Genomic DNA, 66050 nt, shown 5'->3' on the forward strand with positions numbered 1-66050 from the left:
GCAGAAGGTGCTTCCTAGTGGAGGGTGTTGGGAAGGAGGCATCGGAACAGGGCATCATTCAGAGCTGCAGCAGAAAGATCCTCCGTGCGTATTTTTGGTTCACGTTAGTCTCAGGCCATACAGTTTAGGAATCACAGTCTTGAGCGAAAACATGATGGAGGAGGCTTCTCTGCTGAGAGCTGGCACCAAATTTATTGGCTTTGAGGCAGTGGCAACGGTGCAATAAAAAGTAGGATCGTTCCCTCTACAGAAAGCGGGAGTGTTTGCTGTTTCCTGATGACAGGCGCCAAGAGGCTACTTGGGCAGTTTCAAAATACGGGAAGGTGTTCCTTGCTTAAAACTACAATAATGCTGTAATGTCAGCCATTGTTCTCCCTGCATATTCCACAGAGAGGAGAGAGAGTGTAAATAAAGCAAATTTGAGCCACCGCTGGCATGCCTTCCGGTGCCTGGTTCAGAGCTGCCTCCTTGCACAGGTGATCTTGCCTTTGGCATAGCACCTGCCCACCGACAGCTTTGCAAGGTAACCTTGCTGACAGCCTTGAGGAACAAGCAGCAGAAATTTGAGGGAGGGAGAAGAGCCATACAGGACAGCAGGGAGGAAACGGTTCCTCCAGAGGTTGGGCTGCACCTTCCGCCATCCCCGACCCTTGTCCCTTGTATCTCGTTACTTGGATGGACGTTAGGTTTTCAGTTGTTTTGAACAACTGATTTCCTGCTGAGTAGCCCCAAGAGACTCTCAAAGCGGCTTACAAAATACTTGCGCGGTAGCAAACACGTTCGAGTATAGGAGCAGGAACAGAAACAGAAATAACACAGCGTCCACGTGGTGCCAGGATTATCCCGGTGGCATTTGCTCTCCCCACCCCCTTGGTCTTCCCTGCTTAGGATCTTTGAGACAGCCAAGAACCCATTGAGCCCACAGTGGAGGCATATTTGATTCAGGGAAGGTCTGTAGCTTGGAAGAGCTGGGAATGTGTCTCGTTTCAAACCATGGAGAGATTCTACCAGTAAACTGCACTAAGCTAGGTGCCCTGACTCTGTGCAAGGCAGCTTCCATATTTGGCGCAGGACTTCTCCCTGCGATAAGAGCATCCGAGGAGCCTTTGCTGGATCCAGCCAGTATTCCATTTAGCTCAGCACACTGACTTGCCCCGAGTGGTACATGCTCTGTAGTTATCTCCCGCTTACATTACTGCAATGTGCTCTACGTTGAGCTACCTTTAAAGGTGACTCGGAAACTACAACTAATCCAGAATGCGGCAGCTAGACTGGTGACTGGGAGCGGCTGCCGAGAACACATAACACCTGAAAGACCTACATTGGCTCCCAGTATGTTTCCGAGCACAATTCAAAATCTTGGTGCTGACCTTTAAAGCCCTAAATGGCTTCAAAGGCCCAGTATACCTGAAGGAGCGTCTCCACCCCCATCATTCTGCCTGGACACTAAGGTCCAGCGCCGAGGGCCTTCTGGCGGTTCCCTCACTGCGAGAAGCAAAGCTTTAGGGAACCAGGCAGAGGGCCTTCTCGGTAGTGGCACCCACCCTGTGGAACGCCCTCCAATCAGATGTCAAGGAAAGAAGCAACTACCCGACATTTAGAAGACATCTGAAGGCAGCCCTGTTTAGGGAAGTTTTTAATGTCTGGTAACAGTTCGAAAGCACATCAAAGTGCAAGTAGATAAATAGGGACCGCTCCGGCGGGAAGGTAAACGGCGTTTCCGTGTGCTGCTCTGGTTCGCCAGAAGCAGCTTTGTCATGCTGGCCACATGACCCGGAAGCTGTCTGCGGACAAACGCTGGCTCCCTCGGCCTATAGAGCGAGATGAGCGCCACAACCCCAGAGTCGGACACGACTGGACCTGATGGTCAGGGGCCCCTTTACCTTTACCTTATACTGTGCGTTATTTTATCCTGTTGGAAGCCGCCCAGAAAGGCTGTGGCAACCCAGTCAGATCGACTAGGTACAAGTAACAAATTATCATCATCATCCGAACGCAACAGCCCTCTCCCCCAATTTCAGCTTCCCGCAACCGACATTCTGATGCATATTGTCAGCAGTGGTGGAGGCAGAATTCAACCATCATGGCTAGTAGCCATTGCAGTCCTAGCGGCGCAGCAGTAAAACTGCTAGCACATTTGCAAAGCTAAGCACGGTCTGGTATGGTTTCAAATTGGAGGGGGTTGGAACCTTGTGTTGAGATTCGTGCATTGCAGGGGGTTCGACTAGAGGACGCTTGGGGGTCCCTTCCAACTCTGCGATAGCCTTGCCCTCTACCTGTTTAGGGAGAGCGTTCAGCGGTGGTAAGAGTGCCTCTGCCGCCGTACAGAGCGCTTCCTCTGTCAACCTAGCCGCAGCCTCACCCAGCTGGGGATTACAATGCAGGGTTTCTAGGTCAGACCATGTTATATCGGGCGGAAATTTCTTCGGAGGGATCCAGCCTCCGCTTGGAAGGAAGGGAGGATTTCAGTGTCCTCTTCCCCAGATGTCTGCAAGGCTGGTAACAAGCTGTTCTTCCCACCCCTCCCTCCCTCCCCTCCCTCGTGTGGAGCAACGAAAGCTCTGTGAAGGAGGCAGGTGTTGCAGGAGAAAGGAGGGGAAGGCAAGTCAGGAGGGGGGGGAGTGTATGCTAGGATCCTGTGTTTCTCCCCCCCCACACACACACATACACACACACACATCTAATCCCTCTCACTGCAATGGCTGTCCCCCCCCCCCCAGGTCCCTGGAGAACGTGCTGCATGTTCAAGGCTCAGCAGCACATTAACTGGCTGCCATACATAATTCACACCGGATTGCCACAAAGCCAGCCTCCCTCCCTCCCTCCCTCCCTGTTCCCAGCTAGCATCTGGGAATAAAAATAGCAACAAAGCCTGGCTAAGAATAGCATCCATCCAACCCCACCCAGCTCCTGTGCCCCAGGAGTGGGGAAATGGCAGTACATGGGAGTGGGGTACCAATGCGTCCTTCTCCCGTCCCAGCACCACTTTTCCCAGGTCAAGGATGGGGTAGCCCTCTCTTGTCTTCCCCAAGGCTTTTCGCCCTGATGGCTGTGCTCTGTCTCCGCAGTTGGGAGGCAGCGACGCTTCTGAACGCCAATTGCAGGGAAATGCAGGAGGGGCTGGAAAGCTCAGGTTTCCAACACACATCTGGTTGGGCGCTGGGCGAGATGGGCCGCTAGGCATATCCAATGGACTCGTCTTATGTGAGGGATGATGGGAGTTGTAGTCAAGCAGATCTCTAGATGGCTGCAAGTTCTCCATCATTGAGCTAGGTCAGGGTTTCCCAAACTTGGGTCTCCTGTTGTTGGACTACAACTCCCATCATCCCTAGCTAGCAGGACCAGCGGTCAGGGGTGATGGGAATTGTAGTCCAAAAGCAGCTAGAGACCAAAATTTGGGAAGCCCTGAACTAGGTGGAAACCATACCACAAGTACAGCTTGTAGGTTCTCCTGAGTCCAATAGGTTCCTGGGGTGCAAAACCTGTGTCTAGACTCTGCCAATTCAGGCTTGGTGCGGGGAGGGCTCCCATAATGGAACAATCTTCCATATAAATAGGCATACCCCTGCATATAGAAAGCTTGTATGCCATGGAGAAAGTTGACCTAGAACTCTTCCAGACATGCTAGTTGCCTGTGTGCAGGGATTTCTATTTTGGTATGGGGGATCGCTAGCTTCACCCTGAAGCAATTCAACCCGGTCATTTTTTAACTACTGAAAACTAGGCTTAAGGGTGACCAGCTGTGGTAGCAGATGGTTTTCATGTACCCTTAGTAGCTGGGTAGAAAAATTTGGAGGGTGCACCATAGCTGTGGATGTTGGTTCTAGGGATGGTGAGGTGGAATCAAAACTTAGCATGTTTGCTAAGACTCTGGAGCACTGCATTTATGTCGGGACTAGGATGCATTCTTGAGATAAGATGCTCATTGTGATCAAGCCACTCTTTCGATGATACAGATTTAGCAGGAACGCTAAGGTAGCACTGTCTAGATTTCCCAGCGATTTTCCGCTTTAGGATTAAATAAGATGCATTATTCGCAGTATTTAAGTGCAAGCCAAAAGCGAAAATGTGAAAGCAGGTCCCACGTTAGGTGGGTTAGAGGAAGAGTTTTGACCAGTTGAAAACCACCAGCGAAGGAGAAGTGTCTGCAGCTGGCATTGCCTTTCCACGGGGCTTCAAGATACAGCCTCTTCCTCTCTTTTCTGCAAACATTAAGATGGTTGGGGAGACATGCTACCCAGAGCCAGAGCCTGTGGCCCACCCAACATCCTTGGCTGGGCCACAGGTTCTTGCATCCTCCCTGCTTCATCAAAAGTGACCCTGGTGGTCCCAGCTCTCATCTTCCTCGCTCCCCATCGTTTGTGGAACGGGATAGAAGAAGAGTTTGGATTTGATATCCCGCTTTATCACTACCCGAAGGAGTCTCAAAGTGGCTAACAATCTCCTTTCCCCTCCTCCCCCACAACAGACACCCTGTGAGGTGGGTGGGGCTGAGAGACTTCATAGAAGTGTGACTAGCCCAAGGTCACCCAGCAGCTGCATGTGGAGGAGCGAGGAAGTGAACCCGGTTCACCACATTACGAGTCTGCCGCTCTTAACCACTACACCACACTGGCTCTCATGAGATTCTTAATCTGATGTTCATGGGTTTGAGCCCCACGTTAGGCAAAAAGATTCCTGCATTGCAGGCGGTTGGACTCTTATCCACTACACCACACTGGGATACAAAAGTGCTGGGCTCCCCAATGGGAGCCAGCTTCCTAACCAGCTCTGTTCTTGTGCCTTGCACAGCAGCAGCCTGACAAAGAGAAATTAAATCCAGCTTCAAGCGATGCTTCCTCTCCATCAGCCTTTGATTTCCGCACACAAGGTGGCTGTTTACAGGCCCAGGGCTGCTTTAAAAAGTTGGCATCCCTCTGTCCTCTTCACACCTGTCGTCTTCCCCTTTCTCTAACCAGGGAACCACTTTTTCCTCCTCTTTTACCTTCCTAGTGAGTGGGAGGAGGATCGGCAGCAAAGCAGGGATGACACTTTGGCAGCTGTTAGAGCCCTGCCAGGCACAGGGCACTATTAATAGAGATATACATATGAATGAGATCTCACCTCATCCCCAGTGCAAATGAGCAGGCAAGGGGCAGGGAGAAGGCAAGGCGTCTGCTCCTTTGGCCACCTCCATTCAACTCAGTCGAAAGCCTGCACAGACGGTGGCCAGAGGCAAGAGAGGGCCAGGGCTGCCCTGGCAAATGCACAGGAGAGGCAATTCCTGAAGCCCTGTGATGCTCTGCTCCCACGCCAATCCCCCCTCCCCGGCTGCAGGGACCCTCTTTCTCTCTGTCCCCCCTCTCGTGAATGCTTTGGCGATTTGCTTAGGGAGCACCGACTTGCGAGGACTCTCTTGTGACCTTACCTAAGGTTAGTCCTGCCAGCAACGTCCTGACCACTGGAGAGAGCAGGCGAGAGAAAAGAACAGCTGGAAGAGATCTGGATGTCAGCTGGGGGGGGGGCAAATACAGCAAAGGAACAACTGGTCAGATGTGTGTGTTTTTTCCTTCAAAAGCCGAGCAGATTCCCTGCTCCAGGTTGGGATTAAAGTGGAGGGGGGAGGGCAGAAGGCTGGGAAAGATGCTCTATTATATATAACCACCTGAGAGGGAAGGACACTAGTTCAGCGCTTTGCAGGAGAAGATCCCAGAGGCATTCTTCAGCAACCCCAGGTAGAGACTCCCTGCGTGAAACCCTGGCGTCCGTGCTGGCAATGCTGAGTGAGGTGCCCTGACTCTCTGTCTCCGCAGCGGAGAGGGAGCTTCAGGAGCAAAGGGCAAACGTGGGTTGTGCCTGAGAGCCACCCCCAATTTCAACGCTGTGCCCCACCTTGGGCAGACGGAGACATCCAGCTCTCTACTCTAGTAAGCTCCTTCTCGCTCTCTTTTTTGCCTGAACTCCTTTGCTCATCTGGTTGGGACACCAAAGAGGCTTAGATGGGGTTTAGGCTCTCTAAGTGCACCGCAGGGGGCAGAGGGGGCTCTGGGCGGAGGGGCTGCGCAAGAGCCGCTTAGGGGATGGGGACAACGGGAGACCGGCGGTAGGAGGGATGGGGATTAGTAAACGAGAAGGAGACTGCGTCCGGTTCCGTCTTCCCCCTTGCTCTTGGGAAGCAGGAAGGGGAGTCAGGAAACACAACATCTGTCCTCCCCATAGCCTGTGGGGCAGGAAGGGACTCTGGTTCTCCCCGATCACCTCGCAGGCCTCTTTTGCACCACGAGATCTTGGGCCTTCGCTCAGGCTAAGCCAGATGGTGCCCAGTTAACCCCCTTCTCCGCTTTAGACCTATTAGAGAGCAGATTAAGGGATGAGAGGCTGCTGCCAACTGGGCTGGGAGGGGTCTGTGTAAATGTGCGGGGAAGGAGAGGGGGGAGCCTCGCTTTGCTCTGCGTCTTGGGCCCAGGCAGTCAGAGACACACACACCCCCACGCTGCTGCCGTCCACAGCAGGATGGCCTTGGGAAAGATGCACCAGAGGAAGAAGGAACAGAGGCTGGAGAGGTGCCCACAGTAAGAGTGATGGAGGCAGGAGTTGGCAGTGGCTAGGACGAGGCGCCTGCTGCTGTTTTGAGCAGGCTTTTTCCAACTCCATTTTAACAGCAGCCTGACCTGCAGAAATCAAGCCAGTGCAAATTCATTTCTCGTGGAGAGACAGCAGAGGGAAACTTGCATCTACTTTGCTTCCACATGCCCAAGTGCTCTTGAAAGCCCGGAAGAAGGTCAGTTGAAAAACAAACAAAACTGCGCCCCCCCACAAGCCTCGGCTGGGACAGAATGGTGATCTGGTCTTCTCCCCATACCCTTGGGATTTATGGAGCAGGCACAGACATCAACCTGACCCATCCATCCCCCCAACACCATCGCCACCAATTCCCCCAGCACCAACAGAGAGGCTGCCAGGAAAAACAATGAAGAAAATGGGGTTCTTTTTATTGCATACCTTATCGTTTTATATAAAATCACATTTGCTCGTTCACTATTTACATCACGGCAGATGAGAGAGAGAGAGAGCCGGTCGTGCATGAGGGGAAAGCCCCTCGCCCCTCTCTCTTGTCTTTCTCTTGTTGCTTCCTTTTAAAAATACACGCACGCAAGCAACGTTTCCCCCCCCCAAGCCTCCCCCACCCACCGCCGATTCATGCGTTTTCATCACCTGTCCGTAAAAAGGAGTCGTAGGCACAAGTTTCCACAAACCGCACCGTTTTGCTTGCACCATTAGTTAAGTGTAGAGAAGAGAAAATATTTCGATGGGAGCCAGCGCTAGGAGGGAGGGGAAGCAAGCCTCTTCCTCCATTTCCCTCCCCCTTGCTCCTGCCCCATGGCTCCTGAGTGGCTGGGTTTCCCTAATCAGCCCTTAAAGTGAACATGAGGCCCCGTCCTCTGAAAGCGAGGAGGGTGTTTTGTTTTTGAAAGCACCCACTGAATATTGCATGGTTAACCTGGGAGGTATTGCGGTCAGCTCAGCAGATTGCGTTCTCCTTGCTGCGTGGGCGATGTCAGACCCACCGAGGCCCCGATCCCCGCCCCAACCAAACAGGATCGGGAGCGCTCAGACGTAGGCGGACTCACTCGACTGCGTCCGTCCGAGCGTAGGCACTTGGGCCAGCGAGGAGAGGTCCTTCTTTCGCACCTCGCAGATGGATTTCCGCCTGGCCTGCACCCCTCGGATGGCGGTCTTGATCTTGCGCCAGCCGAGGTGGTTGAGCTCGGCCAGGTTGAGGAGGACGCAGATCCCGCTCACGGCGAACATGAAGACGAGGAAGACGGTCTTCTCCGTGGGCCGCGACACGTAGCACTCCACCTCCTTGACGCACGGGTAGCGGTCGCACTCGAAAATGGCCGGCACGTTGAAGCCGTACAAGAAGTACTGTCCTGCCAGGAAGCCAATCTCCAAGGCATTGCGGAAAACCACCTAAAGCAGTGGGGGAGAAAAGGTCAGGGGTTGGCAGAGTGCGGCCTCTACCTCCAGCTGCTACTGAACTACAACTCCCATCATCCCTCGCCACTGACTGCCCTGGCATAGGCTGATGGGAACTGGAGGCCCAGCAATATCCAGGAAGCCACAGATTCCCTTTCCTCTATAGGCCCTCATTTTTTATTTGTAAATAATGACTCAGTGGCTGATATTTGCTGGATGCAAATCAGCATGCTGAGAGAGGTGTGCAGGAGGTCGAAGCGGACAGAGTAAGGAACCTCCAAACTTCCCCTGCTGACCTTTCCTGCGATCTCAGCTTTCACTCCCTGTCTCCTCCTGGTCCTCTTGGGAGGGACCGGCCTTTGGATCTGTATGTGCTGAGAGCCAAGGTAGTTAGCTAGAACTGGAGAACCCTTCCGTACCCGAATATTCACTTCTTCCTGAGTTTTCCATACCAAGTGTCTCTGTTTGTGAGAGCGACAAGGCAAGGCTGCTCCCCCAGCAAGGACCCACAAGGGCTTGGCTTCCAGCTGTGTGCTAACTTTGCATCATCAATCAGCAATATTGTTCCTCAATTGCTACCAGGGCCCCATTGTTTGGCTTATTACTTTTTAAAAAACTTTTTTGCACTCATCTGCTGCCTTATGTTTGGTGGAAGGCGTTAGCTCCTTTGTTCAAACTACAGTCAATAAAGAGTGAGAGACAGAACGAGGGAGGGAGAAAAAGCAAGTCAGGCACGGTGGGACGTTGGGTGGCTGCGAGCTGAAAGGGAAGTGACTCAGAAGCCTACACCAGAGAGCAGATCTTCCCACGCTGCTTCCCCCAAAAGTTCAGGCAAACCCTAGTCCAAAGAGGATTAAGCCCAACAGCTCCATGCAAGGGAGAGCATTCAAGGGCACACTTTGGCCCAATTGAAACTTAGGAGGCCTGAACCGCATACAGGTGTCACCAGGTGGAATCGGTACACCTAGGGTCCCAGGCTCGGTTTTGAACAGTCTGCTGGATGATGGGAGTTGTAGCCCAACAGCAACTGGAGATCTGATTTTGAGAAACAGAGCCCTAGAGGGCACAGAGCAGGGTTGGGGGCCAAGGGCTCTAAAATGAAAAAAGATGCCCTTTTAAGCCCAGCAGCAGAATTTGGGTTATTGAATGGACCAGCAGCTTCAGCTGGAACTGACCTTGGTCCTGCAGCTCCAGATCCTGCAGTGTTCCTGTTTTCTGCTTCTAACTTTGACTTGGTCTTCTCTGTTGCCTGCTTTCAATATATCTGCCCGGCTGTGTGCAGTGGGGGACCCTCTCTGCACACACCTGCACCAAATCCAAAGGATGCCCGACCCAGCTCCAGCTCCAAATCAATGTGTGTGTGTGGGGGGGGCTAATATTTACTTTAAAAACCAGTTTCTCAAACTTGGGTGCCCTCCTGTTTTCGAACTACAGTTCCCATCATCCTTGACCTCTGGTCCTACTAGCTAGGGATTCTGGGAATTATAGTCCAAAAACAGTGGGAGACCCAAGTTTGAGAAACGCTGGTATTTAAAAGACAGGAGGGGGAACTGCATCACCTTTCTTATTATTTTTATTTATTTATTTAAACCCTGCCCATCTGGCTGAGTTTCCCCAGCCACTCTGGGCGGCTCCCAATTGAGTGTTAAAAACAATACAGCATTAAATATTAAAAACCTCCCTAAACGGCTGTCTTCAGGTGTCTTTTAAAAACAGGATAGCTGCTTATTTCCTTGACATCTGGTGGGAGGGCGTTCCACAGGGAGGGCGCCACCACTGAGAAGGCCCTCTGCCTGGTTTCCTGCAACCTCACTTCTCGCAATGAGGGAATCGCCAGAAGGCCCTCTGCGCTGGATCTCAGTGTCCAGGCTGAACGATGGGGGTGGAGACACTTCTTCAGGTATACTGGGCCGAGGCCACTAAATGACAATCCCAGTTTGAAAAGTTGGTATTGCCGCATTAAGTTCATCATTTGTTGAGTTGGTTAATTAGACTAAATCGTTTCAATAGGATTCTGAATAAATGTACAACTGAGCTTTGCCTTTTTGAATTTCATTGCGTTATTGTCTTCCTTAGCGAGTTGTGCAAACCGCCGTCATGAATGGTGCTTTTTACAGGGCAGGGAGATGAGGTTATGGAACCAAGCGGGTGGCAGCCCCCCCCCAACAAAAAAAGCTTGGGAACCACTTCACTGGTACATTCCCTGCCAGGCACCCCACCCCCTGGCAGCCCAACCCACAAAAATTTGGGGCTGCTTCCACCCAACTGGGCTGCAGGCTGAATCCGCACCCTAGCCAAATAAGCCTGAATCATGTGGTGTGAGTGCCTGCTCTTAGCCCTATCCTTACTGCTAACCAGACCCCCTCACCCCACCCCAGAGAACCCGAACTGGTCATTGACAGGCCCCACCAGAGCCGGACAGCATGGGAGCTGTCTGGGGCACTGGAAAGACACATGGGAGAAGTGTCGGAGATGGCTGGATTTCTCCAGGTGGTGCTGCCACAGCCTGAAGCCTCAGCGCCACTCCTGCCTGCTGCCAACGCTGCCTCTCTTCTATGCTCATTCTCGCCCCACGCGTCTATAAATAAAACTGATGGTCACCGTGTTGCCGCCAGACCCTCGTGCCCTTTTCTCGCGCGTAGGCTGCTGGGAAGGAAGATCGGGACGACGCTTAGAGTCAGGGCTGCACATTCTCTCCACTTAGGAAAAGGATCTGCATTCTGCAACCCAAATGCCAAAGTTGTCCTCTCTTCTTGTTCCGTTTGCATAAGGCTATATATATTTCTACCGTTTCCAAGGAAGGGGGAAACCCCTTTGTCCCCCAATCCCTGGCTCACCCTTGGACAATTAGAAATCCTGCTCGTCACACCCAGCCAGATGGGCGGGATATCAATATTACAATTATTAAATTACTATTATCTTCCACCTAAAATTGGAGCCAGGCAGTTTGCCCACATGCCTCAAAGCTTGTCTTCTCATAGAATTGTAGAGCTGCTAGGAAGGACCGCCCCAGGGTCATCTAGTCCCACCCCCTGGAATCACAGCTAAATAATCCCCAATGGATGGCCACCAGCCTCTGTTTAGAAACCTACGCGAAGCTGAGTCCGCCACCTTCTGAGGGCGTCCGTTCCACTGTCAAACGGCTCTAACAGTTCTACCATCAGGAAGTACTTCTTCATGTGGAGCATAGTTAAACTATGGAACTCACTGCCACCAGAGGCAGCGATGGCCACCAACCCGGATGGCTCCAAAAGAGGACCAGACAAATTAATGGAGGAGAGAGGGGGCTACCAGTAGCCACCAGTTCTGCCCTCACAGCCGGAGGCAGCAATGTCCCTGACCACCAGCAGCTGAGGACCACCAGAGGGGAGAGGTGCTGTTGGAAGGGATCCCGAGGATCATTGAGTCCAACCCCCTGCAACGCTGTCCCTTACAGGGATCGAACCTGCGACCTTGGTGTTATAGAGCACCACGCTCTAACCAACTGAGCTACCCTGGTGGGTCGTGCCCAATGGATGACCTCTAGAGCCAGCCTGAGGCAAAGGACAAGACGGTGCCCCTCTCCAGGCCTACACACACCTTGACAGGTGAATATTGTTTTAACGCTGATGTTGGGGGCCGTGTCTGCCATTGCACTAGACTGGCACAGGGGGCATGGGGTAGGCTCACGCGGCGCACACAATTCTGCCTGCCATCTAAGGGGGGGATAGACTGCTGGGTGGGGCGCATTTTGCCGGATTGTGCAAGGCCATGCTGAAACAACCTGGAATAGCATTGGCCTCACTTGCCACCGCACCACGCGACAGGCTCATGCAAGGCTCCTCCCTGCAACCTCTTGGCCTTTTCTCGAGTTGTTGAGTTAGTCCCCGCCCCCTCCCATCTTAGGGAGGGGTTGGGCGTGCAGCAAGCAAAGGGGGCCCTCCTCTAGCGCCCCGACTGACCTGGATGATGTAGAAGCGGGAGATGCCCTCCTGTCGCTTGACCTTGGAGCTCTTGGGGGGCCGCATGGGGGCGCTGGGGATCTCCTTCACCTCCAGACAGTCGGGTTCCTCCTTGGAGGAGCCGTCTGGGTTCTGCACCAGGATGCCGTTGACGTTCTTCACCTTCCTGCCGTCCTTCTCCAGCAGTGGGTAGAGGAAGGAGTAGCGGCGGTCCCTCTGCTTGGCCGACTGGTGCACGGAGTAGGTGATGAAGCAGAGGCTGGGCGTGCAGACCAGGATGATCTGGAACACCCAGTAGCGGATGTGCGAGATGGGGAAGGCCTTGTCGTAGCAGGCCTGGTTGCACCCGGGCTGCAGGGTGTTGCACATGAACATCGTCTGCTCGTCCTCGTAAACCGTCTCTCCCACGATGGCCACAATCAGGATGCGGAAGATCACCACCACTGTCAGCAGGATCCTGGCGGGACGGCAGGAGAGGAGAGCAGAGCAGAGGGAGATATTAAAGGAGACTGGGGGTGGCCACTGTGACCATATAACACAGGTCCTGAAATATCTACATCGGCTCCCAGTTTCCAAGCACATTTCAAAGTCTTGGTGCTGACCTTTAAACCCCTAAACAGCCTCAACGGCCCAGTATACCTGAAGGAGCGTCTCCACCCCCATCATTCTGCCCAGACACTGAGGTCCAGTGCTAAGGGCCTTTAAGCAGTTCCCTCGCTGTGAGAAGTGAAGCTACAGGGAACCAGGCAGAGGGCCTTCTCAGTAGTGGCGCCCGCCTTGTGGAATGCCCTCCCGTCAGATGTCAAGGAAATAAACAACTATCTGACTTTTAGAAGACACACACACAAATTTTTTTGAAGGAGAGCCTCTGGGATTGTAGCTGTATAAGTGCCACACATCTCAAGAACATGGCACCCCCCCCCCAACACAGTCTTACCTTGGATCCAGAACACCTTTTGGCTCCCAGCAAACATTTTGGCTCCCAAATGCCGCAAATCCAGAAGTCAGTGTTCTGGTTTGCAAAGGTTCTTTGGAACCCGAACGTCCAGTGGGGCTTCCAATTGGCTGCAGGAGTTCCTGCAGCCAATCGGAAGCTGTGTTTTGGTTTCTGAACGTTTTGGAAGTTGAACGGACTGGATTCTGTTTGACTTCTGAGGTACCACTGCATAGATAGATACAGACAGATAGATAGTGGGAGCTATGGTTTAACCCTCACAGGGCTATAATTCCCAGCACCCTTTAACAAACTACATTTCTCAGAATTCTTTAGGGAAAGTCTTAAATTTATGGAGCCAGGGAGTTGGGGGCTTCCTCGGAGGACCTCTTGGGAAACAGCCGAGATGCCGGATGAAAGCAAAAGGGCTTCCAAGAGCGCCATTCCACTGCAAGTTAAGAGGAATCGCCAGTGTGGTGTAGTGGTTAAGAGTGGTAGACTCGTAATCTGGTGAACCGGGTTCGCTTCCCCGCTCCTCCACATGCAGCTGCTGGGTGACCTTGGGCTAGTCATACTTCTCTGAAGTCTCTCAGCCCCACTCACCTCACAGAGTGTTTGTTGTGGGGGAGGAGGGGAAAGGAGAATGTTGGCCGCTTTGAGACTCCTTAGGGTAGTGATAAAGCGGGATATCAAAACCAGACTCCTCCTCCTCTTCTTTCTCCGCAAATGAATTCAGATTTCATTGCATGGGCAGAGAAAACTGAAAGCAACATTGCAGGTGAAGCCTGATACCCATTTACCTGAGAGCCAGTGGGGCTTAACTTTTGAGTGGACGTATATAGGACTGCACTGTCAGGTATGCACGCAGTAGAGACAGTTTGGGAGAGTATATACCCAGGAGAGCTTCAAGGGCACGAGGGAGACTTGGGTTTCTGCAGCGACGCAAAATCTAGCAAGTGAGTCCATTTGCGCACTTCAGGGGAGGGGAGGAGGGGGAGAACAGAAGTTGCTTTTCGCCAACTCCGCAATTCCCGTCGGAGCTGCAATATCGAGGAGGGGGAGAAGGGAGGGTGAAATTAAACCTAAGGACAGGATGCAGAGTTTTGCCAAGAGCACTGGTAAGGAAGATGAATGAGAAAACACCGGCATTTGGCACAAAGAATGATCGGAGCGCAAAAACAAAATGCAGAGAGGGCGATTACATTCTGAAAGGGTAGGAAGATGGATCAGAGACTATTTGGGCAGCCCAGGTAGCTGGATTTTGTGGCTCGCAGTCAGGCAGGAGCAGAGCGATGCTCACAGTTCAGACCGCCTGTCCAGAGGATCGTGAGAATAGTAGAACTGGAAGGGATAGCAATATGCTTTCCAGTTTCCTGGCCCAAAAGGCAAGAGGGAAACCAACAGATAATACGGCATCAACATGAAAGAGTGCTATGCAAAGCATATGAAGGGGGGTCCCTGCACCAAGGAGTTTGCAATTTTGAATGCAACACAGGATAATTCTCCCCCCCCCCCCGAAAGGAGATTCTGAACATCAGGAAAAACTTTCTGATGATAAGAACTGTTCGACAGCGGAGCGGTCTCCCTTGGGAGGTTGGGGACTCTCCTTCCTTGGAGGTTTTAAAGCAGAGGTTGGATGGCCATCTGCCATGGATGCTTTAGCTGAGATTCGTGCATTGCGGCGGATAATAATAATAATAATAATAATAATAATTTATTTATACCCCTCCCATCTGGCTGGGTTTCCCCAGCCACTTTGGGCGGCTTCCAACAAAATATTAAAATACAGTCCATCAAACATTAAAAGCTTCCCTTGGACTAGATGACCCTCGTGGCCCCTTCCAACGCCACAATTCTATGATTCACAGGTCCGTACCCTTTTCTTTGGATCTTGCGGTTCCACTGCTAGGCAAAGCTAAGTTGCTGCAACCTTGGTGTCAGGGTGAAGTGCAGTTACAGTGGTACCTCTGGTTACGGACTTAATTCATTCCAGAGGTCCGTTCTTAACCTGAGGTACCACTTTAGCTAATGGGGGCTGCCGCCACCGCCGCACGATTTCTGTTCTCATCCTGAGGTAAAGTTCTTAACCCGAGGTACTACTTCCAGGTTAGCATAGTCTGTAACCCAAAGTGTTTGTAACCTGAGGTGTTTGTAACCCGAGGTACCACTGTCCATCCATTGAAAAGTCTGCATTCTCCCATTTACAAAATCTATATAAAACACACAAATAAAATGTGACAACACAGGTTTCATCCATCCATTCATTCAAACAAACATTTGTCCTACTGGGTTTCAGGGTGGTGTACATTCCATCTGTATTGTTGCTTGGTGAGAGACCACCTGATTTGGATACAGAAGGTTCCAGGTTCATTCTCCAGATAGGAGAAGACTCTGGCCTGAAAGCCTGGAGAGCAACTGCCAGTCAGTGTAGACAATATTGAGCGAGATGGGCCCAGTGGCCTGACTCAGTCTAAGGCAGCTTTCAATGTTCCTATGTAACAACAGTCAAGCACAATAATTAGCAATAAGACTAAGCCTTGGACCGTTTAAAATGCCTGGGCGAACCTTGCAATGTAGGCACTAGGCAAGCCTCCTTTGGGAGGCCTTTGTATCCCGTTCAGCTGCATTCACAAGAACAGCACTGTTCCTGTCTGATATTTACATCCGAGGAAGGGTTCTGCCCCAGAAGCTATTTCCTGTGCCGTCATGCCTCTGAGCACATGCAAAGTGTCTCTGTCTCAAGATCGGGTAGTTCTATCAATTCTTGTCTGTTTACCAAAACCAGCAGTATGACTTGCAGGCAGGATGGAGGCCCTATGTCTCTCCCTCTCTTCTTTCAGAAATGGTGCACCCCTGCTTCTAAGATTTAAGCCTTGGGCAATTTGTGTCCCCTCCAAGAATGGGGAGGGGAGATCTTCATAGATTAGGAATGGAAATGGCAGGGGATGCACAAATGTTGAGGTGCATAGCCTAGGCTCTCAAGGTCCAAACACATTTAAGGGCACAAAATTCCGTGTTTGTTTCCCTTTTCCATCTATCTACTCCTATTTCTAGTTTTCATTTCGCACTGGGAATTTGTTGTGTGGGCTGGATCCTGCGTGTGCGTCTGAGTCCTGGCTCTTGTGTGCTAACAATCTGAAGTTTTGATTGAAAGGCCTCTTGGTCTGAACTGAGGAAGGAAAGGGGGGGGACTCAGTTTGGGGCACACCCAGCCACATTTTTTTGGGGGGTCATTTAACCTTCTCAGCTTGCATATCTTATAAAGGCAAAGTCTGGCAGGAGTAGCAGTTTGCTAAAATGCCCCCTTACACACACACAAGAGAGAGAGAGAAGAGAGAGAGAGAGAGAGAGCGCTAAGAGAGAATGAGTTTGATGGGCCAGGGTTCTCACAGATAACCATTATATTATTGTTTTTTTCCCACCCACCTGGTACCCTCGAGATGTTTTGGACTACAACTCCCATCAGCCCCAGCTGGTGCCAGAAGCTGTAGTCCAAAATATCTGGATGGTACCAGGTCCACGAGGGCAGCTAAAACCTTGGTTAAGCCCTGCTCACGGTTAGCACATGGTGCTGATAGCGCCAAGGTCACAGGTTCGATCCCCATAAGGGACAGCTGCATATTCCTGCATTGCAGAGGGTTGGGCTAGATAATCCTTCAGGGTCCCTTCCGACCCTGTGATGCTATGATTCATCACTCACAACAAAAATATTTGCAAAGGAAGCTGCTGAGCAACGACGTACTAAAAAAGTTCAAATGGATTTGTTTGAGAGTTAAGGTTTTCTTTCCCACTAGTGTTGAGTGAGCTCAGCAAAGCGAGAAAGACGGCGTTGTCGCCACTGACCGCTGTTGGGAACAGAGGCTCATGGCGCCCGCCTTGTGTTTATTTGGGCTTTGCACAGAAAGATCACAGGCAGTATACCTCGTATTTAGCGACCTTCTGACCCAGCCATTGACATTTCTTAACCCTTCTCCTCCATATATGTATTATAGACCGCTTTTTCAGAAAGATGGGTTGGCAGGCACCACTTCAAGATGGGAAGAGGCTGGGTGATGCAGGCTGTTAGGAGGAAGGCTTCATTCCACAGGGGGAAAGCAGAAGATGTGAAGGGACAAAAAGCATCAGGACATCAAATCTTGGGGTATGTGAGGAATGAAGAGAGCACACAGGAGGGCAAAAGGGAGACAAGAAAATTTAAAGCCCAAAGACACCAAAAGCAGAAGTTTAAACTGAATAGGTGGTTGAAGGGACTTTATCTAGGACATCCCAGTGGCCTCTTCTGCATCATCTTGGGTTGGTTGCCCTTGGAGACAGGATGCTGAGATGGATGGACCACTTATCTGAGCCAGTCTCCTGGGTGCCGAAGAAAGGATGTGTTGCCCTTTCTTCTTTCACCTCCCTGCTTCTGCTTCATCTCAGCACCAAGCTGTCCAAGCCCTTCCCACCTACCCCCCCACCTCTTAATTCCCATTAATTACATCCTCCATCCACCCACACAGTCCCAACTGCTCACCTGCCTGGCTCTCTCTTCCCCACCTCTCATTCATTCTTTGTTTCTGCTACATTTATATCCCCCACCTTTTTCCTCCAAGGAGCTCAGGGTGGCGTACATACATGCTTCTCCCCCTCCTCATCCTCCTCTAATCCTCACAACAACCCTGTGAGGTAGGTTAGGCTGAAAGGCAGTGACTGGCTCCCAAGGTCACACCCAGTGAGCTTTGTGCGAGTGGGGATTCAAACCCTGGTCTCCCAGGTCAAAGTCCAGCACTCTAACCATGACACCACACTGGCTCTCAGTGTGTAGCCTTTGCTTACAAAGACACTTGAGTGGGCTGAGCTTCTGTCCATGATGCCCTCCCCAAACCATGGGCTGCCTCTCTTGTGAGATGATCCCTGTGCTATTACCACCTGTGTTTCTCCAAAAATAAGACACCGTCTTATATTTATTTTTCCTAAAAAAAAAAAACCCCCACTATGGCTTATTTTCAGGGGGTGTCTTATTTTTTTCTTCCTCCTGCTGCAGCCGGCATTGCTGCTGCGCCTATCACTATGTCTTATTTTCGGGGTATGGCTTATATTCCTTGAATGCTTAAAAATCCTGCTATGTCTTATTTTATGGCTACATCTTATTTTTGGCACTCCCATTGCCACCCCAACCCCGCATAAGAAGGGAGACGAAGGGTGATGGAGAGAGGATCAAATAAGACAGCAGTGGAGGGAAGTGGTCAGATTAGGGAGATACAGTGGCTTCATGAGGCCACCCCAAATATCCCTTAAAACAGAGGTGGGCACCCTTTGGCCCTCCAGCCCACCTAGCAGGCGTGACCGGGGGGGGGGGTGTCGTGTAGTCCTGCAGGATCTGGCAGGCCCCCGGAGTTATTGGAAGGAGGCGATTTTCAGCCTGCCAGAAACCTGTTGTCTCTTTGTTCTTTCACACACGCTTTCTTTTCATTTGTCTTTTTTTCGTTTTTTGGCCAGTCCCCATTTACAGACTCTGTGTATTGTTTGGTTTCTCAAAAGATAAACCTATCTGAGGTTTAGCCCTCTGATGGAGCATCCTAGATGTGGCTGGGAAGCGGGTTCGTTGCAGCTGCTTCGCTGCGGGTCGCAAACACTCTGCACATGCCCATTTACCTTTTGCCCGCCTTTCTGTCCATCCCCACGTACACCTCTGTGGGTCTATAGTTCCAGTCACACCTGCCTCTCCCACCCCTCTTTCTGCTGCATCTCCCGCTGCTGTCGAAACTTATAGATTGCAGTCTCCTTGGAGCAGGGACCTTTCTGCTGTGTCACATTACGTCTCGAGCAATGCCATGTCTCGGGTCCAACCACCCTTGGTTCAAGTTGAAAGAACCCCCCTGCCCATAATTTTCCTCCCTGGCTGAAAGGGATAAGGCTTCCAGATTTGGCAAACCCCATTCCCATCTGTAGGAACTTCCCCTCTTCTGCTCCCCCATCGCAGACCGCCAATCTGGCTGGCTGGGTGATTCTGCTTTAGATCGTATGTTTGGCATAAGCTTTCCAATACTGTACAGAGGGGTGCAGAGGGAAAGAATATATGCACCTCTGGAAAAGGGCTGTAGCTCAAGGGTTGGACGCCTGTTTGGCATGCAGAAGGTCGTAGGTTCAATCCCCCCGGCATCTCCGTGCGTGAAACCTTGGAGAGCCCCTGCCCAAAGTGTGTAGGCAATATTGAACTAGATGGACCCGACTCGGTGCATAGTTCTTTCTGACTTTAATACACATATGGCCCACCCTGCATCTGAGAGAAGCAACGATTAAGTCTGGGGGAACTCTGTGCGAAGCCTTTCCGGCGCTGCAGGGTTCTTCGGCGACCCGACGGTGGGGAATCCCTGCGCCACTTGCCCCCGGGAGGACCGCGCGCTGGAAGGGAAGGGGACCCGGCGGCGAGGAAGCGCAGAGAGCCTCCTTCCGGCTCCGGCAAGCCGCACCAGCTCTCCGGGGGGCAACCTGACGCGGCGCTTCTACCCTCCGCGCAAAAACGCACCAGCCGGACTCTCGCCAAGACAAGGACTCCTGAAAAAGGTCTTCCCAGACCAGATCCCTTCCTCGGAGAGAACGAACCGGGGACGGCAGGCCCAGTTGGGCACCCAGGGAGGCGAAGCAGCAGCAGCTGTGGCCAACGGCGCCAGTTCAACCCCTACAGCTTCTGTTATTGCCCCGAGGCCCCTACAATGGCCAGCCGCCCCTGCCGGACATGCCCCCTACCTTGGCTCTGCAGAAGCCCACACCTGAGACCCTCCCTCTGGGACTCAGGCGTCTGGGCTCCCACCCCTAACCTAGCCACCTTCCCAACTTTACGCGCGGGGCAGATCCTGCCGGGTCGTCCGTTCTTCCCTTCGCCCCTGCCCAGCACTCTCTCTCTCTCTCCTTGCCCCGTCGCTCTCGCCAAGCGGCTAGTCCTGTTGGCGGCTCGCCCTCTCTCTCACCTGCCTATCATGGTGGAATGCTGTTGCACCGCAGCCTCCAGCAGCCTTTCCAAAATGGTCCACTCTCCCATCGCTCCGGGCTGCACGGGTCTCCCCGCATCCGAGGGCTCCGCCGAGGGATGGTCGCCGCCGCCGCCGCCGCCGCCGCCGCCGCCGCCGCCGCTACCGCCCGCCTAGTCCGCCGAGTCCTGCCCGCGATCGCCCTGCTCACAGCCGGCCCGCCGCCGTCGCCATCAGCTGCGCGCAGCGGCGCCCCGCCCGGCGCAGGAGGAGCGGGCTGCGGGGGCATCCGGAGCAGCAGGGCGACGAGGAGGACGCGGAGAGCAAGAGGAGGAAGAGGCCGCCGTCGCCACCGTCTCCCCCGGTGCCCTGCTGCTGCTCATGCTGCCACCGAGGACCGGGGGAGCCTCTCTCTCCCTCTCTGCGGCGCGCCGCGCTCGGCTCCGTCTCCTGCCGCCACCTGGGCGCGCGTGTCAAGGGCGGAGAGGCGGATTAAGCGCCAGGCAGGCGCGCGGGAGGGAGGCAGGCAGGGACGAGGGCGCGCGGGAGGGGAGGGGTGGTGGTGGATGGTGTGCACCCCCACCACCACCAGGGAGGGGGAAGAAACTGCCCACCGCGAGGGCTGCGCAAGCAGCAAGTCCCTGGTGAGGTCGGAGCAGGAAGAGGAAGATGACTATGCGGGGAGGCGACGCCTCGATCTTGCTGCGCCGCAACAGCTGGTGGGGGTGGACAGCCCCGGCTCGGGGAAGACCACGCCGGACACGGGCGCGCGCTGGGGTGGCCTGGCGCCAAGCTGCCGCTCCAGGGGGTCCGGGGAAGGGCGAGCTGGTTAGTGGGGTGGGGGTGGGGGTCTCGGGCAGGCTGCTGGGGCGGGACCTCGTGGGTGGATGGCGATTTGCAGAGGGGGGAGCAGGAGGTGGGTCCTCCGGCTGCAGCCTGGGTTCCCCAGCCGGTGTAACTCATGGAGCAAGAGAATTGTGAATACTGCGAATCTAGTAAGTAGGGATAGCTCTCTCACGAGCTGCATATGCGCTCGCGCAGGCGATAGGGTAACCACATCCAACTTATGCGTTTGTTACGCACGGTGTAATTTCGAATTTCTCACTGTTCCTACTGCTGTTGCAACTCCATGGCCGTCCATGGCCCGTGCAGGGGGGCGGGGGGGGCAACTGCTCCCGTGAATGAACCACGGTTGTATTTTTGAGGTTGCAACCCGCCCTGGGGTCCCAGCGTGAAGGGCAGGTAATAAAGTGGAAGCATGACCAGCCTCAATTTTAAAGAGAGAGAAAGTTTGCTGTAGTGGAGATGCGAGGCGAAAGGGCCAGGCGCTGGAAACTTCCTCCACCCAACTTTAAATATTTTACTTCGCACCCTCTCAAAGCCCATTTCTGCGGGTGTCCACTACACTATTAGGATTAGTGTAGGGATGTTGTGGCGTGCATGCAATGGCACGCGCTGCGATTGCTGCGCGCGCGCGCCCACACGTGCACGCACACCTTGCAGTGTTTCCGCTGCATTCATTGCTGCAAAATAAAAAAAATTCCTTCAGTAGCACCTTAAAGACCAACTAAATTTTTATTTTGGTATGAGCTTTCGTGTGCATGCACACTTCTTCAGATACCATTGCTGCAGTCTCTTAACACACACAAACACACAGAGAGCGATAGACGGAGAGCTCACAGGGTTCTTGCCGGGTGGTTAAGGAAGCGCCCCCCCCCTCCAGATGACGCGAAGTTGCAGGATATCTGCACCGGGGGGGAGGGAGGTGGCGGAAGCGCGCGCAGACACACACGCACACACGTGTTGCAGTATTGAGAGGGCGAGAGAATTGCGGCGTGTCCGAGACACTGCTGTGTTGCAAGGTCTCCCTCCACCCCACCCCCACTCCACTCTGCCCACACAGACACCAGGGATTTCGCTTTTGACCACTCCATGAAACCAGCGTCCCCGCGGCTCCAGGACTCGATCCTGTCCCGATCGCGGTGCGTGGCTTAATTACAGGAGAGGAGAAAGTGGATTCTGCAGCCACAGTTTTCTCTGTCTCTGTGAGTGTGTGCAATAAACCCCTCCCCTTCTGCCCACTGTGCCAAGGTCCAGCTTCCCTCCTTTGCCGCTACTCATTCTCCTTCCCTTTTATTTTTAATTAGATTTGTGTACTGCCCTTCATCCAAAGATGACAGCTGGGATAGCTCAGTCCGTAGAGCAGGAGACTCTTAATCTCAGAGTCCTGGGTTCAAGCCCCACGTTGAGCAACAAGAGTCCTGCATTGCAGGGGGTTGCACTAAATTACCTTCAAGGTCTTTTCCAACTCTACGATTCTGTGATCACAGGGCGGTTCGCAACATAAAATATTGCATCCCCTGGCTCTGATCCTGGCCTGAAGGCTGTTGCAATGGGCCAAGCCTGATATTCTCCAGGGTTTGATTTGAGCTGGGCTCTAGGACCAGTTTCCTGAGCCCAGAACACCCACCTCCCATGTCAAATCCGGGGTGCCAGAGATCAGTCACACTTTGGCGTGACCAAGCTCCCGAGCTTGGCAGGATAGAGAGCAGGCAGGTAGGAACTGGCTTCTTTCTCAGTACCAGCGGAAGGAGGTTTTGCTGAGCTCCCACCCCCAAGGTGTCACCAAGGGAAAAGGCATAAATGAATGGCTCCCATTTACTACTCTTGCTGTGAAGGCAAAACCTGCCTTCCGTCCCAGAGATTCTGCCGCAGATTCTTCACTGGTTCTTCACTACGCAGATTCCTTTGCGTAGCAAAGGAAGAGGCACGTGCAAAGTTATTTTGTACTTGTTACATGTTCAGATAGCACATAAATGCATTGCAATGACTGCAAGACATGTGGCACCTAAAAAGGTAAAGGGACCCCTGACCATTAGGTCCAGTCGTGACCGACTCTGGGGTTGCGCGCTCATCTCGCATTATTGGCTGAGGGAGCCGGCGTATAGTTTCCAGGTCATGTGGCTAGCATGACAAAGCCACTTCTGGCGAACCAGAGCAGCACATGGAAACGCCGTTTACCTTCCCGCTGTAGCGGTTCCTATTTATCTACTTGCATTTTGACGTGCTTTCGAACTGCTAGGTTGGCAGGAGCTGGGACCAAGCAAAGGGAGCTCACAGGGATTCGAACTGCCGACCTTCTGATCAGCAAGCCCTAGGCTCAGTGGTTTAACCCACAGCGCCACCTGGGTCCCTAGTGTAATCCAATTATTGTTCTTCCATCGGAAGCAACAACTGGAATTGGAGCATCACACTTTTTCTGTACATGGTATAGCCCTTGAGATATTTGAAGGTGGCTGTCATGTCTCCTCTCAGTCTCCTCTTTTCCAGGCTAAACATACCCTACTTCCTCAATAAGATTCTTTGGAGTAATAGTATCACTCTATTCTGCCTTGGTCAGACCACACTTGGGAGTACTGTTCTGGCCACCACAATTTAAGGAGGATGTTGACAAACTGGAAGGTGGGCAGAGCCGAGGGAAACCAAGATGATCAAGGGTCTGGAAACCTAGCCTTATGAGTAACAGTTGAAGGAGTTGTTTAGTCTGGAAAAGAGGAGACTGAGAGGAGATATGATAGCCATCTTCAAATATCTCAAGGGCTGGCACATGGTAGATGGAGCTAGCTTGTTTTCTCCTGCTCTGGAGGGTAGAACTTGAACTAATGAATTCAAGTTATAAAAAAGGAGATCTTGCAAACGACCACAACTTTATACGGCAGTAATGACTTTTTCAGACCACCTTCAGCCCAAACATGCATTTGGGAACCCACTTTTTAATTTTGCACCATGCATTTGTGTTGGGGCCCTCCTGCAGCTGTTGGGCTCCACGTGGCCAGTGGTGAAGGATTATGGGAATTGTAGTCCAACAACACCTGGAGGGCAGATGCCAAGAATGCAGTCCTTTTGGCTCGGCAAGAACCATACCCACAGCTCCACTCAGTGGCATAAAGAAGAATTGCACATATCCTCATTAGGAGCAGAAGTTTCCTGCAAGTTGCATTCTTGGCTCAGCTGTTTTGGGCTTTCAGTCGTGTGCCAAGTTTCTTACCATCCCACTGACAAATCTTTGCAGCGGCAGGAAAAAGCACTGCATTAAATCACCGTGATTGTCCATGTCTGGAGATTTTATGCCAATAAATTTTCTGTGTCCCCCCCCCAGGTCTGTTGGGCAACCGCTAACCCCGAATCTCTTTCAGTTATAGGTGGCTGAAAAGTGTCAAGACTTCGTTTGACACAAGTTTTGAATGCAAAGGCTCGGCCCCTGAACATGTGAAACAGCAGGGTGTCTTTGGGCATGTGCAGAGAGCATTTCTCCCAGCGCTAAGCAACTACAGGTGGAACACAGGTACCTCCTGATGAGGAATGGGTTAATGAAAGAAATAAAGGCAGCTCGAGTGAGTGAGTCCAGGCTCATGTTATAGGAAAGCCTTCCCCACTGCCACCAACACAATCATCTAGGTCACTATCATATTGTGGGTGGGGGAATGTGAGCAGAGTTTTGGAAATGAAACAAAATCCTCTACAAATGTAAATAACATTGGTAGCCTCAGCTGCGGAGACATGGCCATCATTTTGCAGGCTGAAAAACGCTCAGCTGTGAATGCTTGCAAGACCTTAGACATGAACTGTATACTAGTTCAGATTTACCAAAGGGATCCTCATTACTCTGCAAAGTTTGTAATGTGTGTGGATGTGGATGGAACTGAAGGGTTGTTCCTTTCTCCTTTGGATGGGGCAAATTCAACCCGTAGAATCGTAGAGTTGGAAGGGACCACGAGGGTCATCTAGTCCAACCCCCTGCAATGCAGGGAACTTTGACCCAACGTGGGGCTCGAACCCACAACCCTGAGATTAAGAGTCTCATGCTCTACCGACTGAGAAGGTCCCCTTCATTGACAACGCTTAGGGAATCACAGAGAAGATACCTCTGGGGCAGCCTCGCTTCCTTAACCTGCGACCCTCCCAATTTTCTCAATTAAAACTCCCATCAGCCCCAGCCAGAGTAACAGCAAAGTATCTGAAGGGCACCAGTTTGGGGAAGGTTGCCAGGGGGGCGGGGAGGTGTCATTTCCACAAGGAATGTCAAGAAAGCGTTTGCCGGTATGCACTGACGTTACAGAACAGAAAACAGATAAGATTGCCAACTTTGTTACAGACTCTGCTCCTCTGCCTTTCTTGGCAGCCTGATTTGCGCCACCTAAACAGTTTAAGCCTTCTGCCCGGGCCCTGCATTTTCAGAAAGGCTTCGCCTGTTAAATTTGTGCACAAAAGGCTGCCGCTGTTAAAATCAGAGGAGAAGGAGGGCCGGGAAGAAAGTTGGCAGGCCTAACGGCAGAAGAAGAAGCCGGCTTTTAAATTAAAGTTTGCCATCCAGCCAATGTCGGGTTTTGGATGTTTGCGTTTCAGGCACAGGGTGTGCAAACACTGGTTGGAGACAACTTCCAGATTGGGTGTCAGTATCACACAAAAAGGGAGAGCTGGCAGCGCTGGCGTTGCTGCCAGGCCTGTAAAGGTCTGGGTTGATTCCTGTCGATCTTGGGTGTTCCCTGCACTTAAAGCCTCCCTTGCTTCCCTCCTATATTCCTGGGAACTGTAGTATTTTGGGGGGTAAACTAAAGTTCTCGGGATTATTTGGGGGAGGCCATGTGTCTGCAGAGTCACAAGACCAGAGCTGGTCCCTAGAGCTGGGTCCATGCAATCTGTGATCCTCAAACCCAGCTGACTGCCACTCTCCCCGAGATCCCCCGAGGATCCACATCGGCTGATTTTGTGGCTTGCTTGGAACTGATGGCGCTCTTGCTAAACCATGACGTGGCTGGTGGTTTGTGAGTGTTTGACGTTGCAGCTGTGGCCGAAATGGAGCCTTCTCATATCTGAGGAGAGACCACCTGAATCACCTCTCTGGGTGCTTTCGCCGCCTCCGGGATCCTGGGCGATGTTGCTATGGCGACGGCAAGGTGGCCGTGTGGTTGCCTAGGCCTGATGTGACCCGGTTCTTAGACTCTCATTAGGTGGGCTCTGAGCTCTTTGTCAAGGGAGTTAGCCGGGGCAACGGAGGGGAGATTATATATTTTTTCCATCCTCTCCTTCCTTCTTCTCCTGAACCTGAATTGCCCTGGATTTCCGAGGGACCCAAGGGCAACGCAGCTGGCCGGAAAGAGGCTTGGAGTTTGTGTCAGGGAAGAAGAGAGTGATGGAGACTGGCATTCTTTTTAATTCAAAACAGCCTTTTATCTTTCCTAATCTGATTGAAGTGGTGGCCTGAGGCGTCCCTCACGGCCCTGCAAGGTGAAGGCCTGTCTGGAAGGCCTCCAAGTCTGAAGAGAGCAAAATGGGGATACAGTATAGCTATATTGGAGGAAGTGGGAAGGAACCCAGCAGGGGACTGAAGTGGTGTATACCGTATATTTAAAGCACACAGAGAGAGTGCAAGAATTCTGGGAACGGCAGTTCTCTTCTAGGATAGCTCAGTCGGTAGAGCATGAGACTCTTAATCTCAGGGTCATGGGTTTGAGTCCCACATGGGATAAAAGATCCCTGCGTGGCAGGGGATTGGACTAGATGACTCTCAGGGTCCCCTCCAACTGTACCATTCTATGATTTTTTGAGGGGGCGTGTCTATGTAGCCTCACACCCTAATCCTGCCCCCCCCCTTTTCTGGGAGTGGTGTGGTGTTGAGTCTCATGGAATTGAAAGTAACTTTCTTTGTGGAAATCATAAATCAGACTGCAGATCTGCAGCTTACCACTATTATTATTGTTATCGTTATTAAAAAAATTATATATCACCCTTCATCCACAGATCTCGGCAGTTCCCAGCCCTACACAGTAAACCCCACTGAGTTCAGGGTGTATCCCGAAAAGTCTGTTTTGAATCGCAGACAATCAGCCCCAAAGCCAGTCCCATTGAAAGAAACGTCCTAACTGCGTCTGATGGTAGACGTTGTCCAAAACAGTTTGGCCTCGCTGGAGCGTGATGGAACCCGGGAACTATAGTTCACATAAAATAAGGTTTCAGATTTGCCCCAACAACAATAGAGCTTTCTGGTTGTGTCCACACAAATAAGGAAGGGCGTTCTGGGCGTGTGAAGAGATAGGTTCAAAGGACTTGTGCAGAGCTACGATTCCCCTTAGCAAACTACAGTTCCCATGATTCGAGCGGGGGGCAATGTGCTTTGCAGCATTTCCAGGGATGCCAGGCCTGATGAAAGGGCTGGGTGGCGCAACCTCTGTCTCCGTTTTTTGAGTCATCACTCAGGAACGCGGGCACCGGGGCGCCTGGTCCACAAGAGCCTTGTTTGCCTAGCGAATGGTGTCTTGCCACCGTCTCTGCCAGCTGGCTCTGGGGAGCGGACTTGTTGGCTGCTTGCCTATCACTTTGAGGTGTGCGAGGTTGCTTGTCCCTAATTTTGCAATGGGTCTCTGCTGCGGCCGACACCAAGAGCCTCCTTCAAAGAGGGCTGGTTTTCCAAACACATTTTCTTCTGTTTCTTTTAAAATTTTGTTTATTTGGTGCTTTTTAAAATAATATTCTTAGCCAACATAGCTAAAAAAAAACCAGAAAAAATAAAAGGTTCCTCAAACATTCAGACCTAACCCCCCCCCCCCCCGGAAATCCCTCCATGCGTTCCAATTCAATCTTTCATTTCTGCAGCTTTTGCTGCAATCTAACTATTAAATACCCATAGTTACCCAAGTTCATGTCACTTTACAAGTGTCGTTGTATTCCAGCTAATGATTTTTCAACTGTTTACAGTGGTCTTTCAAATATGTTACAAAATTATTCCAGCCTTTCACAAAAATTTGGTCTTCCTGATTTCTGATCTTTCCTGTCCATCATAGTCCATTTTCTTCTGTTTCTTTCTCTTTTTTTAAAAAAATTAAGATGTATTTTTTAATAAAATAAAACAAGTAACATTTTTTTGTTAAAAACAATTTTTATTGATTTTACTAAATATGCAAGATTTGATTTTACTAAATATGTAAGAAGTCGCTGGTCAAATAAAAAAAAGGAACAATGGCATACGTATCCTAAAGCATCTAGGAAAATGAAACATAGGGAAATAAGATAGCAAACGAAATAAACATTCTCTGATTTTGGAGTCCACTCCAGTCATTCTGTTGCTTTTTTTTTTAGCTGGAAATGGCTGGTAATTCCAGGGTCAGCTGTGGATTGTTCCATACACATGTATATCTCACCAGGCTTGTTGGAGGTTTATATTTTATTATATTACTATTTATTATGCCTCGCCTTACCCCTGGCAAGGCCCTCAAAGCAGTGTAAACTTAAAAATTACAAATTATACAACCAGTGCAATAAAAAGATCCAGGAGCTTTACAAGGAGGGATGAGGGAAAACCTAGGCAGGGGCAGAGCTAGCTGCTCCTGCACCCGGAATGGCACGGCAGTGCGATCCTCCGGGGGGGGGGGGGAGTCCGATCGCGGCGCGATCCGGGGGGGTGTCACACCCCTCTGGGATGGCACCCGGGGCGGAACCGCCCCCACCGCCTCACCCTCCTATGCCCCTGGCCGTAGGTGACAGAGTATCTCAGCCCAAAAACCAAAGTTTCTTCCAGTTGGGTACGTGTTGTAGGATCACATACATGTGTAAACTGGCTGAAGGGTGGTGAACATCATCTTTAAAAAAAAGAAAGAAAAAGTTTATTTATTTATTTATTTATTTATTTATTTGCCCAGGTAATCAATAACTTGTGATTTGGTGACACGCAAAGGTAAAGAAATCGGAGGGGGCGGGAAACAATGCAACTGAATGTAAATGAAAATTATATATGCACACACAGCAAAAATAAAATCTAAACTTGGGGGGGGGGGGTGTTTTCCAGTTGCAATCCCTTGGGGCCCGGGGGGGGGATTTTACTATTTGGCGTGGGAGGCAGTATTATATATAAAGAGAGGTGGGGGGGAGGATACTGGTCCTCAAGGTTTTCTTATGATATTCTTACTTGAAGCTGAAAAGAGTGTATTTCCCAGGAGGCATCTGAACACGGTTATTGGCATTAATATATAAAACCTTTTTTTTTTTTGCCATGTGGTTCAAATGAATTCTTTTTTTATTTGTTTATAACTAAACCTTCATTCTGAGTTGATTTTTCAGCAATAGCCAGAGACCAGATTCGATCGTACTGGGAAGTCCTTATTTAATCCCTCTAAATATTTCCATCATCTGGTGATTCTGATTAGGAAAGTGCTGCTTTCTAGATTCGCAAAGCAGCCGAATACAAAGGCTAGTTTTAGTTTTCCTTTAAAAGCCAACCATCTGCATCACAGATCTTGATTGCAGGTCTCCCCATCGTGGGTCATTTGCCCTCCCGGCATCCTAGATGAAGCTGAAAGCTCGTTGCAGGATTGAAGTGACATACACAAATTTTAGTCCTCGCCATGCGATGACTCACAGCTTTGCCTGATTCACGTACTGACCTTTGCATCGAGTGAGGCTGCACACAGAACCGTAGAGTTGGAAGGGACCACAACGGTCATCTAGTCCAACCCCTGCCATGCAGGAATCGTTTGCCCGAGGTGGGACTCGAACTCGCGACCTTGAGATTAAGAACCTCGCGCTCCACCAACCCAGCTACCGTTAAATCCCAAGAATCCTGGGAACTGCCGTGTACACATCTACAATTCCCAGCACCTCTAACACACTATGGTTCCCAGGACTGCTTGAGGGAATTTGGGGTGGGATGGGGAGAGTGCTTTAAAGCTGCAGTGTAGACACAGACTCAGTGTGGTTCTAAGCATAGTTGGAACTACTCAGATGTAGAAAATACGGTGCGAGAAATAGGAGGAGAAGCTAATGGAGAAGCCAAATTATTTCCCTTTGAATTTGCCCTTTGTAAAAATTCAACACGTGTTTCCAAAGCAGGGAGCAGCTTATCATGTTTTGCAGATTACTTATGTATTCATTTGTTAGTTACATTTTACCCCACCATTTCTCCAAGGACCTCAAGGTTGCATAAGTGGTTCCCACCCCCCTCCTCTATTTTATCCTCAGAACAACCCTGCAAGGTAGGCTAGGTTGAGAGGCGCTGACTGAGCTAGAGGTGGGATTTAGTACAATGTGACCGGTTCTGCCACACTGGGCGCTGAGCAGTGGCATAGTAATGGGGGGGGTGCACTGCCCCAGGCAGCAGGCTGGGCGGGGCTGACCACCTCCAGCGGCCGCCGCTGCGCAACAAGACCGCCACCATGGAGGAGAAGCCCCGACACAAGCGAGACTGCCTCGCTCCACAGCTTGCTCGCAGGGTTTGCCGCGCCGCCGCACCGCATGCCTCCTGTGCGTGCATGCGCTGCGCGTCATGAATCGTGCGTTGTGATGCGCGACGCATGTGTGCGATGGACACCCTCCCTGGGCAGGCAGGCGGTTAGTTACACCGCTGGCGCTGAGCCTAGGGGGTGCCGCAGGGTGCCACAACTATGACCTAGGGAATTGAGCCATCGCAGACTCTGCACAACCAGGGTTCAAGAGCGTGGGGAAGGTTGTAACGGCCAGATTTAGGTTTGATGAGGCCCTAAGCTGCTGAAGGTAATGGGGCCCTTTATGTGTCCAGCTGTCCTTTGTCAACAACAAATTGTTGCTGTTTCTTGTGTTGAATATATGTTATATGGTAATTTATGGACCTAATAGGTATCTAAAGCCTTTTGCACGTGCAGAATGTAGGCACCCTATATATAGAAATGAGCAAACCAGTGATATTTTAGGGAGCAGGCTAGCATCATAGGAGCCTACACAACACAAAACACTGTTGCCGTATGTAGGGTCTATTTTATTTTATTTTTATCTTATATTTTGGCAATGTACATCCAGTTTTTTTTCCTTTAAATTTTTTTGGGGGCCCCAAGAGAGTGGAGCCCTAAGCTATAGTTTGTTTGGCTTATACGTAAACCCATCACTGGGTTATAACCGCGTTTAGTGGAAACTGCTTACAATCCCTTAACGCAGGAAGGTGGGGTGAAGGGGAGAGCACAGGCAATCCTATGCCTCTTTCATGGGCCAGCATTGAGCGCAATTTGGCACATCATCACCTTCTGTGGTCTGTGTGTCGAGCTGAATATTTGCAGATACATAGAAAAGGGCTAAGGAGCAAACCCTACACCTACACAGATCCAGAGCAGAGTCTCTAAGATGGTCGGATGGCGTCTTGTACGCCTCCTTCCGGCAACTCCTGTTGCCAAGCTGTTGCCAAACGTTTTGCTCTGTTTTCCTTTGGACCACATCAGTGAGGCCGGGGGGGGGGGGGTCTTGTCATCTGGGCAGCCCAGGACTTCCATGCACACTGACCAGACTTGCACCCCAGAGAGGTAAAGGTAAAGGGACCCTTGACCGTTAGGTCCAGTCATAGATGACTTTGGGGTTGTGGCGCTCATCTTGCTTTATTGACTGAGGGAGCTGGCGTACAGCTTCCAAGTCATGTGGACAGCATGACCAAGCCGCTTCTGGCGAACCAGAGCAACACATGGGAACGCCATTTACCTTCCCGCTACTTGCACTTTGACGTGCTTTCGAACTGCTAGGTTGGCAGGAGCTGGGACCGAACAATGGGAGCTCACCCCATCCCGGGGATTCGAACCGCCAACCTGATCTGCAAGCCCTAGGCTCTATGGTTTAGACCACAGCGCCGCCCATGTCTCTTGCACCCCAAAGTCGCTTCAAAACCCAGCAAAAACAATGCAGGAGGCAGATGTTACCTGTTACCAGTCTCTGCAGACAAACCAGGTACTGCGACTCTCCAGCTGTTTTTCTTCACCTACAGAGGCGCATTTCACTGTCTCTGGAGACAGACGGATGCCAACAATAATCTATCGTGGTGATGCAAGCTGACTGTAAGCAAGTTTTGCATTGTGCTTTCTGCTGTGCTGTTCCCAAAACTTTCTGCTTTAAACATCAATAAAGCTTTTTTTAAAAGAAGAGCTTCAGACAAAGTTAAGAGCAGAATACAGCTCCAAGCCTGACTCTCCTCCTGCACTGACCATCTTGAGAAATGGGGCTAGCTGCATTTGGGCACATGGAAATTTGCTTTCTGCCTTCAGTCCTCCTGCTACTAATGATCTTTGGAAGACAGGGAGCCTGTTTGTTTCCTGTCCAAAATGGACCTGCCTTCAAACAATTGTGTGCCCTTAATCTCAGCCTGAGAAGGTGGAAAGTCAACAGGGCTTGTTTTCAGCCCTGGCGCCATGCAGGGAACCAACTTCTCAAGTACTTATCCAAGAAGAAAGCAAGAAGCAGAGGTGGTGGTGGGGTGGGTGTGCAAAGGACAGTCAATATTGACGGAGGCACTTGAAGATCTAAGCTCAGTGAGCTCATTACATTCTTGAGGGAGTGCAGAGGTGCCCTGAGGTTAGGCCAGGATGAAAAGCCGGCACGTTTTTTGTGGCTTCCTGCCTGGACACGTAATAGGGGTGATAGCAGAAGTAAAGGCAGGCTATTTCAGGGCCACACACAATTCTCATTTCTTCTCATTTGTTTATTGCATATCATAGAACTGTCGAGTTGGAAGGGACCACAAGAGTCCTCTAGTCCAACCCCCTGCAATGCGGGGATTATTTTTTTACCCCATGTGGGGCTCAAACCCACAACCCTGAGATTAAGAGTCTCGCGCCCTACTGACAGAGCTTACCCCCACACCTTTTCCTCCAAGGAGCTCATGGTGGCAACTGTGGTTCTCTGCCCTCTTCATTTAATCCCCACAACAACCCTGTGAGGTAGGTTAGGTAGAGAGGCAGCGCCTGTCGTCCCCCCCCCCCAACAGTGAGTTTCATGGCAAAGTGGGGATTCAAACCCTGGTCTCTCGGGTCCTAGCAGGTAAGGATGGAACTGGCCCCTACCCAAAACTCTGTCTGAGGAGCTGCTGCTCAAACAGTTGTCTGATTTGGTACAAGGTATCTCCCTATGTTCTTCTGTTTGTTTTGTGTTCAGAAAAGAATATAGTTGGTGACAATGAAATGGGCACATCTGCTTAAATGTGGCAGTCAAAAGCACAAATCTCTATACTTCAGGAAAGGGGTGACTGAAATACATCGGACATGAACCTATGCCCTTAAAATGCACTCCCCCCCCCTTCTTTCCACCTTCTGTGATTTACTCTTGTCTTGGATATATCTAAGAACAGGGCTTTTCAGCTTGCTGAAACAATGGACTCAAATTGATTTCACTGGCTCTGAGAGAGGTCTACAGACACTTGCCTCTTCCACCTGCAGTTGTAAGAGGTGAAGTGTAAAAAAATAGCCAGGTGGGGGGGAAATGTTATATTTGCTTAAATAAATAAAAAAACAACCCTCAGTATATTTCGTTATATTTGTTTCTTCCCAAGGGAAGAAAAGAGGAATACAGGTGAAACTTGGAAAATTAGAATATCGTCAAAAAGTGCATTTATTTCAGTAAAGCAACTTATTATTTTTTATTTTATTTTTACAAATGCTTTCTTTTGGAAATTCCACAGTAATAAAACAAATAGTTACAATAATACAAAAATAAACATCGCTATTACATTTCATTAATTACATTCTATTTAGAATTGACCCGCCTAACGACAAATAATTACAATTACAACAAATAAAGGCTTGGCATATCTTGCTTTGCATGTCATGCATCTATCTCATATATTGGTTTCACCTTTTAAGTTGCATTACTGAAATAAATGCACTTCTCGACGATATTCTAATTTTCCGAGTTTCACCTGTATATGCTATTCAGTTTTACCATTTAAAAGCAGCAAAGAAAACTAATAGGAATATGAAAGCAGATTTGTAGCCAGCATTGCTTGGGAAGCCTAAGAAACAACGAAGTTTTGAAATCAGTGGTTAAAATAATTGATGAGTGTTTAAAACCAGTGTAGTTTTGAGAGGTTGTCTGCCATCTTGATTCAAAATGGCACCCAATTCTACCCAAATGTCAACGAAAACCTGCTCCTTTATCTCAGGAACCGTGATGCAAAATTCGGGTATGGGATCTTAAAGAGGTGTCCATATTTTTGGTGAGCAGGCAAACAACTTGCCAAAACATATACAGTAGTAAATTAGTCTAAATGAAGTATAGAGATTTGTGCTTTTGACTGCCACATTTAAGCAGATGTGCCCATTTCATTGTCACCAACTATATTCTTTTCTGAACACAAAACAAACAGAAGAACACTTGATACAGTAAGCAGAAACTGAGTCGTGGTGCTATATTACCCACTGAAAAAATGTCCTTCCTGGAAAAAAAACATTTATTTGATAAAAATTTATACACCACTTGATTGTAAACAAAAACAAAAACCTCAAAGCGGTTTACAAAAGATTAAACAGTAAAAGCAAGGGGGGAAATCACAACTCTTCTTTAAAACATACAAAAGTTAAAATACTAAAACGGATTAGACCTTTTAAATATCCAAGAAGAACTCAGTCCTGTAGCTTTGATTTGTTATAATCCACACAGAAAAAGCTTTTTTTGGTGGCTCTGGTTTGGCTCCTAGTTTACAAACTTGTGCTAGTTATTCCTTAATGATTCTGATTTACTTATTATCAGCAGGGATTAAAGAGATACCAAAATGTGGATTATTCCCAATTAGGGCTAATGATGCTGAACAAATAGTGACTATAAACGAAAGAGGGAGAGAGGTCCTGGGTCTAAACATTGGTCCTCCAGATCTGGAAGCACTTCCTCCTCAACCCAGATGGAATGGGCCTGGTTGCGATGACCCAGGAAGATGCACTCTGCACATGTTCAGAAACACTTGTGTGCCCCGAAGTTGAGTCTGCTCACTGCGAAACAGACTTCTGAGATGAGCTCTGACTTAAGGTAAGCGCTGCTGGTTTTTGCCTTTACAAATGCGAAGAAAAACTTCTGAAATTCTGGCACAACATTTAAGGGCTGCCCTGAGGCGTCAATCAGAGCTTCTGGATGTGAAATACTGTCTCCATTTCCTGCTTGGGTACATATTTGCCCAGAGGTTCAGAGCAGCCCAGGTTCAACAAGATCGCTGCCGCAGTGGAGTTTTCAGAACGGGTATTTGCTCAAAGCTGTCCGTGCCAAATCATTCTAGATGCCATCAAAGAATGCCGAGTCTTGGAGAACAGAAGTCGGCTAAATATTTACTAGGCAGCAAAATTCTGGTAGATGCATTGGTCTCTGCTGAGGTGGCTGGTTTCTGAGCTCCTGGGGCTTAGACTTTGATTGCAGGGACCTGCAGGCCTCCTTTTGATCATTTGTCCATGATGATTTTGCAATTGATGGTAGTGGGGCTATTATACGTGATCCTTCCTTCCTTCCTTCCTTCCTTCCTTCCTTCCTTCCTTCCTTCCTTCCTTCCTTCCTTCCTTCTCTCTCTCTTGATAATTTTATTAGTTTTATTAGTTTTCAATTACAATCCAATAATAGCCTCATTATAAAAATGCCAAATTATAATACAATTACTAATATCAATCATTCAGATGCCAAATTATATAATTTAGGTGGCCCCCCGCGTGCTGGAATTGATGGTTTGATGATTTACTTTATTTCTGCGTTCCAAAATCTTATTGTACTGTATTTTTCAGTCTATAAGATGCCCCCATCTATAAGATTTAGGGGGACTCCGATTTAAGAAAATAGGGGGAGATATATCTGTGTATAAAACTCCCCCAAATTTTGGACATTATATTTTAGGGGGGAAACCTAGTCTTATACATGGAAAAATACAGTAATTTCAGCTACACTCTGGTCACAATAACAATCCCTTATACAACAACTGCAGTATTAACAACTTCCATTCGTATTGACACATTAAATTATTTATAAAAACTACAGGTGAGGCACTCAAACTATATCCTTGTTTTTCCTGTGTGTGGCCATTATTCTGTCTGTTATGTTTCTTCCCGTCCTTGTAAAATATTATATCTATCTTTTCCCGGTTGTTGCTACATGATCCTGCTTTCAATACTGTTTATGCTGGTGTAAATTTGGGGGCAGACATACTCCTTCGTTTCCAATCAGCAAACCCCCCATAACTTCTTGTTGATCGTGGAATCTTAGTACTGTATAGAGTTGAGAGGGACCTCGAGGGTCATCCAATCCAACCCCCTGCCATGCCCAGCGTGGGACTTGAACCCACAACCCTGGGATTAAGAGTCTCCTAGTCCCCGGGCTGAGCTACCCTGTAACTTTTCATTGCCACGCATGTTCCAGCGGGGCCGAGGTGAACCACAAAATGTCCCCTCCGCTGCCAGGGAAGAAGGGGTGAAGAAGACAAGGGTTGGAGGGGGCAAGCAGTAGCACCTCTTTGCCAACAGGCTGCTGTTGAGGTGTCATGGGGTACTGGCAAGGTGGCAGATGTGGCAGCAGGGAGCAATGCCTTCCTTGGAGGCCAGATCTGCTGGATCTTGTAGATCTTGTGGATCTTGCTGCCTAAGGCAGCTGCCTCACCTTGCCCCATGGGTGGGCCAGCCCTGTCTTCTAGGGTGTTTGTGTTTTTTCATCCCACATCTGTTTGGTGCAAGAGTGCCTTCGGGGTGGCAATAATGGGATGCGGGTGGCACTGTGGTCTAAACCACTGAGCCTCTTGGACTTGCCGATCAGAAGGTTAGTAGTTTGAATCCCCGTGACGGGGTGAGCTCCTGTTGCTTTGTCCCAGCTCCTGCCAACCTAGCAGTTCGAAAGCAGGCCAGTGCAAGTAGATAAATAGGTACCATTGCAGTGGGAAGTTAAAAGGTGTTTCCGTGCGCTCTGGCTTCCGTCACGGTGGCCCGTTGCACCAGAAGCGGTTTAGTCATGCTGGCCGCATGACCCGGAAAGCTGTCTGTGGACAAACGCCGGCTCCCTCAGTCTGAAAATGAGATGAGCGCTGCAACGCCATAGTCGCCTTTGAATGGACTTAACCGTCCAGGGGTCCTTTACCTTTTTTATCTTTTTAATGGGTAAGAATGGGGCCTTCCAGATGGTAAGGCTGCAGAGCAGCTAATAAACTGGAATAGTGTTTGGACAGCAGTGTAAACCCATTCTACGATTCTAAATCCACCGCAGTTATTACGTTGGTAGCATGTTGCAGGAAAACACCCAGGCTGGAGAGACGAACAGTTAGTGCCGCTCAACACAGAAAGAAGTGGACCAAAACACACCTTAACATTAGTCAATCGAGAAATCACTTTTCTTTTGGAAATTATAGGGACAGAAATACCGAAACTGCATAGAAACGTACTCATGTATGCTGCTACAGCGGCAAGAACATTACTCACCCCAAAATGGAAAGAAGCAGAAGTCCTAGCAAAGGAAGAATGGATACAAAAACTTACGGAATATGCAGAAATGGCGAAACTTACCAGAAGAATAAGAAATCAAGATAACAAATTTTTTATAAAAGAGTTGAATTGGTTTATTGGAATATTTACAGATGAATTGTAAACGGGTAAGAACATTGGCAGGATTATTGTAATAACCTGCAGTTTGATAAGAGTATATATTTAAAGCAGGTGAATAAATGAGCAAATTAAGTTAATTTGAATATGCAGACGATATTAAAAATAAATTTAAGGAACCGCAGAAAGAGGGGGAAGGAAGTCGAGTTTTGAAATGTGAAAATGATTGTAAAATTTGTGAAATGTATAAAACCTGAAAAGCATAAATAAAATTTAAAAAAGAAATCAATCAATTTAGGTTTATTGCTCTAGCCAAAGTTCCAATAAAACAATGCAGATATGAGCCAACATCTGTGATTTAAGTGAAGGGTTACCAGAGACACCAACTCAAATCCAGTTTGATTTCAAATTATACCCTTGAATCACCACAATTTATAGAGATTTTATCTAACTCATTTCCCATTTTTCTTCTTATTTTGCAGCCAGGGCATATAGGGCCGCTCTGTGTGTTATGAAGTTATTTTGGTCACCTTTAGCCATGATTTTCAGAAACTGTTCTGAAATGGACCGCTCTTAACATGAAGAAAATGCAGGCGCTGGGCCCCCGATCCAGAACGTGCTTGCAATCTAGATTGGTGCTGTACCAGTTTTCTTGCTGAAAATATCTCGCTCCATCCCCAGCTGCTATTTGCTCCCCAGGGTGTTGCTTGCTGTGATTTTCTGAGAAAAGGAGACTTGCTATACCAGGTAATAAATGGAAGTGGATGTGGCGGAATAGTGAATTTGACTTGCTACCTGCAAATTGGAAGTACAGTCATACCTTGGTTTAAGTATGCTTCGGTTTGAGTACTTTAAGTACTCTGCGGACCTGTCTGGAATGGATTAACCCATTTTCCATTACTTTCAATGGGAATGTTCGCTTCAGGTTAAGTACGCTTCAGTTTAAGTACTCTGTGGACCGTCTGGAACGGATTAATCCACTTTCCATTACTTTCAATGGGAAAGTTCGCTTCAGGTTAAGTACGTTTCAGGTTAAGTACAGACTTCCGAAACCAATTGTGTACTTAAACCGAGGTACCACTGTAGAGCTTTTGAAAAGTACACAGAATCATAGAATCATAGACTTGGAAGGGACCCCCAAGGGTCCTCTAAGCCAGCCCCCTGGAATGCAGGAATCTCAACTAAAGCATCCATGACAGATGGCCACCCACCCTCTGCTTAAAAACCTCCAAGGACAATTCCAGTCATTTGTATTGACCGAAATGTATTTACAATTCAGCCTGTGGGTATTTGCCATCTGGACATGTGAAGTTGTAGCAGGAGTTCTGCTCTTCTCCCCTCATGCAGAAATATAGGGGACAAATCCTTCACTCGGCCAGAAAAATAACTGGACAGTGAAATGCAGATGATCCAGAACAGGTTTTATTATTTTGTCCTACAGACAAGTCTATTGTTAACAGGGATCTAGTGGCTAACCTACTAAGGAACATCAGCAGTTGCCTAGATTCTTGGTGAACCTACCTGAATATTGTCTACACAGGCTGGCAACAGTTCTTCAGAGTGTCAGGCCTACCTGCAGGCGCTTGCGGGGGTTAGAACCTGCAGTTTTCTCCATGCAAAGCGGATGCTCTTAATCCCCGGGCTGCAGCCCTTCCCTAAACAATAGCAGCAAACGTGGATACTGTTTCAGGGTGGAAAATTGACTCCCCACCCATCTTTCATGAGTATTTGTTCCAGAAAATTTGAACAACTGCACTAGTGTCTGAATGTGCTTCTTGAGAAGTCGTTCTCCACTGCAAACAAATGTGTTGAGAAATGGACAGTGCTCACAGTGTTCCTGGCATACATAGCGTATTCCAGGATGACGTTCGTCCTGCGTATACGTTGCCCAGTCTTACAATATCATATCTAGATTGGAGTAATATTTGTCTTTTATCTCAGCGTGACACTCAGGTTTATGCTGGCGCTGTTTCATCTTTAGCCTTGTTTTTTTTAAGGGATAACTAGGGTTTTTTGTTTTTTTTTTAAATGGATTTTATGATACAGAGCACATGCAACATATACCAGAGGTTATGTGTACAGGGAATTTCCAGACCTCGGGCTAATCATGGCCTTGCAAAGTGTACAATTTGGAAAGCTTGCGGGATATAGAACACATCTATAGTCATAGCTGCCAAGTCTCCAGTTTTTCGCGGGAAACCCCCGGATTTTAATCCGTTTCCCGCTGTTATCCCAATTAGAAAAAAAATCCCGGAAATTCCCCCGGATTTCCTGCCAGGGAGGCTCCATTTCGGGTGCTGCCCTGCCCATGTCTGGGCACCGGAAATCGGGCATCGCCGGCACCGGAAGTTGCTTCTACGCATGCGTAGAAGCAACTTCTGGTGCTGCGCCGCTGCTGATCCCGCATTTTTCAGCGGGAGACTTGGCAGCTATGTCTATAGTAAATGAATGTAACAAAACCGGACAATCTTTCTCCTTGCTCTAGAGTAGTGGACACTATGCCTTTAAAGCACACTTAAAGCTCATTATCTCCCTCAAAGAATTCTGGGCACTGTAGTTCAACACACACCCTAGCTACTGTTCCCAGCATCTCTTAGCAAACTACAGTACCCAGAATTCTTTGAGGAAAAGAATGTGCTTTAAATGTGTCTAGTCTGCATGTGGTCTAGAGTTTCCTCAGGTGAGTTCCAATATCCAGAGGCAACCTGAGGTGTGTTCTGATCCTGTTTGATCTGAAATGGAGTTCTGCCATGAGGCACCAATGTACCTGGTCTCTCCAAGTTCTCTTGAATGTTCTCGTGTACAATTTCTTTCTTCCCGCATAGCAATCGTCAATACCTTTTTGAACCTGAGGATGCAACGGCAAGTAGTTTTCACGTCTGGGCAACTGCTAGACAGGCACCATCCCAGTCTGTCCCTGTTTTCAGGAGGTTTTCAAGCTCAAACATATTTTTGCACAATTAAAGAGGATTAAGGCACTCTGTCACCACAGCGCAACAAGCAAGCCCTGAGCTGTCACCTGCTGTTTGCACCACCTAACAACAAATTATCTCTCCTACCCCCACCCCACCCCAAAAACCCGGTAGTTCAGTCAGAGGAAAATTTACCTCCACCAGCCCCAGCCAGCATGATCAGTGGTTCGAGATGGTGTGAACTGCAGTCCCAAACACCAGGAGGACACCAGGCCAGCAAAGGCTGGTCTAAAGAGAATTGACACTCCACTCCCCCCCCCCTGCTTACTCTTGCCGTAATCTGTGCTGATTTGCTTTCGACAAAGCAATAAGAAGGGAGCCTGCAGAGAAATCAGCAAAAGTCATTTGATGGATCTTTCCCTTTTCCCAAGAAAGCTACAGCGATCGATCCTGGAGCACCGATCAATCAGAAGTGCTGGCTGATCTGAAAAGTTGCAGCTGAAGTATGTGTCTGGTCCAAGCAGCAAACCTTTTTCTTTATTTCCTTCTTTTTTGCGGGATTTAAAATGGTTTGAGACTTGCTGGTTTAAGCCTGTCGGCAGCTTGGCTCCTCCTCGTCTTCCTACCATGATTTCTCATTATGTTTTAGTCTGGTCTCTTCTGTCTAAAAAGCCAATAAGCACCTGAGTGATGGTTGGTCCATTAGGGCAGGAGCAAGGAACCCTCAGCCTGCGGGCCCAAATCTGGCCCACCAGGTTGTCTTCCCCGGAGCACTCTCACTTGCCCCATATTATTATAGGTGATGCCAGGTGTGGGGCAGGTGGAGACTTGGCTGCTCACCTGTCAATCGACTTCCACCATTAGGGTATCGGATAATTGACAGAGGAGTGGTTCTTCCCACCTATCAAAGTTGGCCCTATCAAAGATCTGGCCTGCCAGATGGAAAAGGTTCCTCACCCCTGCGTTCCGGTGAATGGGGCTTGGCCTTACCAACCTCAGCCTGCCTTTCACTTACAACCAATTCAGGCCATCAGCTTCCTGCTCTGTCTCAGTGTTGCCCTGGTGTAACTTGGCAGGGAGGAGGATGGACACAAAACTAGAATCTGTTGGCTCAGCACAACCTTCGCTCTGGCGCCACCTCCTGTTTGCCTCCCCGCCTTCCGCCCTATCAGCCCCAAAGGGACCCCAGGCGTGCCGCTGCTCCAGATTTAGCCACTCCACCTACAACCCGTCTGATTCAACCCAAGTTCTTTCTCTAACCAGAGGTCATGGACTGGCTGGATGAAGAAGTGGCGGGAGGAACCAGCTGGGGAACCCACGAGGGAAGTAGGTTCACAGCCCAGGGATTGGTGGTGGGGCAAGGATGAGTGGTCCGAGGGAGAAAACTGGGTAGAGGAGATGTTGGAAGCTGAAGGGGCAACAGGGCTTAGTGAGTGCGGAAGAGGCTGTGGCAGAGAGCAGTCCGGAATCAGAGCCAAAAGCGGAGGCTGGAGAGGAGGGAGGGGCAAGAAGCAGAGATGAGTTAGGCTGGTGAAGAAACCTGACAAGCTCCTCTACCCCAGAACCTTCTCCCAGAACCAAGGGAGGCATGAAAGGGGCAGAGGAGAAGTTTGCTTCACACAGGCGCAGTCTCTGATTGCTTCGGGTAGACCCTGGAGAGGAGGGAACTTAGGCAGCTGTGGGGAGGCGGGGATTTTCAGTCTCGGCAACTGCTTTATGGGGGCAAGAGCTGCCAGAGATAAGTTGCTTTGCCCATTAGGCCTGTGCAGATCCCGGATTTTGTCAATACAGAGTCCAATCCAACTTGCACAGTGTGATTTACTGCTGGCTAGCTCCTGACCAGGTTTTGCCCTGGCTCCAGTCTTGCCATATCTAGCCCTGACCTGGTACTGTAGCACAAAAGCAAATCTCAGCTGGTTTCAGAGCGGCCAGCCTGACGGCACACAAGTCACATCTGATGCCCCCGTCCACTGGGTGCTACCTGTGCAACACGACAAGGCAAGCCCCTTGCGTGGGCTGTCGGGTGCACAGCACGGCCTCTCGTGCCATCAAATGGTCCAATCTTGGTCCCCTTCCGTCAGCTACCATGGTTTGCCGAACGCCAGCCTGCTTTCTGCAGCCTTTGTGCCAGGCTGAGAGTCGGCGCTGGAACTGGGGCTGGCAGATAATCTCTGGCTGCTGGGTGCGAGTCCAGGGAAGGGATAAGGAGACCCTACCAAGGACTTCTCCTCCATCAGAGACCCGGCAAAAGGGTAGCCCCCTGGGTGTGGTGGAACCACACCGCTGTCGCAGGTTCGGTGTGCTTCCTGCCCTAGGTCGGCCTTGGGGTCCTGTTGCTTGCCTTGCTTCTTCATCTTGTACCGGTGGTTCTGGAACCAGATCTTCACCTGATTCGGGGTGAGGTGGGTGATGGTGGCTAAGTGCTCACGCTCTGGGGCGGTCAGGTACCTCTGCAGTTCAAACCTCTTCTCCAGCTCATGAACCTGGGCCCGGGTGAACAGCACCCGGCGCTTCCTTTTGGATGGGTTCCCGGTGAAGAACGAGGGCGGCTTGATCACCTCGCCAATGTAGCCCAGGCAGTCTGCTCCGGCTACACTGAACCCCGATGTCCCCACATACCTGGGGACTGGGGGTGGGGGAGAGGAGAAAGAATGAGAGCGAGTCAGGCTGCCATTGAGAATCAAACATTATCCTGTACAGTCGTACCTTGGAAGTCGAAAGGAATCCATTCCGGAAGTCCGTTAGACTTCTAAAACGTTCCAAAACCAAATCACAGCTTCTAATTGGCTGCAGGAAGCTCCTGCAGCCAATCGGGAGTCGCGGAAGCCCCGTCGGATGCTTGGGTTCCAAAAGAATGTTCGCAAACTGGAACAATCACTTCCGGGTTTGCGGTGTTCGGGAGCCAAAACGTCCGAGTACCAAGGCGTTTGGGATCCAAGGTACGACTGTCTTTTTATCTTGTGAAGCACCCTGAGATCTTCAGATGAAGGCGGTATAGAAATCAAATAAATAATAAAATAATAATAATCAAATGCAGAGTCCCAGTTTTTTTGTGGGGGGGGGGGAGCTCTTTGTAGCATGTGGATCCACACTATACATTTAAAGCAGCGATTCCTCATTTGTTTTTTTTCCCAGATGGTCACTCTCTTAGTCCCATAAATTCATCTGCAGTGACCCCTGCCCAGTAAAAACATCGTTCAGAATGACCGGTCCCCACATAAAATGCAGGCTGGGTACCTGGAGGTCTTCGTCTACCTCAGCGGGCAGGTAAGGGGAGGGACCGACCTGCCCACACAATAGAAGGTGAATCTTACCTGCGAAGCCTCAGTTGGCTCTAGAACTTCTCCCACCCTGCCCTCCCTCAGTTAAGTCTTCTTTTGTAGGTTAACCTCTTTTCCACAGGTACACAGGCACTGCTATGTCATGGTCGCTGTTGAAGGGCCAGAAAGGAATTTTCCTGCATTGGCAGGTTTTGCCTTTCCCGTAGCAAAACATCACAACTTTGGCGGTTTCAGGCCTTGGGCGGAATCCTTTAGTCTATCTTCCTAAATGGGGGGGTGTGAAGCGGTGACCCACACCCCCCTTGCGGCAGTGATCCCAGGGTTCCCCGTTAAAAGGGTCTTGAGGGGAGGCATTGGCCATACGCCGAGAGGTTGTCATTGCTCTCCCCTGCAACAACGGCAAAACGGGGGGGGGGGCGGGCTCTCTGCTTGAACATATGTTCTCCAGAGCCAGCCCAATCCCCACACATTCTAGATAACCCTGATGTCTCTCAGATCCCCGGCTGGGGACTGGGAAGGATAAATGTGCAATGCCTGAGCCAAGGTCTCCCTACACCTGAAACTTAATAAAGTTGTGGCCAATTTTAATCCCATAACACGTTGTCTTGAGTCATTATTCCACTCAGGGGTCGCCTGGGGTTGGGGGGGGGGACTCCGCCTGTCCACGCAATAGCGGTTTGCATGACCCACCAAGGAAGCACGATAAAATTCAAAACAACAACAACTCATTGTACAACTTTTCAAAATCTAGTTTAAACTATTTAGTTTGGTTAATTCACCAAAAGTGATGCCCTTGATCTGGCGATCAAAAGCCTGGTCCTCATTTCAGCTCGGCTGGTTAGCATGCGCTGCTGATAACGCCATATATTCATATTCAACACACTTTAAAAACGCACAACTTCTGCCAAATAATCCTGTAGGCCTCAGTAGGTCAAGGAAATCTTAGCTCCATGAGAGGGAAGCTATGGTTGTCAGAATTCTTTGGGGGAGCTCGAGTTTTTTAAGCGTGCACTGAAAATACTGCAGATCTGTAAGGATAGGATGCTTTCTGCTGGCAAAACTCCGACACCATTTTCCAATGCGAGGGATACTGGACTTTCACTAAAAAGATAAGAACACAAGAAGAGCCTGGCTGCAGGATCAGGGCAATGGCCCACCAAGTCCAGCATCCTGTTCTCACAGCGGCCAGCCAGATGACTCCAGGGAACCAGGACAAAAGCTGATATTATTTTCCCAAATAACTCTGGGAATTGTAACTCTACCGGCCCTGTTCTTTGTGGGAAAGAATATGGGAAAGAATATGGGAAAGAATGTGGGAAGGAATATGGGAGGAATATGGAATCTTTTGCCAAACATGGGGCTCAAACCCACAAGCCTGAGGTTAAGAGTCTCGTGCTCTACCAATTGCGCTATCCAAAGAGAAATTCTCCACTCCATTCTGTTTCTTCCCATGTGCAAAACCCACAATCGGCATCCCAAGCCACTGAGCATGCTCAGTTGTCATTGGGCTGGGTTTGGGGGGCAGGGGGTCCCCCTTAATGTGCTTCCCCACAAATCTGGGGTTCTCCCAAGCCCACCTATTGGGTGGTAAAAGGTGCTGTTCTGATTACTACATACAAATAGACATGAGGACAATGAGTGTGATTTTATTATATAAGATTCGGTTGCATACAATAATGTATATTTGTAATCTATCGGGTTGTCCTAACTTTTCTTCCAAGGAGCACAGAGTGCTTTCTGTCCTCACAACGACCCTGCGAGGAAGGCTAGGCCCAGGCAGAGGAGAGGCCTTAGATCAGTGCTAGAGTGCAGGTTTTGGAAGCCAGATGTTGCAAACAGAAACTGTGGAGAGCTGCTGCAGCTGCCAACCTGTGTACACATTACTGAGCTAGGCCATTGGTCTGTCTTGGTAGAAGGCAGCTCCCTATGTTGTTTCAAGGTCACCCAGTGAGCAACCAGGACTCTTTGGTCTAACAATCTAACCACTACACCACACTCCCTCCGTACATAATGACAACTTTCCAACATTCTGACCCGTTCCAGGGGCAGGGTTCCCCTAACTTCTGACAGCAGGGGAATTCAAGCTGTAGCTTCAAAAATAGGGGGTTGACTTTTTGAGTGTGTAAGAGGCATTCCCTGCCACATCGAGCGTAGGCCCCACTCTTGGTTGGAAGGTGGCAAGCCCAGAGCGAACAGTCAAACCTGGAAGATTTAGGACAGATAAAAGAAAGCCCTTCGTCACGCAGAGCGTAGTTAAACTGTGGAACTCCCAGCCACAAGAGGCAGGGACGGCCACCAACTTGGATGGCTTCGAAAAGGGGATTGGACAAATTCACAAAGAAATCTATCGATGGCTACTACTAGACCTGATGGCTCTGCTCTGCCTCCACATTCAGAGGCAGCATTGCTTCTGAATACCAGGAGGGAAGAGAGAGCTCAGGTTCCGCTCTCGGGTTTCCCAGAGGCATCTGGCTGGCCACTGTGAGAACAGGATGCTGGACTAGCTGGGCCATTGGGCTGATCCAGCTGCAGGCTCTTCTCATGTCCGTAACTCCTGCAGGGGTGCAACGGGCAGCCTCCTCCGAGAGCGTTATTCTGCCACGTTTCTGCACTTGGCAGTTCAGAAGCCTGCCGACGGCCCCGTGCAAGTTGCCCTGCCCGATGACAGACATTTTGCTTGCAAAAGTAACAACAGCAACCCATCCGACAGCTAAGAGGGTACTTCACTTACATGAAGGGTAGGGTCCATCCGCGGTGCCAGAGGCGTACCAGTCTGCGTGGGCCACCCCGTTCCTGAAGTTCTCCTGCGGGTAGGCGGGCAGCTCTGCTGGGCCTGGGAATGTCCCTGGGTAGCAACCCAGCATGGAGTTGGGAGGCAAGCAGTTGCCAATGGAGAACCTGGAGCCCCCCAAAGAAGACTGGTGGGTGCCGGGCATAAACTGGGCAAAATCTTCCAGTGCCTCCGCAGTAAACGCTTTGAGGTCCTCCATGTGGACGGATTATTCCCGCACCCCGAAAGATGGAGGATTTAGAGCTGGATGCTGAGGTATTCCCCACACACACACACACTCTTGACCTGCTATTCTTTCCCACCCCTCTCCAGACGGACTCTGCAGAGGTGGTGATTCAAAGGGCCTTCTCCTCCTTTTATCTTAAAGTCTGCACCTTATCAGGGATTTAAGTGCTCCACCTACCGCAATGGAGGTGGAGTGGGTGGGTGGGTGGGGGCGAAGGAGCCAGCCCCTCCTCTCCAGGAGTCTAACCAAACAGCAGGAGCGAAGAAGCAGACAGTCCAAGTTAATGGCAAGCGGTGAATTGGTATGAAAACCCCGCTGGCGAGAGGGGAGACTCAGTTCACGAACCTTTAACCTGGGACATCTCGCTGGCATCACTGCAGACAAAGGTAGGGCCTACCTGTCCCCAAGGAGGCATGCTGTCTCCAGCCATACCACCCGGATGGCCGTACATTGGTAACGGGTGCGGGATTTTGTTTTTGCTTTCTAATCAAGTTTCTAGTCCTCATGGCTGCAAAAGTGGCATAATTGCAAGCGGGCAATGGCTGCTGAGATCTCAGAAGCCCCAGAGGAAGGGAAGGATTCCCAGTGGTCAGAAAACAAGGCAGTGGCCCCCCATTAACCAAATGACTTGAGCAAAGCTAACAATTGTATAAATTGTAGGACTTTGGAGTCCTCCGAGTAGCAGCAATAGATCATACAATTTCAAATGACATTCACAATTCTTTAAGAAATAGCTGTGACAGAATTAGTAGAATCCGTCTCTATTTTTTTTTGAATAGGTGATCATTAAAAAGTAATTTAACACTCATAGAATTAAAACAGTACACAAACATCTATTTAAGAATGCAGCTGCTGTAACTACGACGACAACAAGGAGGTGGAAATGCACTTATTTGGGAAAATAACCTGTGCAAAGGTATTGCTTTAGGGAAACGGCATTGCGAAAAGGTGTACATTCGGCAAAATGACATACAGGGCATGTGTGTGTGTGTGTGTGTGTGTGTCTATTGGGGGGGAAATGCACTAAGATATTGATCAATTTTCCCATGGACTTTTTGAAAGTCCACATGGAGCCTGGCAAATAAACATCCTCTCACAGGAGGATGTGAGGGGAGAGGGCCCAGCTGGCCCAAAATGTCAGCGGGCAGCCTCTCTCTTGCAAAGATGCCAGTGTTCCAGGTTTGTAGGTAAAAAGAATGGCCACATTTGCCTGTTTTTTGGACCACTTTTCTGAAACAGTTCTGAAAACCCTCTGTATTGGTTTAGACATTTCTCTTCTGGTTTTTTCTTCCTTTTGTTGGTCTGGGGAGTTAAATACATGCCATTCTTCCCTCCCTATTTTTTAAACAACTTTTTAAATTGGTTTTTAAAGAAGTGCAAAAAAAGGGAACCATTAAACAATTCTTGTCCCTTTTCGCTTCAACTATAAAAGATTTTGTAAACCCCACCCAGCCCACCCCAAACTCATTCCATTCAATAGGGGGAATGTTTGAGGGCAGAGAAATACTGTTCTCTCTCTCTCTCTCTCTCTCTCTCTCTCTCTCTCTCTCTCTCTCTCTCTCTCTCTCTCTCACACACACACACACACACACACACACACACACGTTCATTGACTCTAACTTACCATTGTGCGACTCTACCTTACCGTGGCAAGAACATATCCGTTATGGAGGAATAACACTGGGGCCGTTATATAAGGATTTCCTCCCAGCCCCAGGGTGTTTCCTTCAGCATGGCTGCAATGGAAAGGCTGGGGGTGAGTTGGGGTCTATTTCCCCCCATCGTGAGCTGAGAGGCCCTTGATAGCAGCCCCTTGCTGACCTCTGTCCCCCCCCCCATGTGGATCTGAATCCCGCAATCAAATGGATCCTGGCTGACCCTCGCCTGGGTGGCCCTGGGCTGGCTGGCTTTTGGTACGCAAAAAGTTGACTTCCCAGCTAGAGCCTTCTTGGAGCTAGATCATAGCTGCCAAGTTTTCACTTTTCTCGCGAGGAAGCCTATTCAGCATAAGGGAAAATCCCTGTAAAAAAGGGATAACTTGGCAGCTATGAGCTAGATGAATCTCAGAAGGTCGTATCTGCACTGTGTGTGTACAACAGGATCACCCCATATGGCTTCCCTCAAAGGATCGTCAGAACTACCGTTTAATAAAGGGAGCAAGAGTTGTTAGGAGGTCCCTATCTGCGACACAGATCTACAATTCCTCTCATCCTCTTGTACAGTGGTACCTCGGGTTACAAACACTTCAGATTACAAACCTCGGGATAAGAACTTTGCTTCAGGATGAGAACAGAAACAGGAGCCCCCATCAGCTAAAGTGGTGCTTCAGGTTAAGAAAAGTACCACTGTAAAGCCATCAAAATCAGTGGCCATCACAACCTTCTGTGGGAGCGAGTTCAAGTTCCAGAGTCACACTCAGTTCTCATTAGGCTGGTTTGGGGGTTCCTCCCCTTTGGGTTTTTAAAATCATTCTTATTCTGTACTTCTGCAAACCTTGGAGCGCTTCTTAGCCAGCGGTGGGGCACCATTCCTGGTTCATTTCCACCTGGCCTAGAGGGCGAGGCCCACACTCACCCAGCCCTTTTGAAGAGGCTCCGCATGAGGCCGCGCCGGAGGAACATCACCCGGCTAGTCTTTTATTGATTTATTGATTTAATATGCTGTAAACCGCTTTGAGATTTTTATTAAAAATATAAAGCGGTATAGATATCAAACAAACAAACAAACAAATATTCCTGCATTCCATTGATTAATAATAAAATCAGATGTAATGCTTTTCATATGAACTTCTTGAATACAAGCAACTGACTTGCTACTTAATTACAACTTATTTGATTCATGAACTATTGAGTTAATACCGAAACAAAACAAAGGCGCTTTAAGTAGAAGACAGCAGGGAATAAGTTTGGCGCTTTTGTTTTTGCTATTTATTTTGCGTTTCTGTTTTTGAGGCTTTTCCAGTTAATTTGTTTTTGTGACTGTGTGCAACCCGGTTCAGCTACTGATTGAGTGAGTGAGTGAGTGAGTGAGTGAGTGACTGTGGAAATGGATAAAATCAGGATATCATCAGTGCAGGTAAGAAAAAATAATATTTTTTATTTTTATAATATATAATACTGTCTTATTTATTTTATAGTACAGCACATTATTGTTTTCATTTTATGGATCAATGGTCTCATTAGATCACGGGTGTCAAACACAAGGCCCGGGGGCCAAATCCGGCCCGCCAGACCTCGTCATGTGGCCCGCCGAGCGCCCCAGCCAGCGGGACCCAGCAGTGGGACCTTGCTGCTGAAGCGCTGCGCCAAGAAAGCGCCGACAAACAGCTGGGGCCGGGGAAATGCTTTTTGCCCCTGGGTCCCTTCGCGCTCTTTTCTGGCGCTGAATCAAGGTGGCGACCCCCCCTTCCCTTTCTTTCTTCCTCTCTCTCGTTCTTATTCTTTCTTTCCCTCTCCTTCCTTCTTTATCTCTGTCTTCTCTCCCTCTTTCTTTTTCTTTCCTTCTTTATTCCTTCTTTCCTACTCTTCTTTCTCTCACCTCTTTCCTTCCTCTCTCCCTCCTGCTCCCTCTTTTCTTCCTTCCTTCCTTCCTTCCTTCCTTCCTTCCTTCCTTCCTTCCTTCCTTCCGTCCTTCCCAACTTTCTTCCTCTCCCTCATTCTTATTCTTTCTTTCCCTCTACTTCCTTCCTTCTTTATCCCTTTCCGTCTTCTCTCCCTCTTTCTTTTTCTTTCCTTCTTTATTCTCTTCCTTATTTCCTACTCTTCTTTCTCTCCCCTCTTTCCTTCCTTCCTTCCTTCCTTCCTCTCTCCCTCCCACTCCCTCTTTCCTTCCTTCCTTCCTTCCTTCCTTCCTTCCTCCCCTCCCCTCCCCTCCCCTCCCCTCCCTTCCCCTCCCTCTCCCTCTCCCCAGAAACATAGGATGCTGCTTTATACTTCTGGCCCTTAAACCCTGGAACCAGGAGAGCAGCTCCAGTGAGTCAACCTCAGCCTTTGGTGAAGGGTGGTGGCTCACTGGCAGAACATCTGTCCTGCATGCAGAAGGACCCCAGCATCTCCAGGTACTAGTAGCTCTGCAAAGGTCCTGCATGAAACCCTAGCGAGCCTCCACCACCCAGTGCAGTTACCAAAAATCATTTTTCAATAAATTGTACAATAATTGTACATTTGAATATCTACTTGCCATTATTCTGACTATGTTTCTGCTTTCAGAGCTAGTTATTACTTACATTATTACAAAAAACAGTAATAATTGAATGCAGTGACAATAATTTATGATAATAAAGAGTGGACACATAGTCCTAAAGATACAACCGGCCCTTTGAGGGTCAACCAAACTGCTAATGCGGCCCCCGATGAATTTGAGTTTGACACCCCTGCATTAGATAGTAAAATTCATGTTAAATTGTTGTTTTAAGGGTTGTTTTTAAAAGTCAGGAATGGATTAATCCATTTTGCATTACTTTCTATGGGAAAGTACACTTTGGTTTTGGAACGGACTTCCGGAATGGATTAAGTTTGAGAACCAAGGTTCCACTGTAGTACAAATTAATTTATTCTCTCAGCAGCTTCATTACGGCTATTCCTTGGGCTGTTGCATTCCTCATCCTGCTCCCCCAGTGATGAAAAGGGCTATGTCCCTTTACCTTCCAAACATTTTCGCACAGCAGGTTGTTTAGCAATTGCCTGGGCAGGTTTATCTTCCAGACTTTTATTCTGGGTTTTGAAAGGGCTACTTCACTTTTTGCCTCCTTCTTCGGACATAGAATCTATTATATTACGCATAGCAACTTCATAAAGAGGTGGATTAATTCAGGGATTTGTCCGATTCAGCCAAAGAATAATCTAAGTGGAAGGGAATACTAGTTCAGATTCTGCACACATATTAGCTATAATGGCAAATTCGAGCCAGACATTGTTTCTTAACAGCTGAATTTCATGCTGACATTTAGGTTATCCAGAATAATTCTTCTGTCTTCCTGTTTTGTGACCATAATAATTTTTGTGGCAGTACCGGTATCTAAATTATAGCTTCCTTGAACTGTCTTTCTAATGCCATAAATTCCGAAGAGTTATTTCTATGATCTCTTCAATGTTTCTTCTGTAGGAGATGTAATCTGACAAGCATATTGTTGATTCCACGTTGTAACACGTTCTTTTCTAAGGATCAGGTGTTTATCCTGTTCTATCTGTCTTTGAAAACCTTATAAGAGCCTGCGGGACATTCGCTTTGGATGTTGTGTTCAAATTTGAACGCAATCAGTGAAGCGGTTTTGGAGAAAAGTGGATAGTAACCCACATGCCCAGTTTACATTTATATATGTATAGATATTCCGGCCCTCCACAAGTGGACTGGCCCCCTGCGGAAAAGGTTTGCTGATCCCTGGTTTAGGATTAGTTTTTTCCTATATAGTTACCTAGATGGGGCTGATGAGCCCCATCTGCCCCTCACTTCCCTCTACAACCTGTGCAGAAACCTCCTTCTTGACCGTTGGACCCACTCTTATCCTTCTCATCCGCTCCATCTGGCAGAGCCTGTCTCTGCATGCAGGGGAAGTCCCTAACTCATGGAGAGTTTGAGACCCATCGGCTACCCTTACCTGGTTTAACCAGCCAGTCGAAGTTGTTTCCTGGACTGTGGTAGCCGTCACACATTGACAGCTTCTAGAAGCCACAGGTGAGAGCTGACTGCAGGGTGGGGCCCTAAGGTGGACAAACTACCCCAGAAGGAGTATGATGTGTCACCCAGGAGATGCACTACCCCTCCCCTTACACACTGGAGGGCATCAGCTTGGGGGGGGGAGGTGTCAAAAGGGAACCATGTTATTTTCTGTGGGTCCACTAGGAGGGGGTAGAAACCAATTTTCTGGTTTCTGATCCCTGCTGGCATTGAGTTTGCAGACTCTCTCGACATAATGGCTTGCTTATACTGTAGACTTGAAGAGTTTTACCAGGGCAGTCAGGCTAGCCCTTCTGATCAGAACTGGCCTGGCATCCGGGATTGTGCTTTGATCTCATGATGCTGCCTTGCAAATGAAAGACGACATAGCCCCTGCGTATGGTCTGCCTCTGCTTTTGATTCACAGAGCTCTCACGCAAGCCACGCATGCCTTGTAGGACAACAGCCGCCTGCTTCTGCTGTTCGACTTTGATGTGCCACAATAAATCAGCCACACCCCCAGCACAACCAATCGGGTAACATCTGTGCATAAGGGAAACGCCAAGCTGATTTTATGCGACAAACTCGACTTTCAATCACAGCTCTACAGTAAAGCACAGCCCTGCCCTGACCCCAGTTATGGACAAAGGCCCATTAAGCCCTTTTGCACGTACATGAATGCAATGCGCAATTCTCCACCCTCTTCCCACAGAACTAGAATGGCGGAAACATCTGACACAGCTATGGTAATGTTCTCTGCTCATTTGGGTCTTTCCTTGGGGTTTTTTAAGCAAGGTTGGATGGCCATCTGCTGTGGATGCTTTAGCTGAGATTCTTGCATTGCAAGGGGTTGGACTAGAGGATCCTTGGGGTCCCTTCCAACTCTACAAATCTATCATTCTATGAATATAGTGGGGTAGGAGAACTGAAAATAATGCCAATACATTTCACATCTGGCAACCAGTGGGCCCACTTTGGTTTCAGATTGTACCTAGGTGTAATTGAGTATATACTGACCAAATGAAGCTTCCCCGTGTATAATTTGATCTAGGAGGCTTAGTTTGGTGAGAATCCAGTATACATTTTCAGAGTTAATGCTAAATAAATTACTTCTGGTCAATGAGCTACCATAGCTGCTAGAGGGCTGTGAAAATTGGTGTCCTGGGATTTTTAGATTTGTCTACCCATGTACTTTCTGAAACCGAAATGGCACATTGGTTGCTAGATGTGAAATATTCTTCAGCTCTTCCACCCCACTAACATTTCTTGCAAACCAGGTGCATATTCTGTGTGGTGCAAACAAAGTGCTTGTTTCCACTAACAGGCTGGGCGAAAGCACGCCAGTGATTCAGGGTGCAAACTCTGCACTTTCGCTAAAGGACAACACAGGCATGAAGAAATCAAGAAAACCATGTGTGAATTAAAGATGTCAGCTAAATCTGGCTGAAGATGGGAACGGCGAGGTTCAGTGCTAACAGCCAAGACAGCACGGAACAGCACAAGTTTGTTCCCTCAGGCCTGAGCAACAAGTGGTGGGTGCTTGATGTTGTTTTCTGCCATTTCTCATGCTGTTAAGACTTTGCACCTGTGATTTGGCAAGAAGTGGGATTGATGGGATATCATTTGTCCAACAAATTTCCCTAGTAACTGCCAGTTGTCTTTGTCCATGGCGTTTTCTTGGCAAAATACTGGAGTGCTTTGCCAGTTCCTTCTCCAGTTCCTTCTCCTTCTCTATCCATTCTGAAGGAAATCAGCCCTGAGTGCTCACTGGAAGGACAGATCCTGAAGCTGAGGCTCCAATACTTTGGCCACCTCATGAGAAGAGAAGACTCCCTGGAAAAGACCCTGATATTGGGAAAGAAGGAGAAGGGGACGACAGAGGACGAGATGGTTGGACAGTGTTCTCGAAACTACGAACATGAGTTTGACCAAACTGCGGGAGACAGTGGAAGACAGGAGTGCCTGGTGTGCTATGGTCCATGGGGTCACGAAGAGTCAGACACGACTAAATGACTAAACAACAACTGCCAGTTACTTAGGTTTTCTGAATCCAGAGAGCGTTTCTTGAGAATATCTGCCTCCAGCATGTGCAGAAAACACCCTCTTGACTGTTGGATCCACTCTTGGTCTATCTGCTCAATTCTGTTAGAGCCTGTCTGTCTACCTGGTTTGGGCAGCCAGCTGAAGCCATTCCTGGAGTGCGGCTGACAGCTTCTTGGAACCATGGGTGAGAGCTGAGTGCAGGGTGGGGACCAAAGGTGGACAAACTACCCCAGAAGGAGCACATGTCCCCCGCCAGAGGTGCTACCCCTCCCCTAACACCCCCCATAAACCCCAAAGCTATTTGCCGAAACCTGGGTTGTTGTTGTTGTTTAGTCGTTTAGTCGTGATGAATTCTGCATATAAGTTAAATAAGCAGGGAGATAATATACAACCTTGTTGTACTCCTTTCCCAATTTTGAACCAATCAGTTGTTCCATATCCAGTTCTAACTGTAGCTTCTTGTCCCACATAGAGATTTCTCAGGAGACAGATGAGGTGATCAGGCACTCCCATTTCTTTAAGAACTTGCCATAGTTTGCTGTGGTCAACACAGTCAAAGGCTTTTGCATAGTCAATGAAGCAGAAGTAGACGTTTTTCTGGAACTCTCTAGCTTTCTCCATAATCCAGCGCATGTTTGCTATTTGGTCTCTGGTTCCTCTGCCCCTTCGAAATCCATCTTGCACTTCTGGGAGTTCTCGGTCCACATACTACCTAAGCCTGCCTTGTAGAATTTTGAGCATAACCTTGCTAGCGTGTGAAATGAGCGCAATTGTGCGGTAGTTGGAGCATTCTTTGGCACTGCCCTTCTTTGGGATTGGGATGTAGACTGATCTTCTCCAATCCTCTGGCCATTGCTGAGTTTTCCAAACTTGCTGGCATATTGGGTGTAGCACCTTAACAGCATCATCTTTTAAAATTTTAAATAGTTCAGCTGGAATATCATCACTTCCACTGGCCTTGTTATTAGCAGTGCTTTCTAAGGCCCATTTGACTTCACTCTCCAAGATGTCTGGCTCAAGGTCAGCAACCACACTACCTGGGGTGTACGAGACCTCCGTATCTTTCTGGTATAATTCCTGTGTGTATTCTTGCCACCTCTTCTTGATGTCTTCTGCTTCTGTTAGGTCCTTACCACTTTTGTCCTTTATTATGGTAATCTTTGAACGAAATGTTCCTTTCATATCTCCAATTTTCTTGAACAGATCTCTGGTTTTCCCCATTCTGTTGTTTTCCTCTATTTCTTTGCATTGCTCGTTTAAGAAGGCCCTCTTGTCTCTCCTTGCTATTTTTTGGAAATCTGCATTCAGTTTCCTATATCTTTCCCTATCTTCCTTGCATTTTGCTTGCCTCCTCTCCCCCACTATTTGTAAGGCCTCGTTGGACAGCCATTTTACTTTCTTGCATTTCCTTTTCCTTGGGATGGTTTTCGTTGCTGCCTCCTGTATAATGTTATGAGCCTCCATCCATAGTTCTTCAGGCACTCTGTCTACCAAATCTAAATCCTTAAACCTGTTCCTCACTTCCACTGTGTATTCATAAGGGATTTGGTTTAGATTGTATCTTACTGGCCCAGTGGTTTTTCCTACTTTCTTCAGTTTAAGCTGGAATTTTGCTATAAGAAGCTGATGATCTGAGTTACAGTCAGCTCCAGGTCTTGTTTTTGCTGACTGTATAGAGCTTCTCCATCTTTGGCTGCAGAGAATATAATCAATCTGATTTTGATGCTGCCCATTTGGTGATATCCATGTGTAGAGTCGTCTCTTGTGTTGTTGGAAAAGAGTGTTTGTGATGACCAGCTTGTTCTCTTGACAGAACTCTATTAGCCTTTGCCCTGCTTCATTTTGAACTCCAAGGCCAAACTTGCCAGTTGTTCCTTTTATCTCTTGATTCCCTACTTTAGCATTCCAATCCCCTGTAATGAGAAGAACATCCTTATTTGGTGTCATTTCTAGAAGGTGTTGTAAGTCTTCATAGAATTGGTCAATTTCAGTTTCTTCTGCACCGGTAGTTGGTGCATAAACTTGGATTACTGTGATATTAAAAGGTCTGCCTTGGATTCGTATCGAGATCATTCTGTCATTCATTCATTCTGATCATTCATGACAGAATGAAACCTGGGTGGTGTACGTGAAAATATAACACAGCAATCATCACAGCAGTAAAAGCATCAATGGAATTTACTTCTAAGAAATTTCTTCTAAGTATGCCTAGGATTGGGCTACAGGATCATATCCTTGCTAGAAAGTATGTTCCACTGGAACTAATAGGCCAAGCCCATAAAATTTGATTATGTCTGCCAAGGGCTGTGAAAAATCAGATGTTGCAGGCTGTGCTTCCTACCATTCCTGAGCATTGCCCATGCAATGTCAGATCAACAACAACTGGAGAACCACAGATTGTGCCATCCTTGCTCTCTGCGTATCCCTCGGGCCAAGTTCAGGCATGGTTCGCTTTTAACACGCGTTCGGGTCATTTAGGAGCCGCCTCTCACCACTCAACTGCTTAATGTTGCAGAACCAAAGTCCTTCCTTCCTTCCAGAACGTTCGCGCTAATTGCTAATCAGATGCTTTTAATAAAATAACAGTAACCCTGTCGATTTTCCAAGCTCTTTTTTTCTTTTGCGGGCACGGAGACACATGAAACCCTCGCTTTGCACCTGCGAGCAAGTGACCTCCCTGTGTCTGGTAGTGGCGGGGTTGGGACGATACCATAGCAGGAGAAGGGGGAGAGGAAAGAGAGGTAGTTTTCTTCTGCTCCTTTTTCTAATTAATGTTCTCGAGCGGCCGACACAATCGTGTCTGCCCGCTGATGCCTGTTATATGGAGGATGTGGGGGCGGGGGAGCGAGATGCGGAAGAGAGAAGATGAAAAAGAGGGTGGTTTTCCCCATTTCCGCCTCCCCTACTTTCGCGGTCACAGTGGTGTCGTCCGAACGTCGAGATAAAAGTATCCTTGCAGCAAGGTTCCAAAGTAGAACGTTGGAGGCCTGAACTCCGCGTGAGAGCTGATCATCTGTCGCTGCTGGTAGAGCCGCAGGGTCCAGCCGTCGCCATGCATGTCAAAATCAAGGTGGTATATTGGTAAGAAGCCATTGTAAGAAATATAGATATAGATAGATATGCTACTATTGTTGCTGCTGCGGTTATTGTGCTTCTTTCCGCCTTCTTTTTATTCGATTGCTGGGAACGCTGTTCGTCTGAACTGGCCAACGGGCCATTCCTTAAAAGGCGAACAGATTTTTTACTATTGCATAAGCTTTATGCTACTGCATCATCCATTTGCATCGTGCATGTGGCGAAGGAGATTCGAGCCCACTGATGCTCAATATAACCCCGCAAGGTCCCGCGTTGGGGTTTGCTGCCAAGCAGGTTGATGGCGCCACGCCTCTCGAAGTCCTTTCCTTCGTTGCTACGGTGGTGATCTTGCTGTTATTTCTAGAGCAAGATCTCTCCGTAGACGACAGTGAAAATGGCAAAGGAAGGCCTCAGACAAGCCGGTTTCTCTGCCCGTGGCCGTGGGCGTTTGGGTAACCTGGGGAGGGAGATTCCTATGGCACCTCTTGAAGGTTGATGGTTTCTTGGACTAGGGACCTCTAGAGTAGGGCGACTCAGAAGCACAAATTCACTTGGTATGGGTGACCCATCCGTTTATTGCAACATGAATTCTGGATCTTGGGACTTTGGCAGCTCTGTTTCATGCATTTTAATTACAAATTGGCCTGCTTTATAACTTTTTATTTAATCCAGACAGAAGTGTACTAAATGCCCCTATTAATGTGCAGCTTTGTTGAAATATTTATAGTACTTACAAAGTTATTCAGGATTTTTATTTTTATTTTTAAAAAGGGGAACACATGGTGTCTGATTGCAGAAGAGCAGTAACTGCTGGAAAGCATGTTTCACAAAGATTTGTGCTACCAAAGGGTAGTAGCAGTAAACTCAGGATATTCAGTGGTAACTGAGTAAAGTAGGTAACATGAAGCCAAGGTTTGGGTAGCCTCATTTCCAGAAATGTAGCATTGAGGATCCCTATCGCATGACAGTTCAATGTAGTGTCCTTTTTGCACAGAGAGAGCATTGAGTGGTGTTGCTCAAACTTCTGTTTCTTCAGCAGAAAAGTAGCAGACAAATTTTGACTAAGCAAACTTCGGAGCACAGTTGCCTAATCCTGGCAGCAGATCTGGCAACAGTTCGTTAATTTTGAGTGACTGTTACAGGTTGCCTCTGATGCGCAGGCAGCTCAAAGCAGCTCCCTGTATGAGCACTAGATCACTGGATCTTCTGCTAGAGAGCAATTCCCAAGTGTTTAAATGTACCGTAAACCTCAAGCCTCTCCGACATCCGGCTGCAAGTGTCAACACAGCCAGGAAATAAAAGTTGGAAGAGGTATCTCTTTCTACGAGTTAAGGATTAAAAGCAATAATTATTTGGGGTTTAATTTTAAAGCCCAATGACCCACTTGCACAGGCTTTAGGCCCCACTTGTGAGTCGTGACCCACAAGTTGGGGAAATGTTGGACTAGCAGAGTCCACTTCTTCAGATTGATGCAAGCAATTTTGTACAGTGCTTGACATGAATCCACTGTTGATGTCCACATTCCCACAGATAGACAAATGAAGGTCCCCATGTTAAGTTGTGCATGATGTGTCACTGGCTGGTTGTCTTCATAAATGTAGCTGTAGGTGGTCATATGGTAATTCAATAAATTCTTTGCTCAACGTAAAAAAGAAAAACCAAGCAGGGGGAATGCCAGCCTAGCAGTTCGAAAGCACGAAGTGCAAGTAGATAAATAGGTACTGCTCTGGCGGGAAGGTAAACGGCATTTCCGTGCGCTGCTCTGGTTTCGCCAGAAGCGGCTTAGTCATGCTGGCCACATAATAATAATAATAATATATTACTTATACCTCGCCCATCTGGCCAGGTTCCCCCAGCCACTGTGGGCGGCTTCCAACAAAATATTAAAATACAGAAATCCATCAAACATTAAAAACTTCCCTAAACAGGGCTGCCTTGAGATGCCTTCTAAAGGTCTGGTAATTGTTGTTCTCTTTGACCTCTGGTGGGAGGGCATTCCACAGGGTGGGTGCCACTACCAAGAAGGCCCTCTGCCTGGTTCCCTGTAACTTGGCTTCTCGTAGCGAGGGAACCGGCAGAAGGCCCTCGGCGCTGGACCTCAGTGTCCGGGCAGAACGATGGGGGTGGAGACGCTCCTTCAGGTATACTGGACCGAGGCCGTTTAGGGCTTTAAAGGTCAGCACCAACACTTTGAATTGTGCTCGGAAACGTACTGCGAACCAACGTAGGTCTTTCAGGACTGGTGTTATGTGGTCTCGGCGGCCGCTCCCAGTCACCAGTCTAGCTGCTGCATTTGGGATTAGTTGTAGTTTCCGGGTCACCTTCAAAGGTAGCCCCACATAGAGCGCATTGCAGTAGTCCAAGCGAGAGATAACTAGAGCATGCACCACTCTGGCGAGACAGTCCGTGGGCAGGTAGGGTCTCAGCCTGCGTACCAGATGGAGCTGATAAACAGCTGCCCTGGACACAGAATTGACCTGCGCCTCCATGGACAGCTGTGAGTCCAAAATGACTCCCAGGCTGCGCACCTGGTCCTTCAGGGGCACAGTTACCCCATTCAGGACCAGGGAGTTCTCCACATGACCCGGAAGCTGTACGCCGGCTCCCTCGGCCAGTAAAGTGAGTTGAGCGCCACAACCCTAGAGTCATCTGCGACTGGACCTAACGGTCAGGGGTCCCTTTACCTTTAAGCAAGGGGAATGTTTATTAGAAACTTGGAGAATTATAAAACTGAAAAAGGATCCCCAAACCTTCCTCTTCTTTACTAAACTTCAAATGTTGCTCTGAACTTGAGGTCTGCAGGTGTACTTGGTCATAACCTTTGAAAGGTGGGGCTCTAGCCAGCTAGGCACCTGTTTAATGGTCCTATTCAGTGGTGTGAAAGCGAGCTTTTTGGATCCGAAACCTGATCTCGCTGACATATAAACTGTCTTCTACCTCCTGCTTCTGAGAGTCTTCCTTGAATATGCCTGTTTGAGGGGCTGTAGGCATTGTCTGGTTTAACCAAGGCTGTCTGATGTTTCACCTCTTGGAAATGAGTAAGCATCACACAGGGCTTTAACTTTGCCCCTGGATTCAGTATCAAGAAAAGCTATACAGTAGTTACAATTTGTTAGTCGACCTTGTAAATGAGGCCACAAAAGTTACTAACCTGCCACATTTTAGCTCGCCTGCTCTTTCACGCTAGCCATGGAGGGCACCTGGAAATCAGAGCATCTTTAGAGAACTTGTGGAAGCTTGTGGGCCGCCAACATTTAGCATCCTAAATCGGAATAAGTATTGGGGGTGGGGTGGGGAATATGCACAGATCTAGAAACTATGTGATGGAACAGCAGAATGGGAACCAGTGGATTGAAACTTTAATGGGATCAAAAGTTGTAGGACCCATAGAAGTTATTTTCCTGGCTCCATTTGATTGCTAGACAGAAGGGGAGCTGGTTAAGGGATCTGGCTAGTTGCAGGTGGCCTGGTGACTACAGAAGCCGGTTCATGGCCGGTGGGTGGAGATTGTGGCTGACCTATAACTCCCATACTTTCCATCTTTGCTTTGTGCTAAATGTGACGTTGCAGTAATGCTTCCTTTTACTTTTCTTGTAGCGGGGCCTGAGGATACAGTCCCAAGGTGAGTAGATCCGTGTGGCAAAAACACTTAACACCCTGGTCTGAAACTTGGCTGAAACAACCAAAAGTAACTGCTGGTTGGATATGGTGCAGCGGTAGTGTCAGTTAGTGCAGGACCCAAGCAGTATTTGCTAGTGTAGTAGAGTCATGCCTGAATTAGTGCACCACATATTTCGCTTCCAGGGTTTGTAATGTTGGGCTGGGCTATGACGGTCCCGCTGGTAGAGAACAGAGAACGCCAGCATCTGGAGGAAATGAGGGTGGCAGGGAAGGTCCCCTGGAATTGATCTGGATCTCTCTGCATCCCACAGAACATGGGAAGCTGCCTTATACTCAACATTGTTGACATTGACTGGCAGTGATTCTCCAGAGTTTTGGATAACATCTCTCTTCCAGCCATACCGGGAGATTTCCGGGATTGATCCTTGGACCTTTAGCACTCAAAGATGTGCTCTGCTGCAGAACCACAGGCTTTCTCATGGCTTGCATGTGCTAATTGAGCACAGGGGTTGAGTCTGAGCTGTTGGCCATGCAAACATAGGCCTCCCTCCTCTCCTGATTCTGGACTGCTTTCTGCCACAGATTCTCCCTGCTCACTAAGCCCTGTTTCCTCTTCAGCTTCTGACACCTCCTTTTCCTGGGCTTCTCCCTTTGACCACTCATCATCATCCCACCACCACACCCCGGGCTCTGAGCCTTCTTCCCTTGGGGGTTCCCCAGCTGGTGCCTCCCAGCATCTCTCTGTGTCCAACCAGTCCATGAGTGCTTAGGGAGGGCTTTAACTTTCTCTGATAATCACAGCTGTGAATCAATGTTTCTGAACTCTTAAACAACTTCTCCCTCCTCCTCTTACTTGTAGTATCAGCAGCTCAAGAAGGAACTCGAAAAGGAGTTTCCGGGCAAGCTGGAAATGGTGAGTGGATCCAGGTGCTGCTGGCACAAGTCTTCTTGCTGAACTGCGACCCATGCAATTTGTGGCAATTTGTGGTGATTTAAGCAGCAGGAGGGAAGGAATTTGGCATTTCGGTTGCCTCTTAGCGTGGAATGTAAGATACACTTTAACTCAAGGCCCTCCGGGGCCCTGACACACACACACACACCCTCAACAAAGGCACCTGGTTTGGACTGAAAACCTGTGGCAATCCATGTCCTGACTTGTTTTGCAGAAACCACTGTAAACCAGTGGCTACCTTTGACAAAGATCTCCATGGTGTTGACTTGCATACCCAGGATGGTGTTGACTGTGTTCTAGGCTGATGATTCAGCTGGCTAGGTCATTAGTTCTGTAAGCAGAACTAAGGCAACACCCTATTCCTCCATCTATACCCAGTACTGTCTGCTGAGTACGTTTTTAATGTATTTTTAATCTTTGTTGGAATGCATGCAGCTCTGGTTCTCCCCGCCCCCAAACTCATACCCCTCCCTAAAAAGCACCTAGAGCTTTCTTCCTTGGCAGAGATCAGCGGGGAAAGAAAAGTCCGTGCATAGCAGTGCTTAGCAACCTTATATCAAACGTTCAGCTTGGCTGCCGTTCTTGGCAGCTTAGGAAGGAGATGTTGTGATCTGAGAACTAAATAATGACCAACTAATTGTTGGGTTTGTACTCTCCCTAAAGAAAAAGAACCCACCTCCTTGCCTCCAGCATGCCCCAGTCTTCTGCAGTGCACAGGAGAGATGGTCTGGGGTCATCCTGCACATGGGAGGGCTGGGTGAGTGGGGAGGCAATGCTGCTAGGCGTTTCTTACTGTCGCTGTCCAGAAATGCTTGAAGAAGAAATTGCTGCATGCTTGCATCTAATGATAACCCAAGATGTGCAATGGCTCCTTAAGGTGGTTTCATCCCCTCCCACCACTTTCTACCTAGATTGGCGAAGGGACTCGTGAGGTCACAGGATGGTTTGAAGTCACGGTGGCTGGGAAGCTTGTGCATTCCAAAAAGGTGAGCCGTTCTGGGGAGCCCTGCTTGGCAAGACAGTGGAAGGCCAATTCTTGAGCACATAGCTATGCAAGGTGTTTCCAACACTGGAAAACACAATTTGGCAACCTTACAAGATTTTGTGTGTGTGTGTGTCTCTCTCTTTCTGAACTGTAGAAGTTTTAGATTATTTGCTGGGGTGGTGTTTTTCCCTCTTCAAGATGTGGGGATTGTCAGAGAGGTGTGTGCATGTTTTAAATTTGCTCTCTTAAGTACCATCTTAAGCCAATTCATTAGCCTGTAGCCCTCCAGGTATTTTTGGTCTGCAGCTTCAGGCATTGGCTGGGGCAATGGGAGTCCAAGCATTTCCAGAGGGCCACAGATCCCGTGTCTCTGTACTTGCACACGGATGTGGTTGGGGAAGAAATGGACTATACCAGGCATCCCCAAACTGCGGTCCTCCAGATGTTTTGGCCTACAACTCCCATGATCCCTAGCTAACAGGACCAGTGGTCGGGGAAGATGGGAATTGTAGTCCAAAACATCTGGAGGGCCGAAGTTTGGGGATGCCTGGACTATACCTTTTCTCCCTGACACAGCAGGAGTTAAAAGGTGGGAGGACTCTTATGGGTGAAGAGCTGAAAGGTACAGTCCACACACCTATTGCATGTGCCTGGGCATGGTGTGGTACAATCCAGCCAGAGTGGTACTTAAATGCCCACATACTCCTCCCCCCCCCAAAAAAATAACAGAAGCAGGCTAAGTGGAGATGTTTATCTAATCCATAGGGGCCTAAAAATTGTATTTATATAAGTTTTATATAAGTTTTTTATTGTTAAATTGCTTTGGGATGCTTCCTGGGAAGGGATTTCTGGATGGAGTGAATGAAGAGTAAAATAAAGAACAAATTATCAAGAAGGCAAGAATGCAGCTTGTCCTATAGTAATAAAATGAAATATTTTTTTTATTATTTGTGCCCTGCTCATCTTTTCAGCGCATACAAAAACTTAATAAAGGACTAACTTCCCTATACGGGGCTTTGGGCAAGTGCAGATCTAACTAAGAATTCAAAAAGGAAAAGGAACTTCTGCGCTGAGAAGCCGAATTCTGCGAGTGGCATAAATAAACTCTACATTCACATCGTAATGTAACACCCAAAGACCAGCGTGTACCAACTCTGTCCTCGTGGCATTGATCTGTCCCTACACTCCAAAGCAGTGCTGTCAACTTTCCCTTTTTTGCGGGAAATTCCCTTATTCAGCACCCTTACTTTCATATCCGGGAGTTGACAGCCCCATGTTGTTGTTGTTTAGTCATTTAGTCGTGTCCGACTCTTTGTGACCCCATGGACCAGAGCATGCCAGGCACTGCTGTCTTCCACTGCCTCCCGCAGTTTGGTCAAACTCATGTTCGTAGCTTCGAGAACACTGTCCAACCATCTCGTCCTCTGTTGTCCCCTTCTCCTAGTGCCCTCCATCTTTCCCAACATCAAGGTCTTTTCCAAGGATTCTTCTCTTCTCATGAGGTGGCCAAAGTATTGGAGCCTCAGCTTCACGATCTGTCCTTCCAGGGAGCACTCAGGGCTGATTTCCTTAAGAATGGATAGGTTTGATGATCTTGCAGTCCATGGGACTATCAAGAGTCTCCTCCAGCACCATAATTCAAAAGCATCAATTCTTCGGCGATCAGCCGCCTTTATGGTCCAGCTTTCACTTCCATACATCACTACTGGGAAAACCATAGCTTTAACTATACGGACCTTTGTAGGCAAGGTGATGTCTCTGCTTTTTAAGATGCTGTCTAGGTTTGTCATTGCTTTTCTCCCAAGAAGCAGGCGTCTTTTAATTTCGTGACTGCTGTCACCATCTGCAGTGATCAAGGAGCCCAAGAAAGTAAAATCTCTCACTGCCTCCATTTCTTCCCCTTCTATTTGCCAGGAGGTGATGGGACCAGTGGCCATGATCTTGGTTTTTTTGATGTTGAGCTTCAGACCATATTTTGCGCTCTCCTCTTTCACCCTCATTAAAATGTTCTTTAATTCCTCCTCACTTTCTGCCATCAAGGTTGTGTCATCTGCATATCTGAGGTTGTTGATATTTCTTCCGGCAATCTTAATTCCTGCTTGGGATTCATCTAGTCCAGCCTTTCGCACGATGAATTCTGCATATAAGTTAAATAAGCAGGGAGACAATATACAACCTTGTCGTACTCCTTTCCCAATTTTGAACCAATCATTTGTTCCATATCCAGTTCTAACTGTAGCTTCTTGTCCCACATAGAGATTTCTCAGGAGACAGATGAGGTGATCAGGCACTCCCATTTCTTTAAGAACTTGCCATAGTTTGCTGTGGTCGACACAGTCAAAGGCTTTTGCATAGTCAATGAAGCAGAAGTAGACGTTTTTCTGGAACTCTCTAGCTTTCTCCATAATCCAGCGCATAGACAGCCCCATAGGATTCCTTATCTTCAAATCTGGGGGTTGACACCTATGCTCTAAAGGAGCCCTAGGCGGACAATGATCAACTTGGTAGCTTCTGAAAATTTTTTGCGAGGTGGGATGGGGACTTCCTTTTCTGACCTTGCTTCCTTTCTTCCTGCCAGAATGGAGATGGCTTTGTAGATGATAGTGCCAAGCTGAAGAAGATAATCATGGCCGTCAAAGCCGCCTTGGCGTAAGGATGGCTGGAAGAATGCACCAACAGCTTAATGCTTAGCAGAGGTAAAAAACAATAACCCGTAAATATTCCTGCCCGTAATACATGGGCTGAAGAGTCTTGGCTCCACGGTGGGGTCTGTACTGGGATCAAAATGCTCTTTCACCCTAGTGCTTGCAATATTGTTCAGTTAGGCTAGGCTTTCTCAAAAACTGTAGCAGTAGGCACACTCCCATTATGATTAGGTCCCGCTACTGCTGGGCCTACTTAATACCCTAGCTAGGGGGGTGTATCTATATCTCCATCTAGACCAGGGGTCCCCAACACTAAGGCCTGAGGGCCGGATGCGGCCCAGTCGCCTTCTAAATCTGGCCCGCGGACGGTCTGGGAATCAGCATGTTTTTACGAGTAGAATGTGTCCTTTTATTTAAAATGCATCTCTGGGTTATTTGTGGGGCATAGGAATTCGTTCATATATTTTTTCAAAGTATAGTCCGGCCCCCCACAAGGTCTGGGGGACAGTGGACCGGTCCTCTGCTGAAATTTTTTGCTGACCCCTGATCTACATGATGATGCCAAATTACTTTGTCCGATACCGATTTGAAGCCTACATTTGACTAGGATGTATACTTCTAAATGGTTCTGTCCTGTCTTGCAAATAGCATGAACCAAAAACAGCTACGTAAGTCAGTGGCAACTCAAGAGCAAGGGTGATCTTTTGTTTTTGCAGATCAGGATCCTTGGGGCATAGTTTGGAGATAAGCTCT

At 48.7% G+C, this 66050-nt stretch overlaps 3 protein-coding genes across 4 annotated transcripts in view; 1 reads left to right on the forward strand and 2 right to left on the reverse strand.

The window, feature by feature from the left end:
* Positions 1-7177: 7177 nt before the first annotated feature.
* LOC118087175 (gap junction delta-2 protein-like) lies at positions 7178-19855 on the reverse strand. Its single transcript, XM_035119581.2, has 3 exons — positions 19785-19855; positions 11901-12357; positions 7178-7953 (listed from the first exon to the last, which is right to left on the reverse strand). Exons 1-3 carry the CDS (start codon positions 19853-19855, stop codon positions 7591-7593), a joined length of 891 nt encoding a protein of 296 aa, XP_034975472.2. The 3' UTR covers positions 7178-7590.
* Positions 19856-40340: 20485 nt separating this feature from the next.
* On the reverse strand, positions 40341-46422 carry LOC118088005 (thyroid transcription factor 1-like). The gene is made up of 2 exons (XM_035121153.2): positions 46036-46422; positions 40341-42649 (listed from the first exon to the last, which is right to left on the reverse strand). Exons 1-2 carry the CDS (start codon positions 46292-46294, stop codon positions 42105-42107), a joined length of 804 nt encoding a protein of 267 aa, XP_034977044.1. The 5' UTR covers positions 46295-46422; the 3' UTR covers positions 40341-42104.
* A 10521-nt stretch (positions 46423-56943) lies between these two features.
* SELENOW (selenoprotein W) overlaps positions 56944-66050 on the forward strand; it is a 9971-nt gene continuing 864 nt past the window's right edge. For both annotated transcript variants that reach the window (XM_035120128.2, XM_035120129.2), the window contains exons 1-5: positions 56944-57100; positions 60692-60716; positions 61575-61628; positions 62579-62653; positions 65231-65348. In XM_035120128.2, the coding sequence (XP_034976019.1) occupies positions 57072-57100; positions 60692-60716; positions 61575-61628; positions 62579-62653; positions 65231-65305 (258 nt within the window). In that variant the 5' untranslated portion in view covers positions 56944-57071 and the 3' untranslated portion in view covers positions 65306-65348. The remainder of the gene's footprint in view (positions 57101-60691; positions 60717-61574; positions 61629-62578; positions 62654-65230; positions 65349-66050) is intronic.

The sequence above is a fragment of the Zootoca vivipara genome, chromosome 6 (assembly GCF_963506605.1).
Source record: "Zootoca vivipara chromosome 6, rZooViv1.1, whole genome shotgun sequence".
Lineage (NCBI taxonomy): Eukaryota > Metazoa > Chordata > Lepidosauria > Squamata > Lacertidae > Zootoca > Zootoca vivipara.

Excerpts from the sequence above, each read along its gene's own strand:
- LOC118087175 (XM_035119581.2), bottom strand. The coding sequence starts at position 19,855 with ATGGGAGAGTGGACCATTTTGGAAAGGCTGCTGGAGGCTGCGGTGCAA. Across the intron at positions 12,358-19,784 it reads CATTCCACCATGATAGGCAG|GATCCTGCTGACAGTGGTGG; the intron begins GTGAGAGAGAGG and ends CCGTCCCGCCAG. Across the intron at positions 7,954-11,900 it reads CCCGCTTCTACATCATCCAG|GTGGTTTTCCGCAATGCCTT; the intron begins GTCAGTCGGGGC and ends CCACTGCTTTAG.
- LOC118088005 (XM_035121153.2), bottom strand. The coding sequence starts at position 46,294 with ATGGAGGACCTCAAAGCGTTTACTGCGGAGGCACTGGAAGATTTTGCC. Across the intron at positions 42,650-46,035 it reads GGATGGACCCTACCCTTCAT|TCCCCAGGTATGTGGGGACA; the intron begins GTAAGTGAAGTA and ends CCCCACCCCCAG.